Consider the following 72,089-nt stretch of genomic DNA (forward strand, 5'->3'; position numbering starts at 1 on the left):
CTGTATATCTGCAATGCTACACAATAATTGCCTACTGAACTTGGCCCTGGCTCAGAGTCAGATGAGATCTAACAAAGTGTTTATTTTTTATTTTTTATTTTTATTTTTTATTTAACTAGGCAAGTCAGTTAAGAACAAATTCTTATTTACAATGACGGCCTACACCGGCCAAACTCGGACGATGCCGGGCCAATTGTGCGCCGCCCTATGGGACTCCCAATCACGGCCAGTTGTGATACAGTCTGGATTCAAACAAGGTTGCCTGTGGTGACGCCTCTAGCACTGAGATGCAGTGTCTTAGACCACTGTGAACATTTCTGCAAAGTAGGTATAAAATGTGTCACTGGCACTTTTAATCGTCGTCATCATCAGGTTTTCATCAGGAATGTTTACTTTTTACCCACCTTGTTAAACTTCAACACCTTCTTAGTGAAAACAAGGCAAAGCAGTCTAAGTGACAGTAACTGAGAGAGAAGTGCCTCAATAACAAAGGAAGCTGGGGAAAGGACGTCCTGTCCGCTGGCATTTAGCGTGATCAATATTATCATTCCTCTATATGTATTTCTTACTTTTGTTTTTCTTTTGAGTGGCAGCCCACGATTGCAACAGGATATATACACTGATGTCACTATTCCCACTGTCATTTGTAACTGAGGGCTTGAACAATAAATGTATCCAAATGTAATGTTTCTGTTTTTCAGTTTTTCAACAAGAAAAACTGTCCTCTGCTGGGGCAGGTCATTAGGAACAGCTGCTCTTTCCATGACATACAGTAGACTGATCAGGTGAATCCAGGTGAAAGCTATAATCCCTTATTGAGGTCACTTGTTACATCTACTTCAATCAGTGTAAATGAGGGATTGGAGTTGGTTAAAGAAATATTTTCAAGCCTTTAGACAATTGAGACATGTGAGATGTGAGCCATTCAGAGAGTAAATGGACAAGACAAAATATTTAAGAAAAACAACATCTGATTTTTTGGTGAATGGACAAGACAAAAGATTCAAGTGCCTTTGAACAGGGTATGTTAGTAGATACCAGGCGCATCTGTTTGAGTGTGTCAAGGACTGCAACGCTGCTGGGTTTTTCACGCTCAATAGTTTCCTGTGTGTATCAAGAATGGACCACCACCCAAAGGACACCCAGCAAGCTTGACACAACTGTGGGAAGCATTGGAGGAAGCATTGGAGTCAACATGGGCCAGCATCCCTGTGGAACTCCTTCGACACCTTGTACATTCCATGCCCCGATGAATTGAGGCTGTTCTGAGGGCCAAAGGGGGGCTTGCAACAATATTAGGAAGGTGTTCGTAACATTTTGTACACTCAGTATATATTCACCTACTCAAAAAGAGCCAAAGGTTAGTTGAATTTTCATTGTGTTATCATTATGCTTTCAACCATCTAAAAGTACAACCAAATTCCAATGAACAAACGTCTGATTTTTGGTTTAGTTGTCACCCACGTCTATCACTGCACTTTCAACCGTTTAAGCACAACTAAGTTAATTTATACAACAGATGAATGTGTTATCAGATAGCAGAATCAAATGACCTGGATTGGAGTTGAAATTACATTAAAAGCACATGGTGCAAGTGATCAATGCCGTTCGAGATTCTTCACAGATTTTAACAGCAATTGTGAAGATCTCCACAGACCTGCAATGACCTATGCATGCTATCTTTATATGATTACATAAGAAGACATTCATAGTTATAGAAACCTCAAAATGTGTCCATGGATGTGTTACTCATTTTAAGGTTAAATTAGTTTGCAAGATAGCCTTAACTTTAGGCTATTTGCTACTGTATTACAAAAGCAATATTGAATTGTGTTTGGTTGACAATGAAACCAAATATCAACATTTAAAGGAGATGTGTCTACTGCTTGGATAGTTCAATCTGAGCCACTGGCTTAAATCTTGATTTTTGTTTGAGTTGGAGAGCTGAAACCAACAAATAATTTAACTAGGCAATTTATTGTATTTATCTTCTGCTTCCATCTGTGCCACTGACTCACATGCTGACTCGACCGGGCACGCGCATGATGATTTTGTCCATCCACACCAGACGCGATCAGGACACGCAAATTGAAGTATCAAAACAAACTCCAAACCAACTATATTAATTTGGGGACAGGTCAAAAACACATGAAACATTCATGGACATTTAGCGTGCTAGCTTTCTGTTGCTAGCTAATTTGTCCTGGGATATAAACATTGGGTTGTTATTTTACCTGAAATTCACAAGGTCCTTTTTTCTGAATCTTTGTAAAAATTTTGACCAATTTTGAGTCACACAAAATTGTGTGTTGTCTACTCCAACAATTAATCAACAGATAAAAGGGGAAACCTAGTCAGTTTCTAGTAATCTCTCCTCCTTTAGTCTTCTACTGTGGACTTTATATGACATTTGACAACCAACTTTACCTGGAGTGTGAACCTCAGTTCATCTTTCAATCACCCACATGGGTACATGCTCCTAAAAACCAATGAGGAGATGGGAGAGGTGGTGCTTGCAGTACGTCAAGCGTCAAAAATAGAACCAAGTGCTATTTTAGTGCCTGGCTACACAGACGCTCGTTGACACGTGCATATGTATACATTTATTTTGCAATGCTCACGCACGCAACTCGGGCGGTGTTGTCAGCATGTTAGTCTGGCTTTAATTCCACTTTGTTTACAAATGTAAGTAAATAAATACTTGATATGTTGGATTCACGTATCCATCTCAACCAAAAATCTAAGTTAAAGATTAGACAAAATCAAATCCAACTTTAAATACACTTTAAATAAAGTTTGATTTGATTTAGTCCTATTCTTTGACTTACTGTACATTTTTGGTTGAGATGGAGACGTGAATCCAATATATCAATTATTAAGTCAGCGGCACAAATGGAACTATCCAAGCAGAAGATACATCTCCTTCAAATGTTGATATTTGGTTGCATTGACAACAAAACCCAATTAAATATCATTACATTTGAAATCAACCAGAGCTTGAAACCCTAGGCTAATTGTATTCTATTTTTAGTTGATTTCTGGATTGAATTGAAACAATAGCTGATGACTTTTTGATAAGGCAATTTATATGCTTAAAGGTAATATTAAAGAATTCCCCCTTGAAACGTAACTATTAGTGATTATTAGTTTATGTAGCATGTATAATGAACGTAAAGTACTAAATGTAAGTCCAATAAGGTTCGGTAGAGACATGTGAGGGAGAGAAATGTGTGTGTGTGTGTGTGACTAAGAAGATAGCGAGAACAATTCAACTGTGTATGTATGACCTGACCTGGCTAGAACTCTGAGAAACTTACGATAGGACAGGGAGTCCTTTCAAGGTTCCTCTAATCTCGGGGGGATGGAACTGCCAGTTTGGTAATGATAAACAGTGGTGAGAACCATGGGGAAGGATACATTCTACCTACTGTTCGTGTGTATGTATGTGCGTAGGTTATCTACTGTTTGTGTCGAGGTATGTGCGTAAGTAGGGAGTGAGTTATAAAATGGCATGTCTTTGTATTGTGGACTTTAGAACGTTCTCGTGAATAAACTGTACGAACCTTTTGCATAAGCTGAGTCTTTCCCTAATTATTATTAAACACAGGGTCTTACAAACCTCGGGGATTGGTCAAAGCTTATTGATTGTTAGTTATTATCATTGGGATTGAAAATTCTCTTTATATAGTCCTCAATGGCATCGATGACATAAGTGATAAAGTATGGTCACATTTCCTTTTCTCTGTTAAACCTACCCCATGGAATGACTTCGATAGCAACAGTGAATCTATTTTGTTTTTAAGTGAGATCTTAATCACTCACGAAAGCACATTTGTAAGTCAGAGAAAAATATCATAGCTAAGCAGAACTAGGCCTGGTGAAAACCCTGTATGGGAGACCAAAGGGTACCTGTAGAGAGAAATTATCCAGTAGGAAGTGCTGCCCAGCCTATAGTTTTTTTTCTGATAGTAGATATAAAGTTGAAAATCTGATGTTGTTTTAAAGGTACAAATTCAACATATATTACACAAGGTTTGCTTGTTGACATAATCTTGTGGATGAAATTTAAGGCTCAAAACAAGTTTACATTGATTACATTTTACAAATCTAATGTATTTTCTACATAGATTCCACATTAAAATACATTGACAAATTACGTTGAAACAATGTTGATTTAACCAGTTTGTGCCCAGTGGGTAGTGTCCAGGTTCAAATCAAGCCTTGTTAATTTGAGTAAGGCCCACTTAAAACAATGTTAGAAAGATACAGCTAGCTCTATGGTTTTGCTTGATTTGTGTTTGTCTAGTCTGGATAAAAAAAATTATGTTTTCTTTACAGAGCTCAATAGTATTCTGTCTGCACCCTCTTAGAAGTGTTTTCATTAAGTTCCATACTTCATTTTCCCAGTTGTCATACTAATTCAAGTGGGAATGGGCCTGAAGTAAGCTATCTGGCTCCTCTGTCATTATCTTCATCATTTATACATGGTGTGCATGTGTCAAAAGCAGACTTCTAAAATCCAACAGCAAACAACCACAGAGGCAGGCCAAAGTACAATCAAATGTTCTTTATTATAAATTCAGTTTTGACAACAATGACAATACACACTATCACTACGGCCCTATTGGAAAAAATAAAATGGCTAGGATTTAGGCTAAAGGCTAACTATGAATACAGCAGTTGATTCACTCATGGAGTGGTGGCCAATGTTCGTTATTTCGTTCGGCTCTTTCCGAGCAGTGTTCTTTCGTTTGGCTCTACCCGAGCAGGGTTCAGCTGTCGATGGCTGCTTGCTGGACTGTCTCTCACTCTATGCCGGGCCTGCTGGGTTGTAGCATTGGGTCATGCAGCTGCGTCGGGCCTGTCCCCCGTGTCTGTAGTCGCAGGGGTCACAAAACAAACAATTGTATGTTTTGGCCAACATTTGGAGTCATACACTGGAAATAAGCAATTTCCTTTATTAATTCTGTTGATAGCGTTGTGATTTGTGTCTTTTTCCCACAGTAGGTGAACAGCGGAGAGGAGCAGCAGCAACGAGGTAGATGTCCTCTGGTCGAGAGGTCCCCGGTCCGAACGCCGTGCTAAAGACAAGTTCCAGTTCCTTCTAACTCTAGTTCTGGGGCGAGTTTAGCAATTAATTTGGGGAGGGAAGAGGTGATAGGGAATTGGCAACAGCTGTTTCAATGTCACTTTAGTCACTTTAGTCCATGCAAATCTGTGGAATCACAGCACAAGCAAAAATAGTCCTTGCGATTCAATTCGATTTCACTCGTGAGAATGTAAGGAACTAAGTTTTAAAAGGCACTCATAAATAGGCATGATATCAAATAATAAGACATGCTGATATGTAATATAAAGAATTTTGGCTGACTATGCTGACTAATACTAGGCTAATCATAAATAAACTCAAGTGGGGTTGGAGACTGTTGGAGACCAAAAAGTATGACCAAAATCAGCTGAATTTTCAAAACAAATGTTAACACATTAACAAACTGAAACCTTTTGAGACTCTCTCAATCAGATTGTTTTCCAGAACACCTGAGATGGGCCAGACAGTGTTTTCAGAACCCTTTCCCATTAAGTTAAATAAGGTAACTGAGAAGGAGAGAAATGGTGCCCATCTGAATCGTCTGAGCAGGGGAGCTACAGAGAGGGCAATAGTCAAGTGTTATTTCTTCAGCTGGGGGAAGATAAGGGGGATGAGTCTTTCCTGTGACAGTGGGCCCAGCGATAGGAGAAGGGGAACCGGGCTTGGCCACACATGATAAGCCCAGCCATGCCATTCTGTGGACCTTATCATGCATACCAGCACGCCTCGATAGTTAGTCCTATGCCAAAGTAGTTTTTATTATGACATCAGCGTCAGCATGTCTGCCTGCATTTTAAACTGTGTTGGTGTGTGTCAATTACGGGGGGATACGTATTTAAAACTTTCTATTAATTTGCTTGATTTCCAGAAGACCCCTTAATGTCAAATAAACCTAATTGATTTGAGGTAATAATTTGAACACCATTTGGTCATGTGTTTTGAGGGGTAAGTGTGGCTGCAATAGTATAGGAACAGCTACATAGTGTGCATTGAACTTACATGGACTTCCCTGGCACTGACATGGAATCTGGGATGAGGAAAGTGGAAAACCTGATGGGATCTGCTTTCCTAGTTTCTAGGGGTTCCTCTTAAGATTCTTGGCAAGCTGCTAGAGTGGGCAAGGATGCAGAAATGATGCCTCTCCCTTGAGCATGCTTGTTAAACATTTTTAGAAGGAAAGAGAGCGAGAGAGAGAGAAAGGAGGGGCATGTGATGTGTGTGAGATATACAGTTGAAGTCGGAAGATTACATACACTTCGGTTGGAGTCATTAAAACTCGTTTTTTAACCACTCCACAAATGAATTTTTTAACAAACTATAGTTTTGGCAAGTCGGTTAGGACATCTATTTTGTGCATGACACAAGTAATTGTTCCAACAATTGTTTACAGACAGATTATTTCACTTATAATTCACTGTATCACAATTCCAGTGGGTCAGAAGTTTACATACACTAAGTAGACTGTGCCTTTAAACAGCTTGGAAAATTCCAGAAAATTATGTCATGGCTTTAGAAGCTTCTGATAGGCTAATTAACATAATTTGAGCCAATTGGAGGTGTACCTGTGGATGTATTTCAAGGCCCACCTTTCAAGGCCGCTCAGCAAGGAAGAAGCCACTGATCCAAAACCGCCATAAAAATGCCAGACTACGGTTTGCAACTGCACATGGGGACAAAGATCGTACTTTATGGAAAAATGTCCTCTGGTCTGATGAAACAAAAATAGAACTGTTTGGCCATAATGACCATCATTATGTTTGGAGGAAAAAGGGGGAGGCTTGCAAGCCGGAGAACACCATCCCAACTGTGAAGCACGGGGGTGGCAGCATCATGTTGTGGGGGTGCTTTGCTGCAGGAGGGACTGGTGCACTTCACAAAATAGATGGCATCATGAGGAAAGAAAATTATGTGGATATATTGAAGCAACATCTCAAGACATCAGTCAGGAAGTTAAAGCTTGGTCGCAAATGGGCCTTCCAAATGGACAATGACCCCAAGCATACTTCCAAAGTTGTGGCAAAATGGCTTAAGGACAACGAAGTCAAGGTATTGGAGTGGCCATCACAAAGCTCTGACCTCAATCCTATAGAACATTTGTGGGCAAAACTGAAAAAGCGTGTGCAAACAGGAAGCCTACAAACCTGATTCAGTTACACTAGCTCTGTCAGGAGGAATGGGCCAAAATTCACCCGAAACGTTTGACCCAAGTTAAACAATTGAAAGGCAATGCTACCAAATACTAATTGTGTGTATGTAAACTTCTGACCCATTGGGAATGTGATGAAAGAAATAAAAGCTTAAATAAATCATTCTCTCTACTATTATTCTGACATTTCACATTCTTAAAATAAAGTGGTGATCCTAACTGACATAAGACAGGGAATTTTTACTAGGATAAAATGTCAGGAATTGTGAAAAACTGAGTCTAAATGTGTTTGGCTAAGGTGTATGTAAACTTCCGACTTCAACTGTAGATACATCTTAGACAGTGGTGGGAAATATCTGACTATCTGTCTGGCTAGACTGTGGACAGGCCTTTCATTTAGTCTACATTGTTATCACAACACATCATAGTCTTACTACGACAGAAAGACAGGAAGCTAAACTAAACACAGGAGACTGTAGGGGGGAAAAGACTGTCGGCAATATCTGTTTGAAACTGTATGTCGTGTATTTTTGTGTGAAAATTGGAATAATCCGCTGGCACTAAAGTTTGAAATGTGTCACAAATCATGAAAATGTTCTCAGTAAGATTGCTCAGGTTGCTCAGATTTGCTCAGGTCACTCAGGTTCATGTCACATCTGACTCATTAGTGGTGGTCACATAACAGGAAGATCCTAGAAAACAGTTAGCATGCAGGATGCCAAAGGTGGGTTTGACCTTGACCCAAATGATCGGGCCTAACTTCAAATAAAGTGCAAAAATAAAAGTTATAATTCGGTACTATTTACTCTTGCACATGATCCAAATCATAATCAGAGTAGATCCCTTTACAAACACTCATTCCATAGGTTTTCATTCCATAATGGAGCCCCAGTCAGTTTGCAACGGAAGCATAAAGTGGGGCCAGTGCAGCGTGCTTCCTTTCATTCATTGGTCTGAGATAGCATAACAAAAACTGCTAACAGATACCCTTTCTGGGTTCTCAAGCGCTCATCGCACGTCAAGGTATCCATCAGGCCTCATGGAAACTAGGCCCCTCAAATAACAGTCACTTGCCAATGTCCTACACCTTATGTCGGGGAGTGGCATATCACTCAGAACGATAGAGGAAGGAGAGGTGGAAACACGGGGAGCACTTTCTCCAATCTGGAGGGGTGGGGTGGGGTTATATCTGGGCCCCCTGTTTTATTGTGTTTGACCTGTGCTTCCCAAGAGTGGAAGTGGGAGCCATTCTTTGGCCATTGTTCTCTGAGAGAGATTGATGGATATGAGCTCAACCTTCGGCCCCAAGATGGAAGAAATAGGAGGAGGAAGAGTGTTCAGTAACGAGAGTTCTGGATTTCACCTACGATTTCAGTTAATATTGATGTTAAGGGTGTTGGTATATCAATCAAGTCTAAAAGCCACCAGGGGCTCACGTAAAAACAATGTTTCCATTTCCCTACGAGAGAGACCCTTTAAAAAGACTGCCCATACCCAATCACGCCCCTTGACAATATGCACATTAGACAAACACACATTTAGATAGTGTTCCAAATCCTACAACAGAGGAAATGGTATAAGAGGGAGTGAATCTAATCACGATGCTTTGCAAGGCGTTCCCCCCCTATCCCTGAGTGTAATCAAGTGAAGCAACAATTAGCATTTCTCGCAGAGTGAACAATCTTGGCTTCACCAGAATTTCAAGAATGCATTGGCAGTGTTGGGACAAGACTTAACCTGTTTAAAATGTTAACTAGTATGCATGTCACTCTGATGAACAAGTCACATGTCAACACATTGTTAAGTTCTTTATCTTTATGATCAGAATCATTTCATTGGCTTCATTACTCAACTATACATTAAAAGCCTAGACCTTCTCATGTTGTTGTCGGAGATCTGTTTCTCTCCTTACATGTGAGGAATAGGTCTATCGATGCCTCAAGTGTAAAGGCACATTTCTCGACAACATTCGTTTCTCATGCAAACACTTACATCAACATTCAGATTCTGCGAGTGAGTGCAAATTGTTATGTCCAAAAAACGTCTGGAAAGTGCATGATGGGGCAAATACGCAAACATGTCAGGACCGATATGTGGACACATGAGAGACGCCTAATGTCATTCCAGATATTGCATGAGAGCATGTTATTTTCTCTCGCTGCAGCGCTCTGACCCCCCCCCCCCCAATAATGAATAAGCCCCACGGAGTCTTTACATCGTCTTATCTGAGGCTCTCTGGGTAATCTGACAGTCGCTCACCAGGCCTGACAGTCATCTGGAAAAAATTAAGGGGGGGCAGCATTCCTTTTTTCATCCCTATAAATCTGTTTGCCATTACACTGTTTCTTTCTGGCCTAGGAACTAAATCCATACACTTCACTCAGGAATGGCTTGGTCAAGCACGGGTCAATCACTCATGCTGTTGTATCTCGGCGGCATGGCAAGCACTGCATTCTGGGAACTGTGGTCTTTGATGTGGGAGAGCGTATGCAGGGTGGGGCCATCTCTGGAAGAGTATACGATCAGCTCAAGGATTATCACACTCTGGACGTTAAGAGCAGAAATTGATAGCATGGTCCCAGATATGGTTGTGCTCTCTTGCCAACTCCTAACAATGACCATTGGAGTTGGCAAGACAACACAGACAGATCTCTATAAATTGATGCACACTGTGGTAGACAATAAACATGTATTTAAACATTTACTCTATAATTTCCAGAATAGATTTGAAACTACATAACACTTCGAGTTTTGCATTGTGGGAAAATGATTCCACTCCTCCCTGCATCATAGACTACTGAACTTTGTAAACATGTTTTTTTGGGGGGATAACATTACATTGTTCTAATTGATGGTTCTGTCACCAGATATACATTATGGAATGTGGAAGGTCTTCCCATTGTTTTTCAGTAAAGCTACCTTACATTTTTGCATAGCAAACATAGGCTAACTGCCATTTAATTTTCATAGCAACCTTCGCATGCAATAAGAATAACCACTTATTTTGTCTGAATTTGAGGTTTGTATTCATAATTGAATGGCAACAGTAATTTATTACCCCTGGCTCCTTCTTGTCCTCCAGACAGTTTTTAACAAATCCTATTCAACTGCTGATGAAAACCAATACAATACAATGCATACAAAATACAATATTCATATTATTTCTACTTTAAATAATTACGTTTCATTAGATGAGGGTATATGTGTTGGTATAATAATGAGACAACAGCGCTTCCCAACTTTCTCTTGAATTCCATTTCCATTAATTTCCCATGTTCAGAATGATGCTAAGATTTTTCTCAGCAGCTTAGTTTGCAAGGCTAGAGCCATTTTGACAGTCGTGAGATTTCGGTGAGAAGATTTGAAGCAAAGCAGAGAGCATTATGGGCCTCTATCCTTATCCAGGAGATCACAGAGGGCCCATATGTATACTGTACATCCGAGTGCTGCCTCATTTAGCAATTAGCATACCGCCTAATCACTTACATCTGGAAACACATTTACACAAATGATTTATGTCTGACAATCTATAAAAAAAAAAATATGTTTTCCGCAATTTCTGCATTCAGCAGGGAATTAACCTACTTTATTCACAGGCCAACCCAAACTCCAAAGTGTAAGACAACATTGTTGTACTGTACATACTTTCGTTAGAGGTTTAACACGGCCCATTAATTATGACATTGACACAAACATTTTCTCCCTTAAATATGGTGATTACCATACTGCTCCACTACCGACATGCTACTCTAACCAATCTCTCTACATCCTGTGCATTAAAAGCCCACTCCCCATGTCGTTCAAGTCAGGATGTTTTTTTCCCTTGTTTTTTTCTCTCCCTGGCTTTCCGATTTCTATGGGAATTCCTGGGTTGCGGCCCAATCGTTTATAGTTTTTATTAAGATGTGCCGATAAGGCAGCAAGGCCACAGATTGATTGCTGCATGGAGCAGCATGAGGAAAGGGTGGGGTGGGGGCCCTCAATTAGGCCTCATTTAAAGAAGCCTGCATTAGTTAAAGCAACTAGAACATCGCTGCAGGAAGGCCCTCTGTTTAAGAGGCGTCTCGGCATCAGGATCCACAACAGAGGAAGCTGTTGTGAAAGCCACTATGATCTTTGATCCAAGAATAATATCCCACTGGGCACAGAAGTTAATTCAATGTCTATTCCACGTTGGTTCAACGTCATTTCAACAACTTTTATTCAACCAGTGTGTGCCCAGTGGGATGAAATGTATTTATGTTTGATGGAGTGAATTTTGTATCTGACAGTCAAATATTAGAATAAAGAGCAAGCAACGTTTAACGAGGATGTATAAGAGATAATTCTTAGCTGAAATAAAAAGCGATAAAGCAAAGATGACCTCTAAACTCAAACACACACTACCCACTGGGCACAAACTGGTTGAATCGACAATGTTTCCAAGTCATTTCAACCAAGTAAAGTATATGTGATGACATTAAATTAATGTGGAAAACTGATTTGGATTTCTAAAAGTCATCAACGTATGGGCATTTAGTCTTTTTTCACCCAACTTTTAACCTAAATCCAATGGATTTCAAATTGGATTTACGTTAGTTGACACCTCAACCAAATGTAAATCAAAACTATACGTTAAACTGATGTCTGTGCCCAGTAGGTAGTCTTAGAATGTGCCACGCAAAGAGCTGAAAACAAATACTGTAGTTTACTACCGTTCAAGTGCACATTTCAAAGTAACAAGAATGGGAACTTATCGCTCACATGTCATTTCCGCAACGGACTAAGATTTAGATTGTGCTTTTGTTATCTTTGTAATTGAGGAAACTGGAAAGTAAAGCAAAAGATGCTTTAATCTCACGGTGTGGGAAAATAGAAGATATCCCTCAATGCTGTGTAGTATATCTGAACTAAGTCCCCTCCACCCCAGGGAGAGAGACTGGCATCCATTGCTAGTGTACCCATAAGTTTAACAGTCAAATTGCAAGGGTAAGAGGCTGCAAAACTCTTCTATCAATTATATGTCTATAGCCACAACGCAATAAGCTGTAGCCTATATTTGACACGCATGCTCCCCAAACCACAGCCTTCCCAACTGTAGGCATACCGGTAACTACCTAAATAAAGGAAACACTTTAGTTAACAAGGGATGCAAAGTGTATTATGATGTGGGGTGCATTTTCCTGCCATGGTTTAGGTCCACTTGTAGAATCTATGCCAAGGCTAACTGTAAAGTATGGTGGAGGGAGCATCATGGTTTGGGGTTGCTTTGTTGCCTCAGGGCCTTGACAGATTGTTATCATCGCCGGAAAATGAATTCCCAAGCTTATGAAGACATTTTGCAGGAGAATGTAAGGCTATCTGTCCGCCAATTGAAGCTCAATAGAAGTTAGGTGATGCAACAGGACAGCAACCCAAAAGACAGAAGTAAATCAACAACATAATGGCTTGAACAGAAGAAAATACGCCTTCTGGAATGGCCCAGTCAGTCCTGACCTCATCCCGGTTTGAGATGATGTGGCATGACTTCAAGAGAACCGGTCACACCAGACATCCCAAGAATATTGCTTAACTGAAACAGTTTTGTAAAGAGGAATGGTTCAAAATTCCTCCTGACCGTTGTGCAGGTCTGATCCGCTACTACAGAAAACGTTTGGTTGCGGTTATTGCTGCCGAAGGAGGGTCATCCTGTTATTAAATCCAAGGGTTCACATACTTTTTCCAACCTGCACTTTGAATGTTTACACGGTGTGTTCAATGTAGACATGAACAATTATAATTGTTTGTGTGTTATTAATTTAAGCAGACTGTGTTTGTCTATAGTTGTTACCAAGATAAAGATCAGATAAAATGTTATGGCCAATTTATGCAGAAATCCAGGTAATTCTAAAGGGTTCACACACTTTTTCTTCCCACTGTGATATATATATATATATATATATATATATATATATATATATATATATATATATAGCCTACATGTATAATATATACAGTATATATTTCCTTAATAATTTTATTTGTATTTTTTACTGCCTCTTGGTCCCACCACGTGCCTGGGCCCAGGGGCTTCAGCCCTGGTAAGCCCCTGCATTAATCTGGCCCTGGATATACTGGTACTGTATTACCATGTAAGAACTGCCATTGCTGGAATATTGTCTTGGGATAATGGTTTAATATTGTACGTGACTTGGTTCAGATGGGCTTGAATTCCCTCCTGCTGCCTGGGGTATTCTTGCCGACGAAGTGCTGTGGAGTCACATTCTATTGTGCACTATAGGATGTTATATAGTAGCAAATTGTATGTATACCTCACTTAAATAGCATGTATGTCCGCTGCTATATAAACAAGACGCTGGCTTACGATTGTTCTTGATTACCAACATCAAACATGTTGATTGCCTGCCTGCATAGGCCTTCCTCCTAGTCCCCTTATCAGGTTCTCTACTGCTCCCCTCCAGCCTAGGCCACAGGAAACTAGGGGTGGGGACACCTTTAACAGGGGTGGGGTCGTGTGTGTGTGTGGACAGTGAGTGGACGGCAGGCGGAATCTTTACGCTCCGAGGCACGCCAGTATGTCCTCCGCATTCTGACCACCTGCTCCCGCCGTGCACGCCACTCTCTTGTTCCATCACAGGCATTCTGAGGAAAGCGTACCGGGCCCAGGCTATTACTATTCTCCACAGGTTATGCGTGACTCGTTGTAGTCTTTCTAGTTAAAGACAGGGCCCCTCAAAAAATGCTAGGAATTTTCTGGGGTTTAGGTGTTCACTGAAGAGACAAGATGATCATGTACAAATGATATAACTTATTTTCCCCTCGGAATACCACACATTTATACCTGTATGCTTTACAATCATTCTTTTGAACAAAATGTACATACTCCGTGCGTCTGTGGAGTACAGCCTTCACCACTATCAAACTATGGGCAGCATCCCAAAATCATACATTATACAGCACGTCATTGCAAAGTGGCCTAATTTCTACAGAAGGAAACCAAGTGAAACAGAAAGGTATCGACATACCTTCAAGCCCACATATAAGCCTACCATACGCATTCATTTTCGGGAGTAGTCATATAGTTGTAGTCCTTGCTCATATCTCAGCTGAAAGGGTTTAGCACTGGGCCTGTTGATGGTAAGGTAACTCTGTGACGCATCAGCATGCTGAGCATGCAAGAGAAGGCCTGGTTTGTGATGGATAGACTTGGGGTTGCTCTCAGGGATTGGGTCAAAGCCATTCCCGTTATAGACCTGCTTCAGATACATAGTTATATATTTGTCATATGCCGAGGAGATGTCATATGCCTATGGCCTCTCGATAGACTCACACTACATAAATGTATGTATGGCCATAAGAGACATTGCAAGAGGTAACTAATTGGTAGCAAAATAATCTTGAACCTACGTGTCTCTCTCCCTCCGTCTCTAATAGATACAAAGGGATAAAGGTGAAAAAATAACCCATTGTAAATGTTAACTTAACATAGTTAAGTATATCGTTGATAATGTGGAACGTCAAGCATATATTCTGTTTTAAATGTCCAGCCTTTGAAGTTTCAAAATCATAAAACCCTTTCTATCTGTCCATTGTCTTCTCAGCCCTATGGCAGCTGCAATGGGCCATCTTCATGACATGCTCCTTCTTCTTTCACACTGCAAGCTTTGGTAGCCCCAGCACTATGCCTAAACTCCAACATAAAGCTACATAAGACTATTATTTTTAAAAGTGCAGTGTGCTTGTTAAGGGGGCTGCACAGTTCTCCACTCCACTCTTCAGTCAAATGCTAAAAACAGTTATATCCACAGTACGGTACATGTATATAGCGGTAATAGTATTGGGAGTAATTGCAAGGGTCTTTAGGACATGTAGTAATTCTATGGTGGTAGAATCAACAATTATATGAGAAGCAGCAGAAGTAGTAGACATGTTCTTAATTCAACGACAGTATAAAAGTAGCACCAGTAGTCGTAATATTTTGCTGATGCACAACATAGACCCCTGCAGCTCCACTCCAATGCTAATCTAGATTGACCTTTATTGCAATTTCCCTACAGGACTCCAGACTAACGTTTTCCCCTGGTGGCATGGTGCCACTAACTTTTTCAGTTGGTGGTACCAGCCCATGATTTGGTGGCACCCAAAAATATTATATGTGCAGCGCCACACAATATAATACATTTGAGTCATCATCTTACAAAGACATTATAAAGTAATTCACAATGCTTTCTTAAGAAGTGTAATATAATACTGAGATGGTATTCAATACATACGTTGTTACATCTAACATGTCTAAGCAGGAATGCATGATTCAAAATATTTTTACATGCAACCTAATCCAGTGACTGTCATGATTTTGGGTTGACAATGAGGCTATTTTTGAATTTTACTGTTAAAATAGGGCTCCAGATTTGTTTTTTTTATACATGTTAATGCAGTAATATTATATACAGTATACAGTGCCTTGCAAAAGTATTCATCCCCCTTGGCGTTTTTCCTATTATGGCAAGCTTATGGCAAGCCTAAATGCATTGAGGAGTAAAAATGTGCTTAAAAAGTCTCATAAGAAGTTATATGGACTCACTTTGTGTGCAATAATAGTGTTTAACATGAATTTTTGAATGACTACCTCATCTCTGTACCCCACACATACAATTATCTGTAATGTCCCTCAGTCCCCAATGCTAACCTAAATGACAGGTTGAAAAGAAGGAAGCCTGTACAGAATAAAATAGTCAATAACATAAGGCACTAAAGTAAAACTGCAAAAAAATACAGCAAAGAAATGTACTTTATGTTCTGAATACAACGCCTTATGTTTGGAGCAAATCCAACTCATCACTGAGTACCACTCTTCATATTTTTAAGCATTGTGGTGGCTGCATCATGTTATGGGTATGCTTGTCATTGGCAAGGACTATGGATTTTTTTTTAGGATAAAAAGAAACGGAATAAAGCTAAGCACAGGTAAAATACTAGAGGAAAATCTGGTTCTGCTTTCCAACAGACACTGGGAGCCAAATTCACCTTTCAGCAGGACAATTACCGAAAACACATGGCCAAATATACATTGGAGTTGCTTACAGTTAATGTTCCTGAGTGGCCAAGTTAGATTTTCAAGCCAATTTAAGAGAAAACTATGGCAAGACTTGAAAATGGCTGTCTAGCAATTATCAGCAACCAACTTGACAGAGTTTGAAGAATTTGTGCAAATATTGTAAAATGCAGGTGTGCAAAGCCCTTATAGACTTACCCAGAAAGACTCACAGCTGTAATCGCTGCCAAAGGTGAGTCTAACATGTATTGACTCAGGGGTGTGGAATACTTATGTAAATTAGATATTTCAGAAACATGTTTCACTTTGTCATTGTGGGGTATTGTGTGTAGATGGCTGAGAAAATAAATACATTTCATCAGTTCTTGAATTCAGGCAGTAACGCAACAAAATACCCCCTTGGGGTATAAATACTTTCTGAAGGCACTGTAGATAACAGTTGGTAGTAAATAGTTGGTAGTAAACAAACACATTGGAATTTTGTAGATTTCTGTTTAAAGCCATTGATTTTGGAACTGTAAAACTTACAAAGATCCCAGGTTAACCTCTTTCACTGAGAGCCCATCACAGCTTTAAAGGTATGTCTGTCATGACCCTGAAGACGATAGTCCATTAGGCTAATCCTCCATCATCCTCCCTCCTTTCTTTGATTCATTCGCCCTATCATCTCCCCTCAAACCACCTCACATTTTCACTTTCACTCTCCTAGGCCAAGCTATCTCTCCTAGAAAGATATACCGTACTCAGTAAACTAGGTATATCAACTAAACGTCAGGCTTCAATGTGAAAATCATTGTCTGTGCATTGTAACTTGTGTAATGTCACGGCACGTGGGGCTCTAATGAAGCGCCTTTTGGGATAATGACTTGTTTATTTTCCACAAATCTGCGTTTTACGGTGGCTTGTCAGTGAACACATAAATGGCTTAATGGCTTTCCTGGAATGTGTTCATAGAGTTCACAGAGAGGCTAGATTCAGATAAAACTATTTGCCTGTTGTTTTTTGTGGCCGTTTTTGTGGCCTTTTTCTCCCAACCAAAGCAATAGACATCGGCTAAGCTATTTCCATAATAGATAGTACATACTACAGAGGTTTTTAAAAACTACTCTTATAGTGTTCAGTGTTCATGGCAATACAGTCAGTGTTCATGGCAATACAATACACTTAGCAGGGTTGGGTGGTAGTGGATTACATGTAACAGGGAGCACGTAACCGAAAAAAGTATTTAGTATTTCATTGGGATCCCCATTAGCTCCAAACAGAAATTAAATATTGCATCATACAAAAACATACACATTTACATTGCTAGATTATTACATCTACATTGCTACATTATTACATTCGATTTTTACAATACTACATTACATTTCTAAGAATAATGTGTGTGTAGAGTGTGTAGAGTGTGTAGAGTGTGTGTGTGGTTTTACTATCCTTCTGGGATCCTCACAAGGATAGTAAAACAAGGAACATTCGAACAAGTGGGGACATTTCGCCAGTCCCCACAAGTAAAAAGGCTATTTTAGGCTTAGGGGTTAAGTTTAGGGTTACAATTAGGGTTAGGTTTAGAATAAGGGTTAGGGGTTAGGATTTAGGGTTAGGTTTAGGGATTGGGGTTAGGTTTAGGGAAAATAGGATTTTGAATGGGAATCAATTGTTTGGTCCCCACAAGGATAGTAGAACAAATGTGTGTGTGTTTTTGTGCTCGTCTCTTCACAGTCCGCGTTGTGCCGTGAGGGGTTGCTTTAATCAGATTTTATTGCTAGCTTGAGTGACCTGAGGTGGGAGAGAGTTCCATGTAGTCATAGCTCTATACAGTACTGTTAATTTCTTAGCCTCTGTTCTGGACTTGGGGACTGTGAAGAGACCCCTGGTAGCATGTCTTGTGGGGTATGTGTAACACCTGACGACTAGGGTTACCTAGAATTGCTCAACTACCAGACTACGCCAGTTGCTGTTTAATGAGGGGGGATATCTCAACCAGTACATAAGACACACGGGTTTGTGACAGGCCACCTTTGAGTTGGGTCAGGAGCAATACAAATGGACCAGACAACACTTTATCAAAAATTTAAAAAAATTATTACAAAGATATTTTCCAGTTAGAGGTTAAAACCAACTGGCAATCTTCTTTCTTCAAGCCAGTATCATGCTACTCAGAAAAATAAATACCTAGGACAGTGATGGGCAACTCCAGACTCCGGGGGCCTGATTGGTAACACACTTTTTCCCTGGCCACAGCTAACACAGGGCGAACTATGTTAAGGACAGATGCCACTATGAGCTAGCTCCAACCAGAGCTCCACAGCTCAGACCTTTGTAGTTTGGACCGACAACTTGCATCTTGTACTCCAGCGCCACGGATGTACTCCTGCTCCCCGCATTGCCCTAACAGAGGTGCTCGATCCCGAACACAGGTGCACCACAAGGTTATAAAGTAGGCAGAGGGCACAAACTGCAATGAAAGAGACAGTAATTTAGGGAATGATAATGCTCCAATCCCAGAGTAGGGTGGTTAAATGTTCAGACAATTAAAACTTCTTTGAGATCGGTGTCCCTTCCACGGGACGGATGAGCTAACGTAGGCTAATTCAATTACCATGAGGTTGTAAGTAACAAGAACATTTCCCAGGACATAGACATATCTGATATTGGCAGAAATCTTCAATTCTTGTTAATCTAACTGCACTGTCCAATTTACAGTAGCTATTACAGTGAAATAATACCATGCTATTGTTTGAGGAGAGTGCACAATTTTGAACATGAAAAGTTATTAATAAACAAATTAGGCACATATGGGCAGTCTTGATACAACATTTTGAACAGAAATGCAGTGGTTTATTGGATCAGTCTAAAACTTTGCACATACACTGCTTCTATCTAGTGGCCAAAATCTAAATTGCACCTGGGCTGGAATAATACATTATGGCCTTTCTCTTGCATTTCAAAGATGATGGTGCAAAACAATACAAAAGAACAGTTGGTTTTCTCTTTGTATTATCTTTAACCAGATCTATTGTGTTATATTCTCCTCCATTCCTTTCACATTTAAAACAATACAAATACATTACGTTTAATACATTTCAGCAATGCAATTACATTGAACATTACACAGGGCTGTGAATAGTGTAGCTTGTCCCTGAGCTGGTGGGAGAATGGTTTTTGCCTTTCTTCCTGCTAGAGGTACTGCATGTTGGTTCCAACCTTAAAAGTAACAACAAAGAAAGTTAGCAGGTCTGTTAGGAAATGCCTTTGTCACACCATCTGGATAAGGGCATTTCTGTGCCAGAAACTCTAAATGGAAAGATGTATTTAGCTGGACCTGCTAGCTAGCTACATTTCGGCTAGCTAGCAATTGCTGTGAAGTCACCGAAATTGTTTGAAATAATGATTGAGGTAGCTACAGTATGTAATTTAACTCAACACATAATTACTACAAACTAATTTAAATTACAATAAATAAAGGTTAACATACTTGTTTTTCGCTGTCCAGTGGAAACACGATTGGGGCATTTGATTGTGAACATATCACATTGTCACGCCCTGACCATGCCTTTTATTCTCTATGTTGGTTAGGTCGGGGTGTGACTAGGGTGGGTGATCTAGGTTGTCCTATTTCTATGTTGGCCTGGTATGGTTCCCAATCAGAGGCAGCTGTTTATAGTTGTCTCTGATTGGGGATCATATTTAGGCAGCCATTTCGTTTATTGTTTTTGGATTTGCTGAAGTTTCACTTTATAATAAAGATGTGGAACGCTACGTACGCTGCGCCTAGGTCCAGTTCTTAAGATAACCGTGACATCACATAATCAGCGTCTTGTCAGCAACACTAAAAAAGTACTTCCGGGTCGGGTCACGGGATTTAGAACATTTTCAAAATAAAAGTTCCACAAACTATCAATAACCATTCATGATATATGAAAAAGAATTGTCTAATTATGAACAATGATTCATATATATATATATATATATATATATATATGGAAAACGGATTGGCTTAGAGCAAGAACTATTCTGGGTGCCGCAGTAAAAGTATTGTAGGTCATACTCAGTAGGGTCTGTAGAATGTATGTATGGTGTAATCTCATGGGGCCCTGAATAATACAGCGTGTTTCTGGCCTTTTACTCCACCCATTCCATTGGCGGCCAAATCACATCACTTGTGTGCTTTAATGCACTACAGAAAACCCGCTAACCAAACAACAGTGCAGGGCATGCTCACGGAATTAAAGGGCAACTATACTGAAAAATAAAAGTATCTTACATTTTTCCCAGACCTCAAAATTCGGCCCCTGATGTGCATAAGCATTGTTGTGAACAAAGAAAATCCAATTGAGTTGTTTTTCTATTAAAAAAGTGTGAAAAAAACTGGGGTAAACCAGAATTTGGGTGGGGAAATCTGAAACCTGGAAAAACAAAACCAAGAAATTGGAATTTGGGAGAAAATTTGGCAAAAAATAAAGGCCCTACCCTTTATTAAGCGGTGCTTATGCCACCCTTAATAAAGCACAGGTTTATGGCATATTTGACATAATTGGTTTATAAGGGCACAGGGCGAGACCCAGATGCAGACAAGGGAGGCAGATGGTTCGAGTCTCTGATATTTATTAGTATCCAAGGGGGCAGGAAAGAGAATGGTCGTGGACAGGCAAAAGAACATAACAACGTCAGAGTCCAGGAGGCACAGAGTGGCAGGCAGGCTCGAGGTCAGGGCAGGCAGTATGGTCTAGCAGGTGGGTTCAGAGTCAAGGCAGGCAAGGGTCAAAACCGGGAGGACTAGCGAAAAACAGAAAGAGGAAAAAGCAGGAGCACTGAGTAACACGCTGGTTGACTTGACAAAACAAGGCGAACTGGCACAGACAGACAGAAAACACAGGTATAAGGGGATACCCAGGATACCCAGGGGATAATGGGGAAAATGGTGACACCTGCAGGGGGTGCAGACAAGCATAAGCACAGGTGAAACAGATCAGGGTGTGACAGGGTTACACATTTGACATTGGTGGTTATGACACATTTATGAGCCCTTTATAAAGCATGACATATGGTTACAGATGGTTTGTAACAGATTTATGTAGTGTTTAGGAAAGCTTTATGAAGGCTTTATAAGCTGCATGTCGTTTAAAGTGGGACCCTCCCATTGAAAAAGCATTGGCTCCATTCAACATTTTCAGACACAAAATCACAAAAGTGATTGATCAATATAATGAATGCATATGGTAATATTTCATTGTCACTAATTACATTTTCCTCTTTAAATGTTTGTCCCTTTATACTGTAGCACCCATTTCTAAACATTACAATTTAGAACCTCTCTTTTACCAATGTGGCACATTTCTCTGACAAACAGGTGGAAACCAAGATGGCTGCTCTCTCTTTCTGTTCTCCAACCATAGAAGAACTTGACAGAGGAGGGGGTAATAATATCCCTCAACATGTGGAAGCGATTTCCAACAGGTCTGGGAACAGGTCCACTGGGTTGAGCTCCAAGAACAACAGAAACGCGTAGCTGGCAGAGTTTGAATACATATGCCGCTCATTCATAAGACTCTTTAGGCCTTTTGACGGACCCATGCCCAGTGGTAATTTGGTAGAAGGCCTCGGGTTGTTAGCACAAACAGGGCCTTTACTGTGAGAACCAGTCACAGAGGGATAAAGTGGGGGTACAAACTTAAGTGGAACAGCTTGAGTGTGGGAGGAAGGCTGGCTATGGGAAAGGCTGCATTGGGAGAGATATTGTGCGGAATCCAAATTCGGTAATGCACTTTCTTAACACTGGCAGGTGTAATGCATTAACTTATTAGGCAAGACTTGTCAAATGACTCCTTAAAATTTTGAGTGTGGGAGGTTAGCTATGGGAAGGCTGCATTGGGAGAGAATCAAAGTTGAATAATGCACTTTAACACTGGCATATGTAATGTAGTTTTAGGCAATACTTGTCAAAATACTCCCCTTAAAATGTATTTTTTTCATTTCATAATGATCCTGATAAAATAACAGGCATGCTGTGCAGAACACTTGCTACATAGAGAGACATAACATTATACTCGTTATAAGACATTATAAAGGCTCATATATGCTTACAACAAGTTATTAAGCATTATACCTGTAAAAATCTACTCCAATTAGTTATAATAATGGCACACAGTAGGAGGAGAGTCTTTGAATGGATTTCAATCAAATCCACACTGCATTGAAAATGCCACAACATGTGTATTTAAATAAATACATTTTGATTCATATTAAAGTGTATATTTGCACAGCACATGATGATACTTTTTTTTGTCTACCGTTTGACTGGATTATGCCTCAACATAACATGACATTGCAATTGCACTTGTGATCCGGGCATTGGCTTAGATACACTATATATACAAAAGTATGTGGACACCCCTTCAAATGTGTGAATTTGGCTATTTCAGCCACACCCGTTGCTGACAGGTGTATAAAATTGAGCACACAGCCATGCAATTTCCATAGACAAACATTGGCTGTAGAATGGCCTTACTATCAGAACTCAGGAGAAGACCCAGATGCAGACAGCTAGAGTCACAGATGTTTATTTACCCAAACAGGGGGCAGGCAAAAGACAGGTCAAAGGCAGGCAGAGGTCCGTAATCCAGGGCAGAGTCAATAAGGTACAGAACAGCAGTCAGGCTCGGGGTCAGGACAGGCAGAGGTTCGTAAACAGGTCAGAGTCAGGCAGGTACAGAACGACAGAGAAGCTCGGGGTCAGGGCAGGCAGAATGGTCAGAACCGGGGAAACTAGGAAACAGAACTTGAGCAGGGAGACTGGAAAACACGCTGGAAAGACCTGACAAGACAAGCCGAAATGGCAACAGACAAACAGAGAACACAGGGATAAATACACTGGGGATAATGGGGAAGATTGGCGACACCTGGAGGAGGGTGGAGACAAGCACAAAGACAGGTGAAACAGATCATGGTGTGACACTTTCTGAAGAGCTCAGTGAGTTTCAACGTGGCACCTTTCCAACAAGTCAGTTTGTCAAATTTCTGCCCTGCTAGAGCTGCTCCGGTCAACTGTAAGTGCTGATATTGTGAAGTGGAAACGTCTAGGAATAACAACGGCTCAGCTGCGAAGTGGTAGGCCACACAAGCTCACAGAATGGGACCGCTGAAGCGTAAAAAATGGTCTGTCCTTGTTTGCGACACTCACTACCAAGTTCCAAACTGCCTCTGGAAGCAACGCCAGCACAACAACTGTTAGTATGGGAGCTTCATGAATTTGGTTTCCATGGCTGAGCAGCCGCACACAAGCCTAAGATCACCATGTGCAATGCCAAGCATCAGCTGGAGTGGTATAAAGCTTGCCGCCATTGGACTGGAGCAGTGGAAATGCATTCTCAGGAGGGATGAATCACGCTTTACCATCTGGCAGTCAAAAGGACGAATCTGGGTTTGCTGAATGCCAGGAGAACGCTACCTGCCCGAATGCATAGTGCCAACTGTAAAGTTTGACGGAATAGGAATAATGGTCTGTGGCTGTTTTTCATGGTTCGGGATAGGCCACTTAGTTCCAGTGAAGGGAAATCTTAACGCTACAGCATACAATGACATTCTAGACGATTCTGTAATTCCAACTTTGTGGCAACAGTTTGGGGAAGGATTTTTCCTGTTTCAGCATGACAATGCCCCGTGCACAAAGCGAGGTCCATACAGAAATTGTCAAGATAGGTGTGGGAAGAACTTGACTGACCTGCACAGAGCCCTGACCTCAACCCCATCGAACACCTTTGGGATGAATTGGAACGCCGATTGTGAGCCAGGCCTAATCGCCCAACATCTGTGGCCGACCTCACTAATTCTCTTGTGGCTGAATGGAAGCAAGTCTCCACAGCAATGTTCCAACATCTAGTGGAAAGCCTTCCCAGAAGAGTGGAGGCTGTTATAGTAGGAAAGAGGGGACCAACTCCATATTAATGCCCATGATTTTGAAATGAGATGTTCGACGAGCAGGTGTCCATATACTTTTGGTCATGTAGTGTATCACCCAAATACACCAGCATGACTCTGACAGTGACAAATTAGCTGAAAAAAGCTCATTAGCCATTCATCTCATGTCTCTGTCACTGCCCCCTCTTTTAAAAAGAGTAAACACCCAACATTGAGGAAACCTATCCCCATGAGCAAAGTGAAGGAAGGGGAGTAACCACGCGGGCCTGACTGTTCTGCCCTGCCATTGGTCCCCACGAAACCTGCACCAATTTAAAACCAGACACCAGTTGCTCTCCACCCATCTGATTATTACCACAAGCCCCAAAAGATAGATAGGGAGAGAGAGAAAAAGTAAGTGTGTGTCAGAGACAGAGGGTCAGCCTAAGATAAACAGAGAGAGAGAGAGAGAGAGAGAGAGAGAGAGAGAGACACACAGTTAGTTAATCTTGGCATGCCTGCATACTCCACCAACATGAGGCTTAAGTTTCCCATCCTGGCTCTGACTCTGGAGATCATCACCATCATCCTGTTTGCTGTGTTTGTGGACTACGATGATGGGAAACACGGGGGGCACGGAGCCCACAACACCACACACCATGAGGAGAAGACGGAACAGGATTCTCTGACCCTTTATCCCAGTAAGTGACACCTGAAGTCTCCTTCATGTTAGCCTGGTCCCAGATCTGTTTGTGTGGTCTTGGCATGTCAATGACCATAGGAGTTGGCAAGACAGAAACAGGTCTAGGAGCAGGCTTCCTCAGTGTGGTGCCACATATTGTATGTGTGAGCTGTCAGTGTATTAGCCTGGTTGTGGGAGCTCGGCTGAAGAATCATGGATTTGATTGTATTGACTCCTTGATGCCAACCCTGGTTGCTGTGGATGAAGGGCTATTAATTTGACACTTATTCTTTTAATAATTGTGCAGTAGCTTTGAGGGATAAGCTATAGATCATTGGAGATGGTATTATTGAGTTATCAGATACTCCTGTGAACAATCAGAGAGAGATGTCGTGGGAAAGCATAGTGTGAGGTTGTTGTGCACATGCCCATTCCAGCATCCTCACACCTAGAAATACTCTTTAGGGAATGGGCCAGATGCTCTAGCTGTCATAGGGGCACCACTCTCTCTCATACTGGACAGGTTCACTTTGGCTAGCCTCCAGATGGATTGTGCAAATGGGAAGATGAATGCCAGGACTGAATGACATCCACATACTTACAATAGAACTTGCAAGTGCACTTAATAAGGGAAATGTGTTTTAGTGAGACATACGATTGAGTTAAAAATGTACGTGAATTTGTGTTTGGAGATAGATAAGTCTATCTTGTGACTTATCAGTTGAAAAGTGCCAAAGCCCCACCCCTACTACTTTACCTTTTGTACAAAAAATAATTTAGTTAGTCTGGTGTTCTTTGGGTGGTTCTTGGAATCCCAAAAAGTGTATTTTTTACCAATTTTAATACAGCATAAATACTTGCAGACTTACAGTATAGAGGTTTGCCCAGAAATGGGCAGGGCAGGTGTGACCCGAAAAGATTAGCGTAGTGCTTAGCATTTGGGCCGATCCTTTTCCATTCCAAGAATTTTGCAGTTGAGGTGTCCTTTAAGTTAAGTCATATCCAAAGACATCCTAAAACTTTTAGAACTATTGGTTGTTTTTAAATAAACTGAGAGAATATTTTTATTTAAAGATTTTTGTTTAATGGATTATACAGCTAGAGATGTGTTTAAAGGCGACATTGACTTTCTTTTCTTAAGAAAGCTGTAACATTTGCAGATTCCATCCATAACTATCATAATTGACCCCCCAAAATGGTCACTTAACTCAACTTACTAGCTATTTAATGCTCATTCAGCTGTAAAAACACAAGTTTACCCCCCCTATAAACTATTGGAGTAGACTATGAGAAAATATCAGCGGTCTGATGTGTGCGATGCGGGGTCGTCTATATTGTTCATTACCAAAGCTCCGCAATTACAGGTTCATAGCAGAGGAAATAAGAGGAGGAATGCAGTTTTGAAAAATAGGAGCCTATGTTGTTGCTGGGCTTTACCATCAACGGACAAAATCATTGTTAAAAAAAATATTGAGAGGAACCAATGGTTTCTGTGGCTCTGGCAGGTGCCTAGGAGCCTTACACTGGGCGCACACCGAACAGGAGGAAACATACACCCTCACGTCCTTAGCTAAAGTGGGCCACCAGTACACTCAGACAGCACACCGACCAACCGATGCCTGGATGACCAGAGGAGGGTGACCTGTGGGCCCAATAGATCAGCCGGTCATGGACAGCAGACAGAACGTACAGACGCCCAGCGGGACACTGGAGGGGAGCGGGACTCCTGGGCGCTCCTCGTCCCCTGCCGTAGGTGGAAAAGACGTTCACCCGCCGCTCTGCCCTCGGGCGGGCGGTCGAAGACTGCCCGGAAACGACGGGTGAACTCCTCAAAGTGGTCCAACACCGCATCTCCTTCTACCCACATGGCGTTGGCCCACTCCAGGGCTTTCCCCGAGAGGCATGAGACGAGATGGTGGATCATCGCCTCTTGCTCCAGGACGCGCTCCTCAACCCCTATACCAGGGGCACTTGCTCCTGCTGACTCCATATGGTGGTGTGGAATTCTGTAAGGGTTGCGGAACTGGTGGCAGTGAAGTCAGACGCAGGAGAGCAGAAATGGGTAATAGCCGGATCAGTTTAATACAAAACCCACGGCAATACAAAAAGAACCTACATAGGTACAAAACCCGACGTGCACTAGTAACATAGAGTACAAGCACTTACAAACAAACAATTCCACACAAGGACATGGGGGGAGCAGAGGGTTAAATACACAACAATTAATGAGGGAAATTGAAACCAGGTGTGTAAGAAAACAAGACAAAACAAATGGAAAATGAAAAGTGGATTGACGATGGCTAGAAGACCGGTGACACCGACCACCGAACACCGCCCGAACAACCTCTCTCAAACATTGTGATGGTGTCAGGGGACATACAGGGGATATCCTGGTGTTTTTTCAACCTCTCCAAAATGCCTGAACGTTTAGCCTAGGCATATCCAGGTTACTGGTCCCACATACAAGTTAACTGTTTACAAAAACAATATAAAAGCAATAGATAGACAGTACCAGTCAAAAGTTTGGACACACCTACTCATTCAAGGGTTTTACTTTTTTTGTACAATTTCTATATTGTAGAATAATAATGAAGACATCAACACTATGAAATAACACATATGGAATCATGTAATAACAAAAAAGTGCTAAACAAATCAAAATATACATTATATTCAGATTCTTCAAAGTAGCCGCTGGACATTAAAAAAGATACAAAAATGTCTTATCAAACACAAACTTGGTTACTCATGTGTCCTCCAATAAAAAAGGTGCAAAAATAGAAATTAGCTGAATGATTTACAAATGGTATTCGTGTTCATTTTACATCCCACATGTAGATGATTAGATTTCACTTTCACCATAGCTTGTGCATGTCTTGATAGTCTTTGAAGCAGTCCCTCTCTGCCAGGAAACACCCTTTTTTTTCTTTGTGTTTTGTGCAATGCTTGCAGTTCTTCCTTTTGTCTTTTGGCAGGTGTGTTGGATAGTGGCGCTCACCTTGAGTGGAGGGTCTTGTGATGGTGGTGAGGTTGCTTTGGGCCCGCATTTCAACCATTTCCAATACCAGCTACTCTCGGAAGGCCAACTGGGAGAGATGGGTTTGACCTTTTGCTTTGGCCATGTGCTTGTGAAGAATGAAAGCCTTTACTGTAGCAATGTCCACAAAGTGGTAGAAAAAAGTTATATACCACTTCCTGGTCTTGTGGAAGACCTGGTAGTAGCCTATCAGAGGATCAGATAGGTCAACAACCCCCATGCTGGCATTTTAGTCCTTCACAGAAACAGGAATGGGGACATTCTTCCTCACCCATGCCCCATCGGCTAGCACAAAGAGCTTGTAGCCCCATTTGGTCTGCAAGCCAATTTGAGCATTTGAGGCAACCAGGCGCTCATCTATAGATAGATTTTGAGCAGGCTGGAAGTACATTTTGCATGCCTCCACCATGTCATGATAAAGGGGCTTGACTCTTGCAAGACAATCATACCCTGCAGTCCCCTTTTTCTGGTCATTCTCCTGATCCTTTTGTGGGTCACTCATGTGAAGAGTATGGTTGATGGCCAAGAATCGGTTTTCACTCATGATGGAGGTGGGGAACTCGAGCTGATAGAGTGGGGATCTTGCTCCTGTTGTCAACTAGTCTTGATACCTTTACCAGTCCCATGTAAATCACCAAGAAAATGTAGTTGAGCATGTCACCCATGGTGACAGGTTTCCAGGACATCTTCCCTCCCCCTGCTGCTTCCAGTTGTGCATATTCATTTTTATTTGATTACTTTATTCTTTTTCATTCCTTAATAACCAAAAGAATAAGAAATATTGGTAAATCGCTCAGCACTAATGCCAAAACTAAAGATTTAAAAAAAAAAACGAAAGGCCTCATGGCCAAAACTTCCTTTTAGCACAGCACTTGGACATGGTTGGTGCTGCCACCTGGGGTACGGAGTGTTGAAGTCTATCCTGGTCCAATGTGTTGCCTAACTGTGTGCTAACACTAAACTACCTTCTACAGTACATAACAATAGTGCATATCTCTGTATTATTTATTTGGTTTTGCAAGGTTGGAGATTTTAGATGACAATGTTGGGTAAGATGAAAGTGTAGTGGTAGGCTGAAAAAGGGAGATATGCAATATGGATATGGATACAAGATAAAAGCTGAGACTTGTTTTGCTGTTATGTTCCTAAGCTTCAAGTTTAGTACTCTACGTCTCAGTTGGTAGAGTAAGGCGCTGACAACGGCAGGAATTTCCCAGGTTAGGTAGTTCCCAGCAATAATACACGATACATCATGTACTCTAGTTTTTGTTACCCTATTGTCCATTCCCTTGCATCAACCCACTCATTGTGAGGTAATGTTTTGCACGTTGTTTGATTTGCACATTCCCAATCAGTACCCTCAATCAATGCTAAAGAACATAAATGCTGATTTGTGGCACATGGCTATCTTATCATGTATATATCTTACAAGGCTTTTTGTATATCTTACATATTTTACATTGTTCAGACTTTGATATCAGGGAAAATATTGAATTGATTATTGATTTTAGTTATTTGTACCGTGTATATATCGTACAGCACTATTCGTAATCTATTTGTATATCTTACATTTCTGACATTGTTCAGACTTCGATATCAGGAAAAAGATTGGATAGATTTGAGTTATTTGTTTGTTACCGGATAGGCGCGGGTGTTCTGGCCAGTGCCAGAGGGGTTATAATGTATCCTATGACGTCTGGGAGGCATTGCATAAGTAATACTAAACCTGATTAGAATCATGGTCCAGTGCGCTGAATCTCATCCATAGCAATACAATGCACTCCTGGGGAGAAAGAGACGGTCACATGTAAGCACGATAATGAGTGAGGAATTCATGGACAAAATCTAATTTGAGGCAAAATCTGTTAAGAAGAGCTAACCTTCCTGTTTATTCTGTCTCTATCACTGTGTGGCAGAAAGAGGGAGCCTCCGAAAAAACTAAACTGTTAAATTAATTGCCAGTTACAACAATCCCTCTACAACTGCCTAAAATGTAGCATCGGTTTTACTTATAGTAAGGCCTGGTATGGCACAGAGACACATACAGAGAAAGAGATGTGTATGGCTCTGGAATGGCATGCTGGTAGACATGTTTCCTGGAGAGTCATACACAGCTTACATAGAGTACATAGAGTAGTCATATATAGTCACAGATAAAAAAGACAACGGACCTATCGGGCTAGTCTATGCTGCACCTAAGCCCCCCAACCGCCAACCCCACACCCTGTATTCCATTACTTCCCCAGGACAGTCTGGGTGGTGACTGTTTGCCAAAGTCCTTCCCTGACACCGCAATGCTAACTGCCCACCACAATGCTAACCAGACCTGGGGAAACAAGGTCTATTGTTTCCACTTTCTGCAAACGGCCACACCTTGATGTACTTTCCAGATGAGGACCCGTCATCCATCGCACAGTGACTGATCACTTTTGGGAATTGGGAGTCTGGCTTCCTGTGGTCAGGCATTTCAGGGAAGATAACCTTTTCTGAGCATCGAGCGAGAGTGGGAGTAGAGTGTGTGGGTGGGAGTGGGAGTGGGAGTGGGAGTGGAGCTTAGAGAATTAGGATTGTTCCTCCAGCGGCGGTGGACAAACCGTTTAAGCTCCACACACCTACATACGTACGCACACATACATGTACGTTCTCACGCACACACATACACACATTTGGTCAGTTTCTTGGGCCAGTAGCCTGATCCTTATCTGCAGACACTCGGATAGTGCTCACATCCTGCTGTCCGCAAATACAGTGAGCTAAAGTCCTTATAAGTAAAGTCTCTGTCCTCTTGTATACATCAATCTAAACATGCATAAAGTGCGAGCACAGTGATCCATCTATTAAGTTTAGAAGACTTGATTAAGATCATGTGATCCCAGTGAATGGAACAGCGTGAGGCTACTGACATGACACATCAAACGGGGTTATCGGGAGCCTCAGTTCTCAATATCCCATTCACAGACTGATCTAATTGGTCTTCCCGCCTCAGGATTTTCATTGACCCCCTCATGGGGATAGGGGTTACTAATGTTGCTGCACAACCCAATATGGGTGCTCTGTGAATCATTTGAGCAGCAAAAGGCAAAGCAACATAATGAATGGAATATTTACAAGCCACTAATAGCCCTAGGTATTTGATCAATAGCTAGTCTGTCAACTGATTTGAATGTCTTTGACGTGTTGTAATAGAGGATTATACTCACACAGCAAGCCCTCCCAGGGTTTTAGTCATTTGTTTTAGTTTTCATTCACTATTTATTCAGAGTGAATAAATCATATGGGGGCTGTTTTATAGAGAAATAATACAATTATATTATGTTAACACTACCACCAACGTCTTTTGGATTTCATGTGAATTTAAAATGTTAATATCTCTGCCATTTTGGAAGTCACTTTTTTTATGAATCAAACTCCACTGAGCTGACCTCTGACCTGCCATTTGTTCCCCAGTGTTCCAGGATGTCCACGTTATGATCTTCATTGGCTTTGGCTTCCTGATGACCTTTCTGAAGAGATATGGCTTCAGCAGCGTGGGCCTCAACCTGCTCCTGGCCGCCTTCGCTCTGCAGTGGGGTCTAATCATGCAAGGCCTCTGGCACCTGGAAGACGGCAAGATCAAAGTCTCCATCTTCAAGTAAATACAAATAGTACACTAACAGAACAGTCAGAATAAATAAAGCTAGCAGTATCATCATAGTACCCATGATAGAAGACATCTTCAAGTAAATACAACAGAGCCATTACCAGAGCCGTCAAAACCAATAATCAGCTTGTAGTAATAGCACATGTACGTACAGCTGAAGTCGGAAGTTTACATACACCTTAGCTAAATACATTTAAACTCAGTTTTTCACAATTCCTGACATTTAATCCTAGTAAAAATTCCCTGTTTCAGGTCAGTTAGGATCACCACTTTATTTTAAGAATGTGAAATGTCAGAATAATAGTAGAGAGAATGATTTATTTCAGATTTTATTTATTTCATCACATTCCCAGTGGGTCAGAAGTTTACATACACTCAATTAGTATTTGGTAGCATTGGCTTTAAATTGTTTAACTTGGGTCAAACGTTTTGGGTAGCCTTCCACAACCTTCCCACAATAAGTTGGGTGAATTTTGGCCCACTCCTCCTGACAGAGCTAGTGTAACTGAGTCAGGTTTGAGTCAGGCACAAGCTTTTTCAGTTCTGCCCACAAATGTTCTATAGGATTGAGGTCAGGGCTTTGTGATGGCCACTCCAATACCTTGACTTTGTTGTCCTTAAGCCATTTTGCCACAACTTTGGAAGTATGCTTGGGGTCATTGTCCATTTGGAAGACCCATTTGCGACCAAGCTTTAACTTCCTGACTGATGTCTTGAGATGTTGCTTCAATATATCCACATAATTTTCTTTCTTCATGATGCCATCTATTTTGTGAAGTGCATCAGTCCCTCCTGCAGCAAAGCACCCCCACAACATGATGCTGCCACCCCCGTGCTTCACAGTTGGGATGGTGTTCTCCGGCTTGCAAGCCTCCCCCTTTTTCCTCCAAGCATCTCAATGTTCATTATGGCCAAACAGTTCTATTTTTGTTTCATCAGACCAGAGGACATTTTTCCAAAAAGTACGATCTTTGTCCCCATGTGCAGTTGCAAACCATAGTCTGGCTTTTTTATGGTCGTTTTGGAGTAGTGGCTTCTTCCTTGCTGAGCGGCCTTTCAGGTTATGTCGATATAGGACTTGTTTTACTGTGGATATAGATACTTTTGTAGCTGTTTCCTCCAGCATCTTCACAAAGTCCTTTGCTGTTACTCTGGGATTGATTTGCACTTTTCGCACCAAAGTACGTTTATCTCTAGGAGACAGAACTTGTCTCCTTCCTGAGAGGTATGACGGCTGCGTGGTCCCATGGTGTTTATACTTGCGCACTATTGTTTGTACAGATGAATGTGGTACCTTCAGGCATTTGGAAATTGCTCCCAAGGATGAACCAGACTTGTAGAGGTCTACAATTATTTTTCTGAGGTCTTGGCTGATTTCTTTTGATTTTCCCATGATGTCAAGCAAAGAAGCACTGAGTTTGAAGGTAGTCCTTTGTGGAGTGGTTGAAAAACGAGTTTTAATGACTCCAACCTAAGTGTATGTAAACTTCCGACTTCAACTGTACACATTAGAGGAGACTCATAGAGAAGCCTTCTATTCTAGGGTAGCCTAGTGGTTACAGTGTTGGACTAGTAACTGAAAGGTTGCAAGTTCAAATCCCTGAGCTGACAAGGTACAAATCTGTCGTTCTGCTCCTGAACAGGCAGTTAACCCACTGTTTCATAGGCCGTCATTGAAAATTAGAATTCGTTCTTAACTGACTTGCCTAGTTAAATAAAGGTACAAAAAAATACAAAATGAATACAGCAACAGAACGGGTAGAATGAATGAAGCTAGCATTAGTGGTATTATGTGCACAAGATAGAGGACAATCATAGAGAAGTGTTCTGTTCTAGTGTTAACAAGACATCTCTCGCTCTCTCTTTCTCTCTCTTCACCCACTCCAACTCGTCCTCTCCCTCCTCACCATAAGGATGATCAACGCAGATTTCAGCACAGCCACCGTTCTGATCTCGTTCGGGGCAGTGCTGGGTAAAACCAGTCCCGTCCAGCTCCTCATCATGACCATCCTGGAGATCACCATCTTCGGCATCAACGAACATCTGGTGGCCGAAATCCTGGGGGTCAGTGCACTTCACCATCATTTCAGATCCCAGAACTAATCCTTATTCTAACAGTCTGTCACAACAAACTAACTTCAACCTTGTCCACTCATCTAAGAACTTGTGTACATGAAAAACAACACTATACAAGAAAATGATATTAGTTAATACAGTTCAATAAGCAATATTGTGTGCAATCTTGTGAGTAGCAGTTAAAACTGTGTGAATCTCCTGTTGACCCATACATGTTTACCTGGGACCTTATTCACCTGACCCATAACCCTAGTGAGAACGCCCTCTAGTGGTGAGAAGTGACAGCCCAAGATAACAGCGATCAGACAAGATTCATCCTACCAAAAGGGCTCAGACAAATATAATCAGGGCGTAAATTCTTAGGGATGAACCTACAAAGGGAAAAATATATCTAGGTCAATTTTATTTGATATTCTTGAATCGATCCAATCCTATACCCAACAAATCAGTGCACAAGTTTTGCTTGGGAATGGGCAGAGGTGTGATGGATGGGTGATTGACAGGTGACTGAGGTTACTAGCAGGCTAAGGAGAAAGTTAGGTTAGTAGGGATGTTTTTTTTTACAACATGAACTAACTACTTTATATGGTTTGTCCCACTCACAGGCCAATGATGTTGGGGCCTCCATGATTATCCATGCCTTTGGGGCGTACTTCGGTCTTGCAGTGGCCCGCATGCTGTACCGGCCAGCTCTGAGGAACAGCCATGAGAACGATGGCTCTGTTTACCACTCTGACCTCTTCGCCATGATCGGTAAGAGCAGCTCACATGGCAGTCATCAAGGTCAAAGCATTTTGGCCTACCGCGTGGCGCAGCGGTAAAAGGCAAAGCATCGCAGTGCTAGAGGCGTCACTACAGACCCGGGTTCGATCCGGGCTGTGTTGCAGCCGGCCGTGAATGGGAGACCCATGAGGTGGCACACAATTGGCCCAGCATCGTCCGGGTTAAGGGAGGGTTTGGCCGGCTGGGATGTCCTTGTCCCATCGCGCTATAACGAGTCCTTGTGGCGGGCCAGGTGCATGCACGCTGACTTCGGTCGCCAGTTGTACGTTGTTTCCTCTGACACATTGGTGCGGCTGGCTTCTGGGTTAAGTGAGCAGTGTGTCAAGAAGCAGTGCAGCTTGGCAGGGTCGTGTTTCGGAGGACGCAGAGTTTGGATATCATGAAATTGGGGAGAAAAAAATGTATCATAATAATCTATACATTTTATTGATTACTGTAGACTGTCACTAACGACTATTATTAGTATTATAGATTAGAGAATAGTAGACAGATCCGCTAAATATTGTTAAAATGTTCTTTGGAACACTAGAAATAACAATTCAGCAATAAGGAGGTTGTAAGTATCAAGCATCTCAGAGTAGGAATGCTGATTTTAGTATCATTTTTTATTTTTTTTATTTTACTAGGAAAGTCAGTTAAGAACAAATTCTTATTTACAATGACAACCTACCGGGGAACTTCCAATGCCTTGTTCAGGGGAGAACAACATATTTTTTATCTTGTAAACTTCAATTCAAGCCAGCAATTCAATCCAGCAACACTTTTGTTTACTGGCCCAACGCTCCATCCACTAGACTATTCGCCGCACCACTTTTAGATCACAATGAATGGGATTACATGGACTGGGGGACCTGAACCTAGATTAGCATTTCTACTCTGAGACGCTTGATACATACGGCTCCTGGTGTCTGTTTGCGCTGTACATTTTATCACAGGGGAAGGGGAAGCTCCCACAAATCATAGTCTCATTCACCACCTAGTGGAAATACAGTGTATCACTTCTAAAACTCACTGTATTATAAAAAACAGTGGCACTAGCAAGCATAATTCTGTTCAATGTAGTTTCAATATATTTAATACATCACTTTTTGTTTATATATTTTAGAATTAACTGAAGTAGCAGAAAAATCTAAATCCTCCTTGAATATCTTCTCCAGGTACAGTGTTCCTCTGGATGTTCTGGCCCAGTTTCAACTCTGCCATCGCTGAATCTGGCACTGATCAGCTCATGGCGGTGACCAACACCTACTTCTCCCTGGCTGCCTGTGTACTCTCTGCCTACGCCGTCTCCAGCCTGGTGGAGCACAAAGGGAAACTGGACATGGTGAGTCTTCCAATGCTTCATTCAAACCACAAAGGATCACAGCAAATCTGTAGATTGTTTACTTTCTTTCAATTTATTTGACTTGTTTATGTTCAAACAAGACTATTGAGCGTGTGTGTGTGTATTGTGTGTCTTTGCGAAAGAGACAATAAAATCTCACACAGCACCTACTATAGCATAGCTCACTACAGACCCTGGTTCGATCCCGGGCTGTATCACAACTGGCAGTGATCGGGAGTCCCATAGGGCGGCGCACAATTGGCCAAGCGTCGTCCGGGTTAGGGGAGGGTTTGGCCGGGGGAGGCCGTCATTGTAAATAAGAATTTGTTTTTAACTGACTTGCCAAGTTAAATAAAGGTTAAATAAAATATAAAATAAAAAAGATGCTTCTGTGTCTTCCATAGGTCCACATCCAGAATGCCACTTTGGCCGGAGGTGTTGCTGTGGGAACCTGCGCTGACATGGACATCGGCCCTTTTGGTGCCATGATCATCGGGTTCGTGGCTGGCATCATCTCCACCCTGGGCTTCAAGTTCCTCACTGTGAGTTCAAAGGTCACACAAGTCTGAACCAATAGAAATGGAGATACCTAGTCATAACTGAATGCATTCAACCAAAATGTGTCTTCTGCATTTAACCCAAGCCCTCTGAATCAGAGAGGTGCAGAGGGCTGTCTCAACATCATCAGTCCCTGGGGAGTAGTTGTTTTTCTTGGGGGTTAACTGCCTTGCTCAAGGGCAGAACAGCAGATTTTTCCACCTTGCCAGCTCTGGGATTTGAACTAGAAACCTTTTAGTTTTTGGACTGATGTTCTTAACCACTAGGCTACATGCCGCCACAACCCTGCAGTGGACCAGGACACCACATTGTCTATAAAAAGCCAACTAGTGTTGCAATGTAGACATGCCTTGTGAGTTGCAATAAACCTAAATTCCTTTGAATGTTACATTTCTGTCAGCATCCTCACCAACCAGTTAGGGGGAGGAAATAGTGTCCTCAGCCCAATGAGAAAATCTGGTTCTGGTTTGTTAAACGAGTTTTGCCTGCTGGGAGAAATGCGCATTTTAGTCAAAACAGTCCCCCGTCCATCCATGACTGACTAACCTGCCATCAGATGGCTAGAAATATGTTGAAATGAGTGGGCACTAGGGAATATAGAAATGACACAACTGTTTCTCTCTGTGTTTTAGCCAATCCTGGCATCCAACCTGGGCATCCAGGACACCTGTGGTGTCCACAATCTGCACGGCATGCCTGGCATCCTCGGGGGTATCGCTGGCATTGTGGCTGTCGCTCTGGGCAAGAAGAACGGGTAGGGCTCATCCAATGGCATTCTTCATACTGTATATCTATAAAGGCATTGGATAAAGGAATTAGAGATAAAAGTCATTTGAAAATGAATGATTTTCTAAAGACTTTTGGTAAATGACGATGTGTAGTCAATATCAGATACAGATAATGTAGTTATTGAACGTCTAATAATTCACTTTTCCGTTAAGGTGTGAACTTGGCCTCAATAATTAGTCTCAAAATAAGGTCTCTTGCCATAATTACCTAAGTACTCGTGCCATTTCTCATCTCCGCCATTCTTCCCTCAGGAGTGCTGCCATGCAGGGTGCAGCCCTGGCCTCATCCCTTGGGTTTGCTTTGGTTGGAGGAACTATTACAGGTGGGTGGAGAGAGACTGCCATTTTTTGTCATTCAAAAATCTACATCACATTTGAACAGACTTCTTATCAGTTTTCATATTTTATAAAACTGCAATTTGTTTTATACGATGCCCGCTGGGAAACATATATTCAATAATACTGTTAATAACTTTTCTATTTGTACAGGTCTGATAATGAAGCTTTCATTCTGGGGACAGCCTCCAGATCAGAACTGCTTTGATGATTCCATTTATTGGGAGGTGATAATCTGAAAGAAACAAATACAACACATTATCCTGATCCCTTATTGATCATCACTAGCTTACAGTTGAATCAAATACCTGAGGTATATGGTATAACGTATAGGATGTTACATTTATTGGTGTGACACTCATGTAACATTTGACATATCCAGTCCCATAATGTGGCATTAGCCACATATAGATTGTTCTTAGTCACACATGGCTAATGTGGCATACTGTCTTGTATTACATTGAACGTGACCACCTGGAGACACACATAAAATATTTGATTTGTAAATAAAAAATACTATCTTACAACAAATATGATTTGGCATAGATGAAATTGTGGCTAAATTCTGAGATCTGTGACTGACTGAAGTGTGACTGTGTTCTAGGTTCCTGAGGAGGAGGAGGAGGAGGAGGGCGAGGAGAGCCTGGCTCACAGAGACCAAAAAGCAGAGGCGTAAAGCTCCCACTCTTTGCTGCACATTGACGACCTACAACCCTCTAAGCTAGAGATGGGAAAGTGAGGAATTATGAACCACACATTAGACATTGGGTGTACTGTATCTCAATAGTCTTAACTGGCTTCCTCTCCTTGTCACCTCTCCTTCATCTAATTGGTAGATCCCTACCAGGACTTCATACGTCACCTGTGTAATTTCTTGACCATCAGTGCAGAGGACGTAAAGGAGAGAAGCTATGTTGTACTATTGAATTCAACCCAGGATGGCCAGTGCTGTGAAATTGTCAGTTATTTTCAACTACTGCATAAATAATTGGATTGATATGAGACAAATTGAGATCATATCGTGATTCATGCTACCTTATTAAGATATCTCTAAATCAACTCGATCAGCAGGGAAATGTTATCCTGTGTTGCACTTTTCTGTGTAACCAAACTAGGTCCTCCTTGTCCATAGATTTGTACTAAATATTTTAATCTTCAATTGAATAGAGTAGGTCCACTGAAGAGCATTTGGGAAACATGTCATAGCTCATTATAATTTCAACTAAAGTGTAAGAGGTGGGTGTGTTACATATATAAAAATGCAATTGAGATAATATTGTAAGGATTTTCTTATCTTAAACAAATAATGTTTACAGAAACTCATTTCAAACAACATGCTTGCAGTGCTTTGGATGTGGTAGTCTGAAAATGTATTTAAATGAAGCAGCATTTTGATATAAATGATCCTGAATAAGTTGCATTGAAACATTAACTGTTCTTTCACACAATCGGAGGAAAGATACTTTCAGGGATTCTTTTTTACACTGAATTTGACGACCACCGTTCTGAGCCATTAGAAACTGTATAGAAATAGTAGAAACAGTATATCAAGCTGACATTCAATCATATCACCAATTGTCTCACATGTTTTATGACACTATCAAAATGTTAACAGGCGTTTGTTTTGCCTCATTAGTTAGGGCTATACATTGTATATTTTTCTCAACACGTCTTTTTATGTCGCCATCCAACTGACATAGCCGATATTGTGTGCTAGGCCTTGTTTAATGAATAAAATCAACTGCTACTTTAGCCTGCTGCAGAGCTAGGCCGCGTGACTGGAACTCACTACTCCTACTGGAGAGAATCTGATACCAGACCAGGCTGCAAAGTTTAGGCAGTAGCTAAGGGCCAGTATTTATCAAGCGTCTCAGAGTGGGGGTGCTGATCTTGGATCAGTTTTACCTTTCTAGATCAGCACTCCTGAGACACTTGATAAACACGGGCCCAGGTCTCACGGGGAACGGAGCTGGGCAAGATTGGGTTCTGCATTAAGCTACTCCCTGTGTGCATCCAAATACTCTTAAGGTTCCCCTTCATCTACCCCAGTATCCTCACTGCTAAAGTGTAGTTGAGTGTCTTTGATTTTCATTTCACCGTCTAAGTTTTTACAAATACAGAAAGTCAATTGAAATCTGACATGTCCAATTAAAAACCGGATAGTGTACATGTCACATGGATTCAGAATAAATGGGGCATGAGAAAGAAAGCCACTGAGAGATTTAGGATACATAAGCTTTCCATATTTCTTTCACTTCTTATTGTAACCTCTTAATGCATAGTGTAGTTAGTTACATAATGGATATAGTCATTTTCTCTAAATCCCTGCACCTAGGACTAACAATTGGTACTTAGTGATTCAGATTACAAGTATGTCTTTATACACAGAGTGTACAAAACATTAAGAACACTTTCATCATATTGAGTTGCACCCCCCCCCCTTCCCTCAGAATAGCCTCAATTTGTTGGGTCATGGACTCTACAAGGTGTCGAAAGCGTTCCACAGGGATGCTGGCCCATGTTGACTCCAATGCTTGACCCCAAAGGTTTCGATGGGGTTGAGGTCAGGGCTCTGTGCAGGCCAGTTAAGTTTTTCCACACCAATCTCGACAAACCACTTCTGTATGGACCTCGCTTTGCACGGGGGTATTGTTATGCTGAAACAGGAATGTGCCTTCCCCAAAATGTTGCCACAAAGTTGGAAGCACAGAATCGTCTAGAATGTCATTGTATGTAAGATTTTCCTTCACTGGAACTAAGGGGCTTAGCCCGAACCATGAACAGCCCCAGACCATTATTCCTCCTCCACCAAACTTTACAGTTGGCACTATGCATTTGGGCAGGTAGCGTTCTCCTGGCATCCGCCAAACCCAGATTCATCTGTCGGACTGCCAGATGGGGAAGCGTGATTCTCGTTTCCACTACTCCAGAGTCCAATGGAGTAGTGGAACCCCTCCAGCCAATGTGTGGCATTGCACATGGTGTTTTAAGGCTTGTGTGTGGCTGCTCGGCCATGGAAAAAACATTAATGAAGTTCCCGTCGAGCAGTTATTGTGCTGATGTTGCTTCCAGAGGCAGTTTGGAACTCGGTAGTGAGTGTTGCAACCGAGGACAGATGATTTTTACGCGCTACGCACTTCAGCACTTGGCGGTGATGTTCTGTGAGCTTGTGTGGCCTACCACTTTGCGGCTGAGCCGTTGTTGCACCTATATATTTCCACTTCACAATAACAGCACTTACAATTGACCAGGGAAGCTTCTAGCAGGGCAGAAATTTCACGAACTGACTTGTTGGAAAATTGGCATCCTATGACGTTGCCACGTTGAAAGTCACTGAGCTCTTCAGTACGGGCCATTGTACTTCCAATGTTTGTCTATGAAAATTGCATGGCTGTGTGCTCGATGTTATAAACCTATCAGCAATGGGTGGCTGAAATAGCCTAATCCACTCATTTGAAGGGGTGTCCACCTACTTTTGGCCATGTAGTGTAGCTAGATAAGTAGTGCATTTGGCTGATGTAGTAGCCTATGTGTGATTTAGATGTAATGCTTAGAACACCAGCAGGCAATACTTAAAAAAAAATGCTTGATATGACATAAACTTTTTTGTTACAGAAAATGAATATGTATTACATTTTTGTTAATGTATAAATATTTATACTGTAATTTATGAATATGGTTTCATACAATATCTTTGACATCAATCTTTGACATGATTCCATTGCATTATCACCATTAACATTCTTTTCACAATCAGAAAGTTGGGAGGCTAATAGAAGGCGTGATGGAGTGTTGTACATTTTCAAGGGCCAAGACCCATGCACTAAGTGTGCTTTCAAGACAATCGGAGCTCTAGAAAGATGCCAGAGTTCCGACGATGACCATTCAAAACGAATTTTCCCAGTCGGAGCTCGTTTTTTTCATAGTTTCCATTTGTGGTGAACTAATGCATCGTTCAAAACAACTGAGAACTCAGAACTGGGAACTCGGGCATTTCCGACTTCCGACTTCAGTGCGTTCAAAACAGCTGGGAACTCCAAAAAACGAGCTCCGATTGGGAAACATCGATTTGAACAGTCATCCAACTCTGAATTCCAACTCGGGAACTCTGGCCTCTTTCTAGATCTCCGACTTTCCAACTTGAAGATCACTGACGTCATGATTTGACCTCATATTTTTCCCGAGTTCCCAGTTGTTTTGAATACCGCAACACTGAAGTTGGAAGTCTGAGATTTCCGAGTTCTCAGTTCCCAGTTGTTTTTAACATGGCATAATGATTCTTCATCGTTTGATCACATACACCGCAATTTGTCAGTGGATGACACGTCCGATGACTTGGCACGCAACCATTGGTTGTTGCGTCTCCTCGCCTAGCTATGGAACGCGCTCCCAAATTCCATGATTTATTATGAGTTTCTTATTTTTAAGAAACTTATTTTTTGAGAAATATTAAATAGACTATGAGAGGTCAGGTTTGTTCTGTATGAGGAGCATCAAATATGTCACTGAATTATTTTGTGTATTCAGGACTCGTGTATCCTATTAGAGATAGGTATTTTCTCTCTTTTTGTTTGAATTATTACCTTGCTGCCAAGCCATCAAAAGCAAAAATAACGTGTCCGCAACGAGGTGTAAAAATGTTGTGGTGTTCCTTTAATAAAATAACGGTGCATTGTGGGATGTAAAATGGCTCCATGGTGTAGTCAGCAAACTAGCCAACTCTTACAGCCATAACGTTACATTTACAAATGAGTACCGTCGATGAAGCATTGCTATTAATTGCTGAATAGTAGTATAGAGAATATAGCTTTGAGAATCAACAACTTTTATTGCATTCATCTCTTTTTTTTTCGTCGAGACAACAGCCACCATGGTAAGTACCTAGCAAGCTAGCTACCTAGCCTTCTTCACTTCCGTTAACGTTATATGCAACTTGATATTATAGATGAGCGCTAACGTTAGCTAGCTAGCTAACTTGTCAATGCATTTAGTAAGCCACCTTGCCGAAATTCACCAGTGTCGATCAGATGGTTGACAACCGGAGAGAGTTATCGCCAACTGTATCCTAACGCCAATCTGCATGAACGGCTACGCTAACTAATTTAGCCTACTGATCTGCTCCTCTGTCTGGGTTTTTAAACTCGGACGAGCTTATGATAGAGGTTTGGGCTCACAATGCGAACAGACTTACAAGGCGTTCTCCTTTACTTTATTTTTGTTAGTCTGCCAATGTAGACAAAGTGAGAAGTCAGTCCAGCACAAGAAGAGATGATAGAAGAAGTACTGAGTCCTCCACAAGAAGAGATTACATTAGAAGAGATGACAAAGGAAGTACAGAGACTGCCAGAAGAAGAGATGACAAAAGAAATACTGAGACTGCCAGAAGAAGCGATGACAAAAGAAGTACTGAGACTGCCACAAGAAGAGATGACCGAAGAAGTACTGAGACCGCCATAAGAAGAGATGACAGAAGAACAACAAGTACAGGTAATTGAATGGTCTGTGGTGATAACTTATCAGCTGATATCACGTGTGTGTGCCTACCTTGAAGTCAGTCATGTGCTTCTGTATTTTTCTATTGAAGGGAAAGAAAAAATTAAAAGGAAAAGCCGCAGTAGATCGTCATCTTCCTCCTCATCCAGCTCATCCTCGTCATCGGGATCCTCTTCATCATCCTCATCCAGCTCCTCGTCTGGCAGTAGGAGTAGTTCGAGCAGCAGTGGTGAGTGTGCCAGTACATGTACCGTAGTTGTTAAGATGCAAATGTATCTGAAATATTGTCTATTTTATTTATATAAATATACAAATAGCAGTTAAAGCCTGATGAACAGTGTCTCAGTTAGATTTTGCAATCTCCTTTCTAGATTCCCACAGCAAGTCCAGAAAGAATTCTAAGAAAAGGAAAAAGGAAAAACAACTCAAAAAGGTAAATATTCATTCGTTTTCAGTAGCTACTTATTTTGTTGTAGTCTGTACCTTGTTTGATATCAAATGGTAATTTTAAGATATTTAAAATATGCTCTGTTTACACTGTTTTAATAGAAAGGGAAAAGGGAGAAAAAGCTTAAACGGAAGAAGGACAAGAAAATGAAGACGGAGGAGGAAAGCGCTGGACCTGGACCTATTCAGATATCCAAGGTAGAAAACATTTATGGGGCTATTTATCCTAAAGGAAGTGCGCTACAGCCATACCTGTAGTTTGAAGCTGTCTGAAAGCTGTCATTTTGAAATGAATTGTCTTTCAGTATTTAAAAGAGAGAAAGAGAAAAAGCAAGTTCAGCATGATTTCAGGAAAGAAGATAAAAATGAAATTGAAGAAGTCAAAGAAAGACAAGCTGGTGAGTATGCCATGACTGTTTTTACTTGCAATGATTGTGGTATGTGAAGGTTGTTTACCTACCTGAGTTGATTTCACTGATTCTAAGTCGACTCGCTCTTGATGCTAGAGTCTGCTAACGTATGTATGCATGTATGTATGTATGTATGCATGCATGCATGCATGCATGCATACATACAATACCAGTCAAAAGTTTGGACACCTACTCATTCATGGGTTCTTTATATTTACCATTTTCTACATTGTAGAATAGTAGTGAAGATATCAAAACTATGAAATAACACATATGGAATCATGTAGCAAGCAGAAAAGTGTTAAATCTAAAATTGATTTGTTTTTCAAAGTAGCCACCCTTTGCTTGACGTCAGCTTTGCACACTCTTGGCATTCTCTCAACCAGCTTCACCTGGATTGCTTTTCAAACTGTCTTGAAGGAGTTCCCACATATGCTGAGCACTTGTTGGCTGCTTTTCCTTCACTCTGCGGTCCAACTCATCCCAAACCATCTCAGTTGGGTGGAGGTTGGTTGATTGTGAAGGCCAGGTCATCTGATGCAGCACTCCATCACTCTCCTTCTTGGTGAAATAGCCCTTAGACAGCCTAGAGGTGTGTTGGGTCATTGTTGTGATAAAAATAAACGATAGTTCCACTAAGCGTAAACCAAATGGGATGGCGTATCGCTGCAGAATGCTGTGGTAGTCATGCTGGTTAACCTTGAATTCTAAATACATCACAGACAGTGTCACCAGCAAAGCACCATCACACCACCTCCTCCATGCTTGACGGTGGGAACCACACATGCGGAGATCATCCGTTCACCAACTCTGCATCTCACAAAGACATGGCGGTTGGAACCAAAAATGTCAAATTTGGACTCATCAAACCAAAGAACAGATTTCCACCGGTCTAATGTCCATTGCTTATGTTTCTTGGCCCCAGCAAGTCTCTTTTCTTCTTGGTGTCCTTTAGTAGTGGTTTCTTTGCAGAAATTTGACTATGAAGACCTGATTTCACGCAGCCTCCTCTAAACAGTTGATGTTGAGATGTCTGTTACTTGAACTCTGAAGCATTTATTTGGGCTCTAATTTCTGAGGCTGGTAACTCTAATGAACTTATCCTCTGCAGAGAAGGTAACTCTGGGTCTTCCTTTTCTGTGGCAATCCTCGTAAGAGCCAGTTTCATCAGTGGTTGATGGTTTTTGCGACTGCACTTGAAGAAACTTTCAAAGTTCTTGACAGTTTCCTGATTGACTGACCTTCATGTCTTAAAGTAATGATGGACTGTTGTTTCTCTTTGCTTATTTGAGCTGTTCTTGCCATAATATGGACTTGGTCTTTTACCAAATAGGGCTATCTTCTGTATACCACCCCTACCTTGTCACGACACAACTGATTGGCTCAAATGCATTAAGAAGGAAAGCAATTCCACAAATTAACTTTTAACAAGGCACACCTGTTAATTAAAATGCATTCCAGGTGACTACCTCATGAAGCTGGTTGAGAGAATGCCAAGTGTGTGCAAAGCTGTCATCAAGGCAAATGGTGGCTACTTTGGAAAATCTCAAATATAATTTATTTATTAACACTTGTTTTGGTTACTACATGATTCCGTATGTGTTATTTCATAGTTTTGATGTCTTCACTATTATTTTACAATGTAGATAATAGTAAAAATAAAGAAAAACCCTTGAATGAGTAGGTGTCAACTTTTGACAGATTTTTGTGTGTGTTTATTGTTTTCAACAGAGAGACAAGAATCGCGCAGAACTGCTTGAATTCCTCAACTCCACGTTGTAATGCATGGACCGTCACCGTTAGTTGCGTTCCAGAATCTTCCACTTTTTTCCAGAACAGAACTCAGGGAAAGAACCCATGTGATAAAGCTCTGAAAGAAAATCAATTTTTAGGTTTGTTATTATCACAGGAAGAGATTGGGGATATGGCCTAGGTTGTTTGAAAATGTCAGTAAAAGCCATGTCTCTGAATTTGACTTGTATCTCTTGTAGAAAAAATGTGCTTTCACTTGGTTGCCGGCGCCTTTCTGCAGACTATTTGTAACGGATGTCTGTATTTTGATTTTTAGAACTGTAATTTTTACTATAATATTGAAGGAGCCAGTCGCTGACTTTTTGTCTGTATGTTTGCTAAGTAAGATAGTGTTGATGTGGTGGAATTTACTGTCATCCGCAAAGATCTTAGTGATGAACAACCTACCCGAGTTCAAATTGTATTTGTTTTCTTTGGGATTGATCAAAGGTGTAATCTGCTGTTGCTAAATCAATTTTTAGATTTAAATGAATGATATACCCATTTATTCTCGAAGAATATAACTTACAGATGCCTAACTGTCGTACCCCACCAGGACCCAAAATATAAGCTTGTTTTAAATGTAAACAAACACTATATAGCCTTAAAACATAGTTTTAACCATTTGGATGTCATGGATGGTAAGTCCTTGTTTTCATAGCTCTGTCCATGAGTTTAAGAGTTGTCCAATTCCTCCAGCCCCATAGCTGAGCTATGTACCTAATCAATGGTGGGGTGTCTGCTTTGTTATTGTTTCGAACTGCAGATTTCCCCCTTTAAGCATGCCTGGCACAATGGAACAAAGGAAAAGTGCCAACTCTCCATTTTTCACTCCAGGCAGGCTCAAAGTATTTGAAATCAAATACTATTTGAACCCAGATGTGATGAACAAAGAGATTTGTGTAAGCTTCATTGTAGTGTAATCTGTCAAATAAAACAACAGTCTGGCATTGCATTGTTTGATTATCTATGTTTTAAAGAACGGCCAAAACTGTCCTTCAGCTAACTCTTGGCCGTATCCCCTGGAATTTTATTTCTTGAATGGTTGGTGTTTAAGACATCTATATTTGATATATTAAATATCAGAGAGTCGTCTATAGAATGTACAAATCTGAGACCCGTAACTGGATGTCATCCCATGTAATACTATATAAATCAAATGTATTTTGGATGAGCGTTATATTTTGTGAAGGCAACTTGATTTGTGACAGTCCACCCAATACAACAGCTCTTTTCTCAACAGCAATAAACTGCTGCTGTTATACTCTACAGTAGTGATGTGCAATGTTCCGATACAAAATCCATTCCCTTTGTGTGTGAATTATTGCTGCCATTGTGAAACTGTTGTGAGACAATTTTCTTGGACACAGTAAATAGCCCAGGCTCCTGGATATTAGTTGCTATGCAATAAAACAGTGCCTATATACTTACCACTTAGAAAATGTGGATTTTCTGCTTTTCTCTTGAGAAAATGCAATAAGAAGGTGATGGGCTTTCAAAATATTTGCACAGAAATAAGTCAATAGCAATAAAGTAAGACTGACAACACAGACGTGAATCAAGATGCCCTGTATTCCAACTGTAAAGAATTAGATCGATACAATTTCATGCTAAACATAGTGTAATAGAGCAGTCAGTGATAATTATTTCTTTAGCTATAAAACGGTCTAAAGATGTTTTTAGTATCACTTCCCTTTTACAGTTCTAAAAATGTCACAGAACTTCTTGTTAATTGCTTTTAATTTAAGTCTCATTGGTTAATTTGTTTTAAGTATAAATAGTTACCAAGTATTAAGTTGAAAAGGCACTGAAAATGTCTAATTTACCAGACAAAGATTTCAATAACACTACAGCAAATAAGGTGTCTGACAATCTCATTGTGAAATATTCTAAGCATAGCTCCCCAGTCAAAAGCATTCAATAGGGATGAACCCATACTGCCAAATGAGAGGATGGGAGAGATGTCTCCTATTTCTCCCCATTCTTGTGCAAAGCAGACTGGGCAGGTTCCGGGGGGATTATTATAGGCTACATCTCACTAGCTTCTCTCCATCCCCCACTGAACCACAACACTGTCTTGTGGATCCCCAGCTCAGATGGCCTTGGTAGTGTAAAGCCCTTTGTGTCTGAAGTCAGGCATGCTCCTAACCCTCTGGGCCCTGTCAGCCCTCTCTTCCAGTGCCTTCTCCACGTCTTCTGAGACCGTCTTCAGCTCGCCCTCCCCCCTGGTCGAGGTCAGGCCCACGGTGCTGCCAAAGGGGTTGATTTTGATGCGCGACTTGAAGTTCATGAGAGACATGCTCATGGCCCGCTTGTTGTTCCACTGGCGCGAGAGCCGCTGTGCCTCCTGCTCCTCCCTCAGGCGGTCCAGGGCCTCAAGGATGACAGAGCGGAAAAGGGCCGACACCTCCTGCATCTCTGGCTCGTTCTCAGTCACCACCTGGCGGAACCTGGACGTCAGGTAGGGAAAAGGGAAAGAGAGAGAAGTCACATCAGTCTCAGCTGGCCAGGGTTCAAATCCGGGTATCTTGCACACCACAATACTTTTTAAGCCCACTGAGCTAAAGCCTAGGCATTGATACAAGGAGCCAACACAAGTCTTCAGGTCTCAGGCACTCATCACGCGAGCATGCTGCCCAACCACCCCCAATACACATGCATCTGGATTGATGGATGTTTCATCTGTGGATTTTAAAATGGTACAAACCAAGAGACCTTTAGCCACCCGCTATAATCAATAGCTTTGTTTCACTTTGCCTGGTTATAGTTTCAGGGGAAAAACTGTGCGCATCCACTTTTACTAATGGAGGGGTCAAAGGAGCGTACATTTGAAACGTGTGGGAAGGGGATGAGCGCGGGCTATTCCACTCACCAGCTTATACCATTCTCACTGTACCACCACAACATGTGCTATCACTAATGCACTAGAAAAACATTTCATCCAAAAAATACTATTATATAGGTAACTGCCAAAATAAAGGAAACACCAACAATAAGTGTTTTAGTAGGGTGGTAATAGGGCGTTAGGCCACCACGAGCCGCCAGATAAGCTTCAATGCGCCTTGGCATAGAAGTGTCTGGAACTCTATTGAGGGATGCGACACCATTCTTCAACGAGAAATTCCATCATTTGCTGTTTTGTTGATGGTGGTGGAATGCTTTCTCAGGCACAGCTCCAGAATCTCCCATAATTGTTCAATTGGGTTGAGATCTGGTGACTGAGACACATGCACACACAAACACACACCCTTTAAACCCCTTATGCTACTTTGCGACCCATCTTTCAAAGTCATTGAGATCTCTTCTTCTAGCCATGGAAGCCAAAATAATGGGCAACTGGGCATTTTTATACATGACTATAAGCATGATGGGATGTTAATTCCTTAATAAACTCAGAAAACCACACCTGTATTGAAGCATGTGCTTCCATATACTTTGCATCCCGAATTTACTAAAGTGTTTCCTTTATTTTGGCAGACCTGTATATCGGAAGAGATTCTCTCTGCTTTTCCCTATGCTTTTGTGACATCAGTGCTCTCGAGTCCCTTGCCCATCAGCCAGTAGAGCAGGTAGATAGCTAATGATGGCCCCTCTGTCTGCATGAACAGCAGAGCAGGGGGAGAGACAGGAAGGCCTGCCAACTAAAGCCACTTACTCCCCTCAAGACAAGGCTGATAAGTTCTTAGGATGCCTTTAAATAGACCAGCCCCCACCGGCCCTTTACTCCTGTTGATTTGGCCGATTGGCCTCCAGTGTTTTCTGTTCTCTCCACCAACTCACTCTCTCTCTGCTTTTTCAATATTAATGTTGGTAAATTTTCTCTCAACAGAAGGAAAATCACCATCAAATATCTTAACTCTATCTCAACAGCTACTGTACGTTATACTGCACGTCATATATTTTTCACAATGGTCCAGGAATAATGATCATCTGCACATGTATAAAACCAGTGGGAGTTGATTTCCCAATTTGAACTGTTTTGTGCTGAGTAGGGCAGTGTTAATTTGGCATCAAATGGACTAAAACAGGATGGGACTACCTAGAGTTGTTAAATAAGAAATGCTCACTTCAGTTTTCCATTGCATGCCCTACTGAACACAACTTTGGTCAGAGGGTTGGTTCAGGGAGTAAGAGGGTAATCGATCATGAGAACACCATCGAATCAATGGGGGTCAAGGGTTGGATAGATAACTTGACCAGAAGGCCAGTGTAGATTTTGGGGTTAAGTAAAGAAACAACTAAGGTCAAGACAAGGGTTCTTCACCTCAGTATGACGGTTCCACAGTAGGATGGATGCACCTTGGAGCACAGGTCCTCCAGGCCCAGCCTCTCGCCAGCCGACACATCGTATGTGTTGCGTGGCGTGTTGACCAGCCAGGTGTAGTCCACGCCTGTCTGAAGGCGCCGATACTCGTTGTCCCTCTCACGCTGCATCCTCTCTGCCTCCTTCAGCTGCCAGCTGAGCTCTAGCATCAGGGTGTCTGTGACCACGTCAGATGGGTCCCGCCGTGGACTCCGGTAGTTCGGCTCGCCGCTCCAACTGAACCACGAGGCCATCACCGCTGTCGCCTTGTCCCCCTTTTACCCTGTGCTTGCATGGGAGGAACCAGAGCGTAAGAAGAGAACATGGCGTGATTCAGTACATGGCATACAGTGTATTTGGGAAGTATTCAGACCCCTTGACTTTTTCCACATTTTGTTACGTTTCAGCCTTATTCTAAAATGTATGAAAAAAAAATGGAAATGTCATTAATCTACACACGATACTCCGTAATGACAAAGCGAAAACAGAAATACCTTATATAAATAAGTATTCAGACTCTTTGCTATAAGACTTGAAATTGTGCTCAGGTGCATCCTGTTTCCATTGATCATCCTTGAGATGTTTCTACAACTTGGTTGAAGTCCACCTGTGGTAAATTCAATTGATTGTACATGATTTGAAAAGGCACACACATTTCTATATAAGGTCCCACAGTTGACAGTGCATGTCAGAGCTAAAACCAAGCCATGAGGTCAAAGGAATTGTCCGTAGACCTCCGAGACAGGATTGTGTCGAGGCACAGTTCTGGGGAAGGGTACCAGAACATTTCTGCAGCATTGAAGGACCCCAAGAACACAGTGGCCCCCATCATTCTTAAATGGAAGAAGTTTGGAATCACCAAGACTCTTCCTAGAGCTGGCTGCCCGGCCAAACTGAGCAATCGGGGGAGAAGGCCCTGACAGAAGGCTCTGACAGAGCTCCAGAGTTCCTCTGTGGAGATGGGAGAACCTTCCAGAAGGACAGCCATCTTTGCAGCACCCCACCAATCAGGCCTTTATGGTAGAGTGGCCAGACAGAAGCCACTCCTCAGTAAAAGGCACATGACAGCCTGCATGGAGTTTGCCAAAAGGCACCTAAAGGACTCTCAGACCATGAGAAACAAGATGGTCTGGTCTGATGAAACCAAGATTGAACGCTTAGGTGCAAATGCCAAGCGCTATGTCTGGAGGAAACCTGGCATCATCCCTACGGTGAAGCATGGTGGTGGCAGCATCATGCCGTGGGGATGTTTTTCAGCGGCAGGGACTATTAGACAGTCAGAATTGAGGGAAAGACGAACGGAGCAAAGTACAGAGATCCTTGATGAAATCCTGCTCTGGAGCGTTCAGGACCTCAGACTGGGGCGAAGGTTCACCTTTCAACAGGACAACGACCCTAAGCACACAGCCAAGACAACGCAGGAGTGGCTTCGGGACAAGTCTCTGAATGTCCTTGAGTGGCCCAGCCAGAGTCCGGACTTGAACCCGATCGAACATCTCTGGAGACCTGAAAATAGCTGTGCAGCGACGCTCCCCATCCAACCTGACAGAGCTTGTGAGGATATGCAGAGAAAAATGGGAGAAACTCCCCAAATACAGGTATGCCTAGCTTGTAACGTCATACCCAAGAAGACTTGAGACTGTAATCGCTGCTAAAGGTGCTTCAACAAAGTACTGTCTAAAGGGTTTGAATACTTATGTAAATGTGATATTTCCGTTTTTTTTTTGTTTTTTTTTTATAAATTAGCAAAAATGTCTCAAATCAGTTTTTGCTTTGTCATTATGATGTATTGTGTGTAGATTGATGAGGTTAAAAAACACTTTTTTACAATTTAGAATAAGGCTATAATGTAAAAACATTTTGACAGAGTCAAGGGGCTTGAATACTTTCTGAATGCACTGTAATTCTTTGCCCCCTCACCAAAAGAAAAGTATACTGCGTTTGCTACGTTGTGGTATGGATTGTTTGTCTGAAAGGGTTGCTTTTGTGCAATGACGTTTTCTCAGTATACTATATCTTTGATGAACCAGGTCAACTAAATGGAAATGGCACTGTACTAAAATACATTGCATCATTTTAATCTTAATCTTATAATCTTACATTTTGTATAAGAGAGGATTGTTAGTAATTTCATGATATCTTTGGATGGATTGGGTGAATGTCTAGATAGTCTGTTTAGCCTAGGTTGCAATCACATCAATGTAACCCATGGGAGGTACAGGTACTGTGTGTACCTCGCTAGCTAATGGCGGTTTTTCGAGGCTGTCTCCCCCGGACAGGCTGTTATCACAGATAAAAAAATATCCCCAAAGGGGAACAACACAGAGATAGTTGTCTCTCACACGCACACACTCCTGTTATTTAGGTGTCTGTACAAGCCAAATCCCATAATATCCCTTCACATCCACTATCATTGTGTTTGTGTTCCAAATGGCACCCTATTCCCTACATAGTGCACTACTTCATGGATCAATCACAACTAAAGTTGCTTACTTCCAATTCATGTCAAACTCTTCAGGGTTGCCATGTTCATTAAAACTGAGGAGGCCGGGTTATACATTTGTACAATGAAAATACATAAGGTATTGTTTGTTATACGCATAATTAATCGAAAGATAATGAATTTAGCCATCAGTGCTACTTCAAAAAAAGTATGTGCACTGAGTTGGCTTAATATTTTCTTCTAATTTTTTGGGGGGGGATTTTGATAACAACGTATATTTTGTATGTTTGTGTTGGTTTTGTATTGTAAATCATGTAGATTAAGAGTGTGTTTACAAACATATGCTTCAGGGGCGTATTGGACAGAGAGAGACAGCATGAGATAAATCCAATTATGTACACTGAACAAAAATATAAACGCAACATGTAAAGTGTTGGTCCCATATCTCATGAGCTGAAATAAAAGATCCCAGAAGTTTTCCATTCGCACAAAAAGCTTATTTCTCTCAAATTCTGTGCACACATTTGTTTACATCCGTGATGGCGAGCATTTCTCCTTTGCCAAGATAATCCATTCACCTGACAGGTGTGGCATATAAAGAAGCTGATTACACAGAATGATCCTTTAACAGGTGCACCATGTGCTGGAGACAATAAAAGGCCATTTTAAAATGTGCAGTTTTGTCACACAACACAATGCCACAGATGTCTCAAGTTTTGAGGGAGTGTGCAATTGACATGGTGACTGCAGGAATGTCCACCAGAGCTGTTGCCAGAGAATTCAATGTTAATTTCTCTACCATAAGCCGCCTCGAGCGTCATTATAGAGAATTAGGCAGTTACGTCCAACCGGTCTCACAACCGCAGACCACGTATGTGGTGTCGTGTGGGCTAGTGGTTTGCTGATGTCAACAATGTGAACAGAGTGGTGGCGGTGGGGTTATGGTATGGGCAGTCATAAGCTATGGACAGACAACAAATACAATTGCATTTTATCGATGGCAGTTTGAATGCACAGATCTACTGTGACGAGATTCTGAGGCCCATTGTCGTGCCATTCATCCGCCGGCATCACTTCATGGTTTAGCATGATAATGCCCAGCCCCATGTCGCAAGGATCTATACATAATTCCTGGAAGGTGAAAATGCCCCAGTTCTTCCATGGCCTGCATACACACCAGACATGTCACCCATTGAGCATGTTTGGGATGCTCTGGATCGACATGTACGACAGCATGTTATCCAACAGCATGTTATCCAACAATATCCAGGAACTTCGCACAGCCATTGAAGTGTGGGACAACATACCACAGGCCACAATCAACAGCCTGATCAACTCTCTGCGAAGGAGATGTGTCGCGCTGCATGAGGCGAATGGTGGTCACACCAGATGACTGGTTTTCTGACAGATGCATATCTGTATTCCTATATCTATGTGAAATCCATAGATCAAATCAAATCAAATGTATTTATATAGCCCTTCTTACATCAGCTGATATCTCAAAGTGCTGAACAGAAACCCAGCCTAAAACCCCAAACAGCAAGCACTGCAGGTGTAGAAGCACAGTGGCTAGGAAAAACTCCCTAGAAAGGCCAAAACCTAGGAAGAAACCTAGAGAGGAACCAGGCTATGAGGGGTGGCCAGTCCTCTTCTGGCTGTGCCGGGTGGAGATTATAACAGCCCATGGCCAAGATGTTCAAATGTTCATAAATGACCAGCGTGGTCAAATAATAATAATCATAGTAGTTGTCGAGGGTGCAACAAGTCAGTAACACAAGAGTAAGTGTCAGTTGGCTTTTTCATAGCCGATCTTTGAGAGTATCTCTACCGCTCCTGCTGTCTCTAGAGAGTTGAAAACAGCAGGTCTGGGACAGGTAGCACGTCCGGTGAACAGGTCAGGGTTCCAGCAGGTCTGGGACAGCAGGTCTGGGACACGTAGCACATCCGGTGAACAGGTCCTAATGAATTTATTTCAATTGACTGATTTACTTATATGAACTGTAACTAAGTAAAATCTTTGAAATTGCTGCATTTTGCATTTATATTTCTGTTCCTTATATATAAACCCTGGATTACTGATGCTATGTATTGGCCATTGAGAGGCTTTGAAGCCACCGGTTGACCATATTGGCACTCCCCAGTAGGAACAGTCCTCCATAGGAATGAATGGAATTTTACAGTATTTCAATCAAAGTATTTTTGTTGTTGTAGTGGGGACAGTAATATTAGTCATCTCAAAAAATTATACTTTAAGGAAAATGTTTTTATATATTTAAAAAAGATATATTTGTATGTTTAGCTCACATAATATAATTTAATTTAAAGGTGCAATATGCAGAAATCGTTCTGCCATTTCCTAGTTGCTAAAGTTTGAATAGTTCACCTTATTTCAATTTATGTGACAAAACAAGTAGTCACTGCGTAGAGAATCATTGTACCATCTAAACTGCTGTGAAATATATTTTCCATAACCACAAATATTGTATTTTCAGTTGTTTGAAGCTGGTGTACAAAACCAAAAGTAAAATACTAAAAAGCGAAACATACGAATGAGAAGCATAGAAATAGCACACATAGAACATATCTACCTGGTGCTTACATGCCTAATTCGTCTTGACCTTTACACTCATAAGATCTGATCAAAATCGGTTCACAATGTCTCTTTTAATCATCTACACCTGTCTGAAAATGTGGGCACTCTCAGAATGTGAACATGATCCGGACACAGGTTGCATGTCAGCACCAGCTATAAACACGGCTAATAATGTACTAATTAGCTCAAACACATGGAATTTTCTAGTTAATTGGCTTGCCTGTTATTTAATTGTCATGCAAAAGTAGGTAGGTGTTATTAGATTTAAGGTTAAAGATGTTCTCGTCTAATGTATAGTGCTTCTTTCTCAGACAGGAAATTCACACAACATTTATGTGACTATATTTCCCACTTTTAACACCCTGACTACCAGAAATCTCACTTGACACACAGTATTGTAGTCCATAGTGCTACTACAAATTTCTCCTTGAACTAAAACAAAGCATTGTATGAATAAACACTGCTTACCTGAACTCTTGTTAGTCTCGGGACCTATAGCAGGAAGTGAATTCACAGTGGAGTGTATATATGATAAGTCCTTGGACCAAAAGACAGATGTAGAGAGAGAGATAAATGTTGGTGAAAGACGTATTTCTGTCGGTCGCACGGGACTCTGATACTTCACAAGCAGGAGGGGGATTATCTGAGCACACACACTCTTAATCGGTCTTATACAGTAACACACACACACACACACACACACACACACACACACACACACACACACACACACACACACACACACACACACACACACACACACACACACACACACACACACACACACACACCTACCTCCCGGGAAGCCTGGCCTGTTGTTTCTTGTTCCAGGAGGTTGGGGGCACTGTCTCAAAGGGAAACAGCGGATCACAGCTCCTGATGAGGTGCTTGATGAAGCCTCTTATGACTCCCTGTTGCCATAGCGATGCTCCTAAGCCTATTTGGCCTCAATAAGCTCTATCAGCTGAGAGGGAGGCAGAGAGATAAAAGGAGGGGGGAAGAGAGAGAGATGACATGACAAGACAGCTTACTGATGGGTCGACCCAGATGCCTTTTAATAGCCCCTCGGAAGACTACAGTGCCCATTTCTGGCACTGGTAATTACTGATAATATGTTTACATTACTTATTTTATTAATCTCCACCATTTTATAAGTCAGAACAAAAAAAAAGACAGTTAGGCTACTGAGGCTTCTCTGAATATACGCCTCTCTGGCTCTTTCCAGTGGTTGGCTGCATCATTACAATACAAAAAAATCAGCTCATTGCTATGTCAGGTAAAAGGGGCTGTCCTTAGAAAAGCTGCTCTCAGTGGACTTGATTGGGACACAGACATCGCTGGATTCCTATTTTTTTAACCTTTATTTAACTAGGCAAGTCAGTTAAGAACAAAAGCTTATGTACAATGACAGCCTACCCCGGCCAAGCCCTAACCTGGACAATGCTGGGCCAGTTGTGCGCCGACCTATGGGACTCCCAATCACGGCCGGTTGTGATACAGCTTGGAATCAAACCAGGTCTGTAGTGACACCTCTAGCACTGACATGCAGTGCCTTAGACCACTGCGCCACTCAGGAACTCTTTTGAGTATGGGGTTTTAAATATAGAACTTTCACAACTGTATGACAAAGATTGCAACCTACACACTTAAGTAAATAAGTCATATTCTGTCAAAAACTAGTTTTTACTTCTGAGACAGATGGGGCTGGATTAAGAAATCATAGGCCCCTGTAAACCCCTGCACCAATCAGGCCCTGGAGAAAGACACAAAGCACTTCAGTAGCACCAAGATAAAGGGCTCTTTTCACAGCACATCTCCTTTCACATCTCCCCTCGGGTGGACACATGCTGTTCGAATGACTAAAATGTTTATTTGGATGCTGTCACGTCCTGACCAGCAGATGGAGCTAGTGTTTTAGTTTTGGTCAGGACGTGGCATGTTTGTGTTGGGTATGTTTGTATTGTTGATTGGGACTTCCAATTGAAGGCAGGTGTGTTGAGTTGCCTTTGATTGGAAGTCCTATATAGGTGTGTGTGTTTTTCTTTGGGGTTGTGGGTGGTTGTTTTGCACTGCGTTTTTTAGCCTGCAAACTGTTGCTGCTGTCACATTTATTGTTTCCTGTGGATGCTTTACTCCTTTTGTTGGGTAATTAAAAAATGAGTATTCACATACCTGCTGCGCCTTGGTTCATTTCAGAAGACAGTCGTTACAGAACCACCCACCAAACAAGGACCAAGCAGCGGAAGAGGAAGGAGCAGCGACAGGAGAGAAAAAGGGAGGAATGGACATGGGAGGACGTCCTGGACGGCAAGGGAGCCTACACCTGGGAAGAGATCCTGGCCGGAAGGGATCGCCTCCCATGGGAACAGGTGGAGGCACTCAGGAGAGTGGAGGCAGCTGGACAGAGGAACCATCGGGAACGTTACGCTGGAACACGGTTGGCTAGTAAACCCGAGAGGCACCCCCAATATTTTTTTTGGGGGGGGCACACGGGTAACTTGGCCAGGCCAGGCCAGGGAAGAGCCGTAAGCTAGCTACCCGTGACTACAGGGAGGTGCAATTGCGGTGGAGGGCGCCATGTTACGCTGTGGTACGCACCATCTCGCCAATACGGACGCACAGCCCAGTTCGCCCAGTATCAGCGCCCCGCAGGTGCCAGGGCAAGGGGAGCATCGAGCCGGAAGGGGTGATGCCAACCCTACAATCAAGACGGCCAGCGCGCCCTTTCGGTCCGGTGTTTCCCGCCAGACGCACTAGCATGGAGGTGCGTGTCTCCGGGCTGGCACGTCCTATACCAGCCCCACGCATCAGGAGTCTAGTGTGTCAACCCAGCCTCGCCAGTCAACCGTCGCCAGAGCTGCCCGCCAGTCAACCGTCGCCAGAGCTGCCCGCCAGTCAACCGTCGCCAGAGCTGCCCGCCAGTCAACCGTCGCCAGAGCTGCCCGCCAGTCAACCGTCGCCAGAGCTGCCCGCCAGTCAACAGTCGTCAGAGCTGCCCGCCAGTCAACAGTCGTCAGAGCTGCCCGCCAGTCAACAGTCGTCAGAGCTGCCCGCCAGTCAACTGTCGTCAGAGCTGCCCGCCAGTCAACAGTCGTCAGAGCGGTCAGACTGCGCTGAACTGCCGGAGTGGCCAGACTGCGCTGAACTGCCGGAGTGGCCAGACTGCGCTGAACTGCCGGACTGCCCAGTTCTGCCAGAGGTGCCCGCCTGCCCGGATCTGCCAGGGTGCCCTGCCTGCCCTCCGGCCCAGCCCGAGTGGCCCTCCTGCCCTCCGGCCCAGCCCGAGGGGCCCTCCTGCCCCCCGGCCCAGCCCGAGGGGCCCTCCTGCCCCCCGGCCCAGCCCGAGGGGCCCTCCTGCCCCCCGGCCCAGCCCGAGGGGCCCTCCTGTCCCCCGGCCCAGCCCGAGTGGTCCGTCTGCCAGGGTCAGTCCGAGTGGCCCGTCTGCCCGGCGCAGCTATCGGCGCCATCAAAGTGGGCGACGCCGAAGGTGGAGCGAGGTCCACGGCCTGCACCTGAGCCACCTCCAGGATAGGTGGGTTGGGGAGGGAGGGTGTAGCACAGTGCCGTCGGTGACGGCAGCCACCCTCCCTTCCCTCCCTTATTGTTTAAGGGTTATTGTTTATGGGTTTTTTGTTGGTGTTTTTCTGTTGGTAGGTGCATTCCGGGGTCTGCACCTTGGGGGGGGGGGGTACTGTCACGTCCTGACCAGCAGATGTCAAAAACTAGTTTTTACTTCTGAGACAGATGGGGCTGGATTAAGAAATCATAGGCCCCTGTAAACCCCTGCACCAATCAGGCCCTGGAGAAAGACACAAAGCACTTCAGTAGCACCAAGATAAAGGGCTCTTTTCACAGCACATCTCCTTTCACATCTCCCCTCGGGTGGACACATGCTGTTCGAATGACTAAAATGTTTATTTGGATGCTGTCACGTCCTGACCAGCAGATGGAGCTAGTGTTTTAGTTTTGGTCAGGACGTGGCATGTTTGTGTTGGGTATGTTTGTATTGTTGATTGGGACTTCCAATTGAAGGCAGGTGTGTTGAGTTGCCTTTGATTGGAAGTCCTATATAGGTGTGTGTGTTTTTCTTTGGGGTTGTGGGTGGTTGTTTTGCACTGCGTTTTTTAGCCTGCAAACTGTTGCTGCTGTCACATTTATTGTTTCCTGTGGATGCTTTACTCCTTTTGTTGGGTAATTAAAAAATGAGTATTCACATACCTGCTGCGCCTTGGTTCATTTCAGAAGACAGTCGTTACAGATGCTCACATATTTCACATATTTTCACTATCCATAATGTCATGATATTTTGGGTAAAGCAATAAAGGAGGTGAAATAGTTTTGGTAGATGTTCCTAAAACTGATTGTAACTAAATATCGACATATTATAAAGTATGAAAAGGCTTATTCATTCACGTTGTTAGTTGACTATGTTAACATATTTGAATATGGTTTATTATACTTTTATTTATGAGATCATATGGGTTGAAAAATAGTGTAGACACTAACACTGCCATAGTTAGTTGGATAAAGCCTATGGAGAAAATGAATGGCATTTGTGTAGTGTTTTTGGATAAAAAAAAGCCCAAAATAAGGTCTGTGGTAAATGCAGTCCTTAGGAAATCTATTACGTTTTGTTCTGAGACAATCTTCATCAGCTAATGTCACTTTTTGTGAATTCTGAAGAATTGATATTAAAAAAAGCATTTCAAGCACATAAAGAGTTCATAATTCATAAAGGTCAAGTTAACTGATTAGTATTCTCATAGAACAAAATAGTTTATTCCAAAACCCCATTCTTTTGCCATTAAATTTTCCCATAGGGATGGCTGAATGAACAATATGATACTGATTTCCATGTTTTAGGACTACAAGCTGGCGAGCTCTATTGCTTTCTTGCTAGATTGATAAATACAGCCATAACAAAACAATGCAAAACAGCTGTCAGCTCAAGATTAATAGCCACTTGCTATAATAAACACTTGCTGCTGGGTCATTCCTGCTTTCCAGTGCCTTTTGGACCTCAGAACATTTGGGGGGGGAAAGCATATTTTTTCAAAAAAGTTGCATTCTATCATAAAAAGTACATCTTTGACTTTCAGAAAAAAATATTGATCAAGCTCAGGCACCAAAAAAATACATCCAATAATTCTTCACCACTGTTAGGTGCATAATCTTAATGGGGTGGAACCTAACAGGGTAGAGATTTGGGAGCCTAGATTAGCCATAGCTCTGTGGGTGATTGAAATTGAGCTAGCATAATGGTTAAACTTGAAGTGGATTTTAACTTCTATATCAAACGTATTTTACTTTTTTAAATTTGATATATTTTCTCTGTAATTTAGCCTAACAATGTGGAAATGTATGGGTGATACAAACAAACTAACATCATGAAACATGAAAAAACAATTATGACACTTGCTGAATGTGATGTCATTGTGGGATTTTTTTTTTTTAAGGGGAACACAAAAAGACTTGAAAAATGCTAAATACAATAATAATAAATACAATAATAATGAGGAAGGAAAAATGTGGTTCCGGTTCCAGTGGCAAGCATTGCAATATGTGGCCTTATCATGGCTATCTTTTGCAAATTACTATGAATTAACAGACTTATTTCCTAAAACTTGTCAATACTAACCATCATTTTAAGGTGTGGGACATTCATTGTGTGACAAGAAATAATTAGCAGGTCTATTTCGCTTCAGCAGCTAGAATTTGTCCGTCCACAATTCCACTGTGGGAAAACGGCGGCTCTCAACACCAGACAACAGAAAGAGCTGGCCGCTACTATACTAGAGATTATTCGTGAGGAGATTACCTCTGTCCCCGATTTACAATTCAAATCGGTAAATTAATTGTTGGTAGTGCTCACTCTGAAAGTGGATACCTATTCAACTAAAGTGGAAAGTCTTGAGAAGACAGCCAATGTGACAGAGGTATGACTCCACGACTGCAAACAGCGCAAGCTAAATTGGAAGGGGAAATAATCAAACTCTTAAAAGAGGAAACGAAATCACACTAAAATCATTCCCGTAAATTCAATGTGTGTGTGATAGGACTTGAAACTGGTGTGGAGGCGAGCAACCCAACTTCCTTCATGAGCAATCTTTTCTATGAACTATTCGGGCAGGAGAAGCTGGGTCCCATGCTGCTGATTAACATTGCGCACTGGACGGATCAAGTAAACAATTACATTTTATGGCAAAACTAGCTATTCTCTCATGGAAATTGAAATGCTTTAATAGGTCATATCAAACATACCAGCTGTCTTGATTTTCTAGCAAGAAGCCATATTGATATAGCAAAGTTCCAAAAGGACGCACATACAATTGAGAACTATTTGCACAAATTGTCTGCTTTTTCATCAGCCCCAAACAAAACTAAGGGTATAATCATAACAATACATAAGAAACTCAAAATCACCATCCTTACTAAAGGCTAAGACCAAGAAGGCAAAATCCTTAAATGTATCCAAAATGGAAAGAAAATAGCCTTTTATGTGTATGCTCAGAATTCATGTGGTCCTATGTTTTTTGATTCTCTTAACAGCATATTTTTAGAGTGAACTGAATTCCAACTGGTTTTTGGGACAGACATGAATGCTGTTTTGGACATGCGGGACAAATCTAATAAGACCAACTACAATCCACAGGCAACTAAGGCTCTCCAACATATACTCTCTGATTACAACCGCATTGATGCCTGGCAAACTCATAACCCTTATGCCAGAGTACACTTTCTATTCTATTTAACCTTTATTTAACCAGGCAAGTCAGTTAAGAAGAAATTCTTATTTTACAATGACGTCCTACCCCGGCCAAACCCTCCCCTAACCCGGACGACGCTGGGCCAATTGTGTGCCGCCGGATCACGCCGGTTGTGATACAGCCCGGGATCAAACCAGAGTCTGTAGTGACACCTCTAGCACTGAGATGCAATGCCTTAGACCGCTGCGCCACTCGGGAGCCCCAAAACATTCTGACAGGCACAAAACATCCTTAAGAATCGATTTCGTACTATTAGCCACTCTATTTTCTTGAATCAAGAAATTAAAAATTTGACATATGAGCCTAACTGATCATCATGCTTACTACTGGAAGTTAAACATTTCAGAATGTCCTAAAAGAGCCACAAGATAGCGCTTTAATTTTTCAATACTACAAAATCCTCCTCTGTGAACAATTTAAAACTGAATGACAATGATTAACAAGAATTCAGTCAATGACCCCCAGATTCTATGGGATGGTACCAAGGTTTTATAAAAAATTATGCAACTGCATTTGCATCTGGGTTGAATACATCACAATTAAAGACGATATCGGAATTGGAAATATTGTTAACTGCATTCTCAGCAAACACTCTTTACAGACCAGGTAGCTATTACTCTTTTCAAAGTCAAGACAGAACTTAATTTATTAATAAGACAGAGAGCAGAATTTGCCATCCATCGAGCTAGACTCAACCATTTCGTCCATGGTAATCGTCCTAGTTGTTTACTGGCCAACAAGCTATGCCGTAATGATCAATTAGCTGATATAGCAATTATTGAATCTGAAACAGGGGACTTACTATCAGAACAAAACATTTATCAATAAAGATTCTTATATAAAGAACTGTACAATTTTGATTGTAAATCTACACCAATCCAGACTAAGTCATTTATAAAGTATGAAACACACAGAGAATCTCCCTGCTGACTGCTAATAGGTACTTATCACAGTGGGAAACAGTCCTTCTCTTGCTAGAACAAAAGCGGTGCCTACCAATTCTACTTGCAACGCTTGAGAGCACTAACCCCCTTGTGGGGGAGCCAACAATTATTATTTATTTTTTTAAATGCCATTTTCTTTGTAGGCTACAAGCATGGATAAGCCAGTCACACCTCATATGCAATGGGATGGTATGTGCACAGACGCAATGCACACAACACAAAATACTTCCTCCAAGCTAGCTAACCACTGAATTGACATTATAATTCAATCACAATGGATTAATATGCTGCGCTTGCTAGTGAATATGCTAATGTGGCTAGCTAAACATTTGACTATGGGCTGGCACTGGCAGTATGGGGTTATGGACAGTTAATTAAATAGTTTCTTTGTCATCTTTGCTAGGTAGTTATTTAGTTGTGGCCATCAAGCTAATGATACAAGGGCTTTCTACAAAATAGCAACATTAGCGCAGAAAGCTTGGAATCTAGACCATAAGCAATAACACGGATATGCATTGCCAAACAAAGCTACTGCCACTTTCTCATTTTAAGTATTTTAACAAGAGTGGCTGACGACTTCCAAGGTCTTTGCTGTGTGAACACAAAAGATATTGACTTCCAACACTCTGTTCAGAGGTGCTGTCTGCAAGTACTGTCGACAGGCAAATGTTTGACAATCCTACTGTAACGGTGTCTGAGCTTTAAAATAATTAATAAGAACTCCTCCTCTCTCAACAGAGGAAGCCCCCTCGCTGGAAGCCCAAATCTCTCTAAATGAACTAAAAACAGCATTGGACATTAATAAGAGCAAATCACCTGCCTGGGACAGTATTCCTCCTGAGGTCTATTATTATTTATTTTTTATCAACTAGGTCCACTATGACTCTTAATGATTAACACAGCCGTTCACAAAGGTTCATTTGGGAGATGTAAATGATTTCACTTTTATAAAATAATGGTAAGGATGCCACCCAGTGTTCTCACAGAGATAAACACAGAAATTAAACTGTTTTCCAAAAGGTTGTTGTCACATCTCGAGACTTACAACCCAAAGTGGGTTTGTTCAAAAACGTTTATCCTCGGATAACCTCCGTTCAATATTACATATCTTAGACTCTTCATCAGAAACAACAGCTCCTTCGGCTGTATTATCTCTCGATGCAGGAAAAGCTTTTGATAGACTAGAATGGTCATACACTACATGACCAAAAGTATGTGGACACCTCCACGTCGAACATCTCATTCCAAAATCATGGGCATTAAAATGGAGTTAGTCCCACCTTTGCTCCTATAACAGCCTCCACCCTTCTGGGAAGGCTTTCCACTAGATGTTGGAACATTGCTGTGGGCACTTGCTTCCATTCAGCCACAAGAGCTTAGTGAGGTCTGGCACTGATGTTGGGCGATTAGGCTTTACCTTTAAACAGGTCAACATTCACAAGGCCGCAGGGCCAGACGGATTACCAGGACGAGTACTCCGAGCATGTGCTGACCAACTAGCAGGTGTCTGCAATGACATCTGCAAGACACACTAAGCACACTAAGACAGTTGTGAAGAGGGCACGACAAAGCCAATTCCCCATCAGATTCTCTACAGCTGCACCATCGAGAGCATCCTGGTTGTATCACTTCCTGGTATGGCAACTGCTTGGCCTTTGCATTTACATTTACATTTTTACATTTACGTCATTTAGCAGACGCTCTTATCCAGAGCGACTTACAAGTTGGTGCATTCACCTTAAGATATCGAGTGGAACAACCACTTTACAATAGTACATCTATATCTTTTTTGGGGGGGGGGGGGGGTTAGAAGGATTACTATATCCTATCCCAGGTATTCCTTAAAGAGGTGGGGTTTCAGGTGTCTACGGAAGGTGGTGATTGACTCCGCTGTCCTGGCGTCGTGAGGGAGCTTGTTCCACCATTGGGGTGCCAGAGCAGCAAACAGTTTTGACTGGGCTGAGCGGGAACTGTGCTTCCGCAGAGGTAGGGGGGCAAGCAGGCCAGAGGTGGATGAACGCAGTGCCCTTGTTTGGGTGTAGGGCCTGATCGGAGCCTGAAGGTACGGAGGTGCCGTTCCCCTCACAGCTCCGTAGGCAAGCACCATGGTCTTGTAGCAGATGCGAGCTTCAACTGGAAGCCAGTGGAGTGTGCGGAGGAGCGGGGTGACGTGAGAGAACTTGGGAAGGTTGAACACCAGACGGGCTGCGGCGTTCTGGATGAGTTGTAGGGGTTTAATGGCACAGGCAGGGAGCCCAGCCAACAGCGAGTTGCAGTAATCCAGACGGGAGATGACAAGTGCCTGGATTAGGACCTGCGCCGCTTCCTGTGTGAGGCAGGGTCGTACTCTGCGAATGTTGTAGAGCATGAACCTACAGGATCGGGTCACCGCCTTGATGTTAGTGGAGAACGACAGGGTGTTGTCCAGGATCACGCCGAGGCTCTTAGCACTCTGGGAGGAGGACACAATGGAGTTGTCCACCGTGATGGCGAGATCATGGAAAGGGCAGTCCTTCCCCGGGAGGAAGAGCAGCTCCGTCTTGCCGAGGTTCAGCTTGAGGTGGTGATCCGTCATCCACACTGATATGTCTGCCAGACATGCAGAGATGCGATTCGCCACCTGGTTATCAGAAGGAGGAAAGGAGAAGATTAATTGTGTGTCATCTGCGTAGTAATGATATAAGAGACCATGTGAGGATATGAGAGAGCCAAGTGACTTGGTGTATAGCGAGAATAGTGGTGAGAGCACGTGGTGCGGAGACAGATTCTCGCCACGCCACCCGGTAGCCGCGCCGGAGATACCCAACTCAGAGAGGGTGGAGAGGAGGGTCTGATGGTTCACAGTATCAAAGGCAGCAGATAGGTCTAGAAGGATGAGAGCAGAGGAGAGAGAGTTAGCTTTAGCAGTGCGGAGAGCCTCCGTGACACAGAGAAGAGCAGTCTCAGTTGAATGACCAGCCTTGAAACCTGACTGATTTGGATCGAGAAGGTCATTCTGAGAGAGATAGCAGGAGAGCTGGCCAAGGACGGCACGTTCAAGAGTTTTGGAGAGAAAAGAAAGAAGGGATACTGGTCTGTAGTTGTTGACATCGGAGGGATCGAGTGTAGGTTTTTTGAGAAGGGGTGCAACTCTCGCTCTCTTGAAGACGGAAGGGACGTAGCCAGCGGTCAAGGATGAGTTGATGAGCGAGGTGAGGTAAGGGAGAAGGTCTCCGGAAATGGTCTGGAGAAGAGAGGAGGGTATAGGGAAAAGCGGGCAGGTTGTTGGGCGGCCGGCCGTCACAAGACGCAAGATTTCATCTGGAGAGAGAGGGGAGAAAGAGGTCAAAGCATAGGGTAGGGCAGTGTGAGCAGGACCAGCGGTGTCGTTTGACTTAACAAACGAGGATCGGATGTCGTCGACCTTCTTTTCAAAATGGTTGACGAAGTCATCCGCAGAGAAGGAGGAGGGGGGAGGGGGAGGAGGATTCAGGAGGGAGGAGAGGTGGCAAAGAGCTTCCTAGGGTTAGAGGCAGATGCTTGGAAGTTAGAGTGGTAGAAAGTGGCTTTAGCAGCAGAAACAGAGGAGGAAAATGTAGAGAGGAGGGAGTGAAAAGATGCCAGGTCCGCAGGGAGGCTAGTTTTCCTCCATTTCCACTCGGCTGCCCGGAGCCCTGTTCTGTGAGCTCGCAATGAGTCGTCAAGCCACGGAGCAGGAGGGGAGGACCGAGCCGGTCGGGAGGATAGGGGACATAGAGAGTCAAAGGATGCAGAAAGGGAGGAGAGGAGGGTTGAGGGGGCAGAATCAGGAGATTGGTTGGAGAAGGATTGAGCAGAGGGAAGAGATGATAGGATGGAAGAGGAGAGAGTAGCAGGAGAGAGAGAGCGAAGGGGGAGTGCATTCCAAATACTTGGAGGGGAGTTGCAGTGAGATTAGTAGAAGAACAGCATCTAGTGAAGATGAGGTCAAGCGTAAGGCACCACAGAGTGTCGTGTGTATGGCCCAGTACATCACTGGGGCCAAGGTTCCTGCCATCCAGGACCTCTATACCAGGTGGTGTCAGAGGAAGGCTCTAAAAATTGTCAAAGACTCCGGCCACCCTAGTCATAGACTGTTCTCTCTGCTACCGCACGGCAAACGGTACCGGAGCGCTAAGTCTAGGTCCAAAAGGCTTCTTAACAGCTTCTGTCCCCAAGCCATAAGCCACAAGTTTCCTGAACAGCTAATCATAGTCACTTTAACTCTACCTACATGTACATATTACCTCAATTACCTCGACTAACCAGTGCCCCCGCACACTGACTCTGTACCAGTACCCCCTGTATATATCCTCGCTATTGTTATTTTACTGCTGCTGTTTAATCATTTGTTACTTTTATTTTCGATTTTTTTACTAACACTTTTTTTTAAAGCATTGTTGGTTAAGGGCTTGTAAGTAAGCATTTCACTGTAAGGTGGATCTGTTGTATTCGGCACATGTGACAAACACAATTTGATTTGATTTGATGCTGTAGCGTTTAGATTTCCCTTCACTGGAACTAAGGGGCCTAGCCCGAACCATGAAAATAAGCCCCAGACCATTATTCCTCCTCTACCAAACTTTCAGTTGGCACTATGCATTCGGCCGTACTCCTGGCATTTGCCAAACCCAGATTTGTCCGTCGGACTGCCAGATGGTGAAGCGTGATTCATCATTTCAGAGAACGCGTTTCCACTGCTCCAGAGTCCATTGGAAGTGAGCTTTAAACCACTCCAGCCGACGCTTGGCATTGTGCATGGTGAACTTAAGCTTGTGTGCGACCGCTCAGCTTGTTGCTTCCAGAGGCAGTTTTTTTCCAGAGGCAGTTTGGAACTCGACAGTGAGTGTTGCAACTGAGGACAGACAATTTTTATGCGTTTCAGCACTCAGCGGTCCTGTTCCGTGAGCTTGTGTGGTCTACCACTTTGCAGCCACTCCTAGATGTTTCCACTTCACAATAACAACACTTACAGTTGACCTGGGAAGCTCTAGCAGGGTAGAAATTTGACAAACTGACTTGTTTGGTCCTGTCCGGGGGTATCTTCGGATGGGGCCACAGTGTCTCCTGACCCCTCCTGTCTCAGCCTCCAGTATTTATGCTGCAGTAGTTTATGTGTCGGGGGGCTAGGGCCAGTCTGTTATATCTGGAGTATTTCTCCTGTCTTATCCGGTGTCCTGGGTGAATTTAAGTATGCTCTCTCTAATTCTCTCTTTCTCTCTTTCTTTCTTTCTCTCTCTCGGAGGACCTGAGCCCTAGGACCATGCCTCAGGACTACCTGACATGATGACTCCTTGCTGTCCCCAGTCCACCTGGCCGTGCTGCTGCTCCAGTTTCAACTGTTCTGCCTGCGGCTATGGAACCCTGACCTGTTCACCGGACGTGCTACCTGTCCCAGACCTGCTGTTTTCAACTCTCTAGAGACAGCAGGAGCGGTAGAGATACTCTCAATGATCGGCTATGAAAAGCCAACTGACATTTACTCTTGAGGTGCTGACTTGTTGCACCCTCGACAACTGTGATTATTATTATTTTACCATGCTGGTCATTTATGAATATTTGAACATCTTGGCCATGTTCTGTCATAATCTCCACCCGGCACAGCCAGAAGAGGACTGGCCACCCCTCATAGCCTGGTTCCTCTCTAGGTTTCTTCCTAGGTTTTGGCCTTTCTAGGGAGTTTTTCCTAGCCACCGTGCTTCTACACCTGCATTGCTTGCTGTTTGGGGTTTTAGGCTGGGTTTCTGTACAGCACTTTGAGGTATCAGCTGATGTAAGAAGGGCTATATAAATACATTTGATTTGATTTGATTTGATGGAAAGGTGGCATCTGGTGATATTTTGAAAGAGGAAGCAAAATATTTTAAGCATGTTTTCTTTTCAGTCTCCTCCATTTCCACTGAATGTTAACTGTAAGGATTTATTTCCTAATAATAATAATAACGTAAAATTAACAAATTTACAGAAAGACCGGTGTGAAGGCCAACTTACAGAAGAGGAACTTTTTGAGGCAATAAAATCTTTTCAGTCTGGAAAAACACCAGGGCTTGATGGTATACCAGTAGAGGTATATCATACCATTTTTGATGTACTCAAAGATCAATTTTTAGCATGTTTTAATTACTCTTATACAAATGGTAGACTTTCAGGTACTCAACAATAAGGTCTGATTTCATTACTACTAAAACAGGACCCAGGTGGTAAGTATAAAGATCCAGTCCATTTAAAAAAAACTGGAGGCCTCTAAAACTTCAATGTTGTGATGTGAAAATCCTAGTGAAATGCACAGCATGTAGAATAAGAAAGATTATACCAGATATTGTTCATCCTGATCAGACAGGTTTTTTACATGGACGATATATTGGAGGTAATATACGACAATTACTTAAAACAATTGAACATTATGAAACACTGAAGATACCAGGTCTGGTCTTCATAGCAAATTTTGAAAATGCATTTGATAAAGTAAGATTTGAATTTATATATAAATGCCTGGAATACTTTAATTTTGGTGAATCTCTTATACAATGGGTTAAAGTTATGTACAGCAACAACAGATGTTAAATAGTAAACAATGGTTACTTCTCAGAAAGTATTGAGCTTTTAAGAGGAGTAAAACAAGGCTGTCCATTGTCTCCATATCTATGTATTATGGCCATTGAAATGCTGGCTATTAAAATTAGATCCAACAAGAACATCAAGGGGTTAGAAATCTAGGGGATAAAAACAAAAGTGTCAATGTATGCTGATGACTCTAGTTTTTTCTTAAATCTGCAATCTGGATCCCTGCACAGTCTCATTGAAGATCTAGATCACTTTTCTAGCCTCTCTGGATTAAAACCTAATTATTACAAGTCTATCATATTATGTATTGGATTGTTAAAAAATAGTGTTTACACTACCTTGTAGTTTACCAATAAAATGGGCGGATGGTGAAATAGACATACTTGGTATTCACATCTCAAAAAATATAAATTAACTTACCACAATTAATTTCAATAGAAAGTTAGCAAAAATAGATAAGATTTTGCAAGCATGGAGAGGTAAATACTTGTCTATTTATGGAAAAATGACATTGATTAACTCTTTGGTCCTATCACAGTTTACTTACTTATTTACTTACTCCAGATGATTCGTTTTTAAAATCATATGAGCAAATAATATTTCATTTTATTTGGAATGCTAAGCCAGACAAAATTAAACGTGCCTATTTATATAATGAATATGAGTTTGGGGGGCTAAAATTATTAAATATTAAAGCTTTAAACCTCTCACTAAAAGCTTCACTCATACATAAGTTATACTTAAACCCAAAATGGTTCTCCAGTAGATTATTAAGAAAAGCTCATCCTTTGTTCAAAAATTGCTTTTTGCCTTCAAAACAGATTACAACTTCTCATTTCCGACTAATTGAAAATGTAATTTTGTTTAAAGTATCGCCCTTTCTTTAACAACCCATACAAAGCTGGTTACAATTTCAGTTTTATCCTCCAGAAAAGATAGAACAAATATTACAACAAGTGTTATGGTTAAACTCAAATATATTGATTAATAAAAAACATTCTTCATGGATAAAAAAAAATTGTATTACATTTATTAATGATATTATGAATAGAAATTAATGAGTTATGTCACATATGCAGTTATCGAAAATATATGGGAATATCTGCTCAATCCAAATTTCCAACCAACTGATTGCAGCACTACCACAAAAAATGGAGGAGGCAAGTGGAAAAGGGAGAAGGTAGGGAACTTGTTTGCCTGCCATATATTAAAGATACAAATTGGCTGAAAGGAAATGGCATATATAGAAAAATATACCAGTTTCATCTGAGGACAAAAATGTTGACAGCTGCGCCATACAGGTTGCAAAATAAATGGTAGGAAATTTTCGATGTACCAATTCCATGGCACATGGTTTATGAACTGGTACAAAAAACTACACTTGACTCAACACTTAGAGTTTTTCAATTTAAATTATTATATACAATTCTTGCCACCAACAGATTGCTACATATACAACAATCTCAGCTCTGTAGATTTGGTTGCGAAGAGACAGAATCAATAGATCACTTATTCTGGTATTGCCCCTATGTAGCTTGTTTCTGGTCACAGGTTCAGGAACGGTTAAAAAAATCGCAACATGCAATTAAAATGAACCTTACAAATAGCAGTGTTGGGCGATCTGGAAAGCCATAGACAATCAATAAATAATACAATAATACTCGTAGGAAAGGTTTACATCTTTAGCTCACAATCTGTGGATAATATACGATTATAAAGATTAAAACATTTTGTAAAACATCACAGCACAATTGAAAAATATATGGCACATGGAAACCAAACAAGGGCGGCCTATGGTGATAGGTGGGATGGGCTGAGAGTGGCTGAGGGTTGGGATTAAAGAGTTTGTTTGGTAATGTATTGTTGTTATATATAAAAGTACCATGTATGTAAAATGTGTACGTAAAATGTATATGTAAAATGTATAGGTAAAACATATATGTAGCAAAAAACTAAAAAAACTAAGATATTTGTCTTACGAAGAGGGGGGTGGTGGAGGGGGGAAAAAAGGGGGGAAAAGGGGCATCCTATGACGTTGCCACGATGAAAGTCACTAAGCTCTTCAGTAAGGCCATTATACTGTCAATGTTTGTCTATGGAGATTGCATGGCTGTGTGCTCGATTTTATACACCTGTCAGCAACGGATGTGGCTGAAATAGACAAATCCATTTATTTGAAGAGGTGTCCGAATACTTTTGTATATATAGGGTATCGCTGGTCTGTCTTGGAACAGGCACTCCAATATCATTAACATAATTGAAATGCTATATGCCAATCCCTCAGCCATAGTTATAACTAGCAATATCTTACTGCTCTGTTTAGAATCACTAGAAGCATCAGGCAAGGCAGTCCAATTTCACTTTTGCTATTTTTATTATCCATGGAACCACTGGCCTAGGCAATTCTTCAATTGAAGGAAGTAATACTAATTTCCCTAAAATCTACTGATCACTTCATCCCATTATACGCAGACAAAATTGTACTATATCTAGACAATTTATCTCAATCGCTCCCAGTTGCATTGAAGATCATAGATAAATTCAGCTTCATCTGAACTTATAAAATGTATCTAACCAAATCAGCCCTACTGCCTCTCAAGACACCGATGGAGGACTCCATCTCTATTTATGGAATCCGAATTGTTTCCCATTTTAAACATTTGGGAGTAAATATCCTTCCTTAGATAAAACCATTGCTAGAAACTTTAACAGAACACTTAAATCAATCAATCCGACCTCAGTAGTTGAAATAATATCACAGTTTCTTTAACCGGCAGAATATCTATTGTTAAAATGAATATATTGCCACGACTGAATTTCTGTAGTTCGATGCTTCACAAGGCTCCCCCTTCTGGCAATTGGGATACAATTCATAGTGCGGTTTCAAAATGTTTATATGGCAAGGTAAACGATCCCGAGTAAAATTAACAAACTTACAAAGAGGGAAAGTA

At 41.9% G+C, this 72,089-nt stretch overlaps 3 protein-coding genes across 7 annotated transcripts; 2 read left to right on the forward strand and 1 right to left on the reverse strand.

The window, feature by feature from the left end:
- The first annotated feature begins 24,521 nt into the window (after window positions 1-24,521).
- LOC100196095 (Rhesus blood group, B glycoprotein) lies at window positions 24,522-39,138 on the forward strand. Of its 2 annotated transcripts, XM_014204642.2 has the most exons (10): window positions 24,522-24,863; window positions 31,329-31,512; window positions 33,435-33,585; window positions 34,203-34,350; window positions 35,538-35,704; window positions 36,109-36,246; window positions 36,895-37,016; window positions 37,303-37,373; window positions 37,540-37,613; window positions 37,991-39,138. In XM_014204642.2, exons 1-10 carry the CDS (start codon window positions 24,677-24,679, stop codon window positions 38,060-38,062), a joined length of 1,314 nt encoding a protein of 437 aa, XP_014060117.1. In that variant the 5' UTR covers window positions 24,522-24,676; the 3' UTR covers window positions 38,063-39,138.
- A 2,336-nt stretch (window positions 39,139-41,474) lies between these two features.
- Window positions 41,475-46,477, forward strand: LOC106607575 (zinc finger CCHC domain-containing protein 10). Of its 3 annotated transcripts, none has more exons than XR_006770266.1 (7): window positions 41,475-42,259; window positions 42,609-42,873; window positions 42,942-43,108; window positions 43,251-43,312; window positions 43,429-43,524; window positions 43,632-43,724; window positions 45,468-46,477. XR_006770266.1 is itself a non-coding variant. In XM_014204646.2 (7 exons), exons 1-7 carry the CDS (start codon window positions 42,257-42,259, stop codon window positions 45,516-45,518), a joined length of 738 nt encoding a protein of 245 aa, XP_014060121.1. In that variant the 5' UTR covers window positions 41,475-42,256; the 3' UTR covers window positions 45,519-46,477. The 3 variants fall into 3 exon arrangements, 2 of the variants coding, with proteins under 2 accessions (XP_014060121.1, XP_014060122.1); XM_014204646.2 differs by having other exon boundaries at window positions 42,971-43,108; window positions 45,438-46,477; XM_014204647.2 differs by having other exon boundaries at window positions 42,971-43,108.
- A 603-nt stretch (window positions 46,478-47,080) lies between these two features.
- Window positions 47,081-56,196, reverse strand: LOC106607576 (protein RD3-like). 2 transcript variants are annotated; one of them, XM_014204649.2, is made up of 3 exons: window positions 55,335-56,196; window positions 49,792-50,118; window positions 47,081-47,977 (listed from the first exon to the last, which is right to left on the reverse strand). In XM_014204649.2, exons 2-3 carry the CDS (start codon window positions 50,082-50,084, stop codon window positions 47,620-47,622), a joined length of 651 nt encoding a protein of 216 aa, XP_014060124.1. In that variant the 5' UTR covers window positions 50,085-50,118; window positions 55,335-56,196; the 3' UTR covers window positions 47,081-47,619. The 2 variants fall into 2 exon arrangements, with proteins under 2 accessions (XP_014060124.1, XP_014060123.1); XM_014204648.2 differs by having other exon boundaries at window positions 49,792-50,113; window positions 55,335-56,194.
- Between the last annotated feature and the right edge of the window lie 15,893 nt (window positions 56,197-72,089).

This window comes from Salmo salar, chromosome ssa06 (genome assembly GCF_905237065.1).
Source record: "Salmo salar chromosome ssa06, Ssal_v3.1, whole genome shotgun sequence".
NCBI lineage: Eukaryota > Metazoa > Chordata > Actinopteri > Salmoniformes > Salmonidae > Salmo > Salmo salar.

Coding starts and splice junctions, on each gene's coding strand:
- LOC100196095 (XM_014204642.2), top strand. CDS start 24,677: ATGCCTGCATACTCCACCAACATGAGGCTTAAGTTTCCCATCCTGGCT. Junction 31,513..33,434: donor ATCAAAGTCTCCATCTTCAA/GTAAATACAAAT, acceptor CCTCACCATAAG/GATGATCAACGCAGATTTCA. Junction 37,374..37,539: donor GGTTGGAGGAACTATTACAG/GTGGGTGGAGAG, acceptor CTATTTGTACAG/GTCTGATAATGAAGCTTTCA.
- LOC106607575 (XM_014204646.2), top strand. Junction 43,109..43,250: donor GAGTAGTTCGAGCAGCAGTG/GTGAGTGTGCCA, acceptor TCTCCTTTCTAG/ATTCCCACAGCAAGTCCAGA. Junction 43,313..43,428: donor AGGAAAAACAACTCAAAAAG/GTAAATATTCAT, acceptor CTGTTTTAATAG/AAAGGGAAAAGGGAGAAAAA.
- LOC106607576 (XM_014204649.2), bottom strand. CDS start 50,084: ATGGCCTCGTGGTTCAGTTGGAGCGGCGAGCCGAACTACCGGAGTCCA. Junction 47,978..49,791: donor TGTGGAACCGTCATACTGAG/GTGAAGAACCCT, acceptor CCTGACGTCCAG/GTTCCGCCAGGTGGTGACTG.